Genomic DNA, 72,089 nt, shown 5'->3' on the forward strand with positions numbered 1-72,089 from the left:
CATACTTTTCCCTTAAACATAAGATCAAGGGTTCAAAATTCCTATTGAAATTTCATTAATTATTCGAAGGGGTCCAATGTAAATTATAAGTCTCATAAGTTATAATCAAAGAACTGAAATTCTCTTCCTTTATTATGTTTGATACACCTTGGTATAGAAATGTATGAAAGGATTCATTTCCCCTGCTTGGAAATGTAAAACAAATTGAAATTGTTTATTCTAAAATAAATGGAAATGGAATAGCATTTTTATTATACTATACCTTGCATCAATTCATACACTAACCTATTAGGAAAGTTATCCAGAAGGGTCTTTAATATACTATACCCTCCATCAATTCATACACTTGAAACATTTTTTTTCAATTTCTGTAGAGTATCCCAATGTATATACATATATTAAATCCAAATGGTTTAACCATCCCAATGGAAATAAGATAATAAACAAGTGATTGTTTCAAACAGGTATTGTTTAAATAAGCATAGTAGCTTCTTATGACAACATTTATTAAGCAATAACAGACGTTTCAAAGTATGCAGAGAGGGAGCTGTAATGGAGAAACCAATTGTCATAGGCAGCAAAAGTGTGTTGCAGATTCCTATTTCACTTTCAAGATATCATAAAATTGTGCAGGCTTCTTCTTAGGCTCACCACAGAGTTCCTGAAAAAAGCGAAACCCAGTGATTTATGCTGTTGATGCAGTAGACTATTGTGAACAAATAATGAGAAGTTGGTATGATCTATAAGCATGCTCTTCTCATTTGCTTTTGTTCCTTTTTGTTTTTTATTTATTTTATGAAGTGAAGAGGGAAGTGAGAATCGATACCTCCACTGCAGAAGCCAATCGCAAAATTGAAGCTTCGCCCCATGGCCGGCCTATGAGTTGTAAGCCTATTGGAAGTCCTTGTTTATCATAACCAACCTGAATATTGAGGAAACGATAAGCAAAGAAACAAAGAAAAGATGATCATGTAGTCATCAGAATGATTGAAGTGTGAGAATGGTCCTGGTTTGATCTTTAATCATAAATCAGAAATAAACCAAGAAGAATACTAGAGCTAATAAGAAATGAGATGAAAAACTATATAGAGTTGTGAAGACAACGGAATACACGAGGCAAGTGTCATTAGATTTGAAAAATTGCCATGCAGAGAGACATAAATTCCATGATACCAGCATCACTAGTGAGCTAGTAAAACTGGGTTTCAAACTGTACATGAAATGAATAATAGTAAACAGAAGGGAAAAGAGGGATATGCAGTTTGGTGGCATGACCAAAGCTCTTATTGGGGTTTTCTAGCAACAGAATTTATGTGGTCTGGTAAGCATAATTAGTGGGCACTTGCTAAAAGGACATTGTGGCCAATTAGGAAATAGGGCCTTTATAAATCCAGTTCAAAATTTCAGATATATTTTCAAAGGAAAGACTCCAGAATTTTTTTTTCAGCACATATTTTCCAATCAAGAAAAAGGATTCCAAAACTTTTAAGGGTAGTCCTCTTTACTGTGCAGGGAGACAAGATCTTCTTCTTGAGATCCTTCTGGACTTCAGTGACCAAGAATTGCATGCTTCCCTACCAGCCAAATTCCCTCAGATTGAAGAGTAGCCTGTTTGCTGAAGTTGCATGTGTTTGCTTTAGTTAAGAGTTATTTGGGGGGCTGGGTATTATTTTCTTTTTTGTTTCTATCCAAACAATATCTCATCCTTTCCATTACCCTTCTTCTTTACAACTAATAGCATTTCTCTTTCATACCTAGTAAATAAATAATCAAGAAGATTAGCAATTTTCATTTTTGAATTTCTTCTCTTCAATTCTATGGACCATTTTTGCCAAATGCAAAAGAGAAGATTGGGAGGAGTCAGCCTTGGCCACATTTCCATTTTACAACATGAAGATAGGATTTCTTTAGCTTAAATTCATATGGTATTGAGAGTATATGAAGAAACATATACAGGATATAACCATGTAACTGTAGCCTGGCAGGAAAAGATTTGTAGTGCTTACAGGGACAGAAATGGCAGGAAGTCCAAGAAGATTTGCGGCTACAACAAACCGCATGAGGTAACCTGAAACAGATGAACACATGCAGGTATAAACCAATAGGCAATAGAAGCTAGAAAAGATTATATTAATAACATTAGTGGAGGCAAAAGCTTGAAAAAGAAAAATAGCACACAATTAGAAATTTAGAAGTAATTGAAATGGCTCAATAATAATTTACACCATTGAAAGAGATCGGTTCCTAACTACACACAATTGAAAGGTTTCTTAACATTTAAGAAAAAATCGCATAGAATCCATGCCATTAATTTCTTTCTAAAAACATCCATCCATGATGCATCAAGCTAAATTTAAATCTTAATTCAAACTCTATTGCTTCAAAAGTAGAATCAAGAACCTTGCAGAAAAATATGCCTAGACTTCTAGTCATAACAACAGGCAAAATCCTGTCAGCAATTTCAAATATGGCAGAAACATGAAAAGTATTCAACGGGAAAAATATGTGAATCACAAGTAGTTTATTATTTGACTGCAGAATCTATTACCTCTAAAATAATAACAAAGCAATTTCCTCTCAATTACATAAAAATAATATATTATTTGAAAGAAACAGGGAGTATATATTTCAAGAACCTCATTTTGAAATTTAGATCTTCAAGAAGTATAAGAGCATTTTAGGCATTCTGATTTCGTTGAGGACAAAGAAGTCATAAATTTGAATCAAAGAACTTTGAGTTGCTCAGGTGAGCACCATTGATGGGGTTGTCTTCTTTTTTGCCATTTCTCTAAGAAATTCATGATCTTGATGGTGTTCAAATTAGTTTCCACCATTTTAGCTACATATTATAGATAGAACTGACCCACTCATCATCTTGTATAGAGATCTTTTACAAGGTTGAAAGTGGGTCTACAGCACATATTTCATGGATCTGTGATCATTTGATGCCTTCAGCAGAGAATCCTCCTGTGGAATCATCTTGCACCATATGTACTCTCAAGGTATTGGTGCTCCTTCAGTGCTTCAATTCAGGTATGCCATTAGAAGATTGCAAGAGAGGCATTGAGTTCTTTCTTTGTGAACTTTGGGAGACAGCTATTGGCATCTTAAAAATATTTTTTCTTCCTTACCCTCTAAGAAACCTATGCTTGAAGAGTGTCTAAATGGTGATTTATCACCATATCCATGCAACATATTTACCAAAACATCAATCCAAAAAGGCAATACAAGCGCCAGAACACTTGAAAAGAACAAAAAGTAGGGGGAAAAAAATCACAGAATAAGATACTGACTTTGAGCATAGTAACTTGAAACTAAACCAAATTTCTTCATAGTAATCTGATGATGTTAAAAATACATGTTATTCAATGATTATCATCATATCTGGTAATGGAATAGGTTTTAAAAGTTGACTAGCATTTTGCAATGCCTCAATATTATGAGTTTATCATGATATGTGAACTATGGGTTTCACATAAACATTTGGATGCATAACAAAATTCAGGCCACAAGCATATTATCCTGGGATAATGGCATGGGACATAAAAAGCCAAAGGAAATAAGTGAGAACTTCCCTATAGTATATGATAGCGGCAGAGTCAGAAAATAAGTTGAGTAGGGAAAGAATGATAATTTATTTCAGGTGGGCAAAATAGACCACAAATCAATTACATAACCTGGTGGTAACTTTGGCTTTCAAGCAAACCCAAGGGAAAAGGATCACCTCTATGTGCCAACATTTTTTCCCATATTTCAGGGGGGCACTTGCCTGTGCCAAAACCCACAACCCCCTCTCTCCCCCACACCCACACACAGAGAGAGGCCTTATGTGGCTCTGCCACTGGTATAAGATGTGTAGTTGATATCAAATTTGATTTTCTCTGTCTATTCATACTATACCTAATAGGGCTCACAGACCTGGCAGATCAAATTAACAAAATAACAATATTTTTAGTTTGTAACAGAAAAATTTTAAAACTTCTTTATATGTGTGTGCTTGTGGAGAAGCACATTCACTTTCAGTTTCCAAACTGAAACAAGGTGTCATACAGATGCCAAGCTCTTATTTTAAAGCCAGTAGTGATGATGACCAACTAATTTTAATGGCAAACACCAGAGTATTATTATTGATTGTGTTGAAGAAGTCTTGCCGGGGAAAGATTGTCAACTTTATTCTTCTGGCAAGTCACACGATTTAACATACTCCTGAACTGTGCGATGCATAGGTGGCTAATAAAATTGTTGCGCCAACCGTTTGAATGTCCTCAAAACACCTGAATGACCTCCTATCCGAGCATCATGGAATTCTTGGAGCAACTGGTTAATCAATGGAGTGTTGGGTGGCACGACTACTCGAGTTTTATAGAAAACCAGTCCGTCTTGCCCAGCATGACTTCCCCGGATTATTCTGGGCTTGTTTGCGTATATGCTCCATATATGGGTGGTCTTTTGTAGTCGTTTTTATGTCTTCCCATAATCCAACCTGCGACACAAATAAGGCATTAAGAAGAGGACTCCAGGTACACGAGACAACACTTCCGCAACTGAATTCTCACGTCCTGGACAATAAATAATTTCATAGCCGTAGCCTTGCAGTTTGGCCACCTTTTTTTGCTGTTCTGGGGTCACAATTCGCTGCTCCAATGGGTATTTGAGGTTTTGCTGGAAGAACTTTTCACCGAGCAGATATGGTCTCCACGTTTGTATCGCCTGGAGTATGGCCAAAATTTCTTTGGCATATGTAGAGCAAGAAAGTTTGGTAACCCCTAATGCTCGGCTCATGAAGACAATGGGTAGGCCTTGTTGGGTGAATACTGCTCCAATGCCGTCACTAGAAGCTTCTGTCTCGATGGTAAAAGGCTCACTGAAATTCGGCATTGCCAAAATTGGTGTCGTGGTCATAGCGTATTTGAGCCCAAGGAAGGCCTGCTCGACCTCATCATTCCACTCGAACTGGCCTTTCTTCAATAGGTTGGTGAGGGGCCTTGCCAGGAGCCCATAGTTTCGTATGAACTTCCTATAATAGCCTGTAAGACCCAAAAACCCACGTAATTCTGAAATATTATTAGGTCGTGGCCGATTAACCATTACCTCAATTTCGCTCTGGTCCACCTTGACCCCATGGTTTGTCACTATGTGACCCATATACTCCAATTCTTGTTGCCCAAAAGCACACTTGTTGGCTTTAATAAAAAATTGGTGTTGCCTCAAAATTTCAAAAGCTTTCATAACATGTTCAAGATGCATGGTCCAATTGGGGCTATAAACCAATATATCATAAAAAAAAGACTAATATGAATTTACGAAGATACGGTCAAAAAATAGAGTTCATAATAGCTTGGAAAGTCGAAGGGGCATTATAAAGTCCAAAGGGCATGACCATATATTCATAGTGACCATTATGTGTATGAAAGGCAGTTTTATGAGTGTCATAGGGACTAACTCGCACATGAAGGTATCTTGCCCTTAGATCTAATTTGGTAAAATAGGCAACTCCATGGGGCTCATCAAGCATATCATCAACTGTAGGAATGGGGAACTTATCTTTAATAGTCACAACATTAAGTGCTTTATAATCAGTACAAAAATGCCAAGTCCCATCTTTCTTTTTAACTAATAAGACAGGTGAAGAAAGAGGGCTAGTGCTAGGTTTTATAAGCCCCAATTTAAATAATGTCATGAACTTGTTTCTCTATTTCAGCCTTTTGAAAATGGGCATACCTATAAGGCCATACATTGATGGGCTCAATACCATCCTTGAGTGGAATGCAGTGGTCCACTGCATGGGTCGGAGGTAGCTTCGTGGGCTCATAAAAAATATCAGTATAAGCCTCGATTGCCTTTTGCATGTTTGGATGTATGTTGGCTTATCTACCTCGTACATGGTTTGAAGGTAAATAGCAAAAGTTGAACTCCCTTGGTTGACCTCTTTAGACACAACCTTCAATGAAGCCGATGTGGTGGGATTATTTGATCCTTGCAGCTTACGTGCTTGATCTTTCCAATGAAACTCCATGGTCATCCTTTGCCAATTACAAACCATTGGCCCTAATTGTTCAAGCCATTGTACTCCTAACACGAGGTCAAGTCCTGTGAGAGGTAGCGAATGAAGAGTCAATGCAAATGGTATACCTTGCAAGTTAACCCAAACTTGCTCGAATCTTCCTCTACATTGGAGTTGATTTCCGTCAGCCACACGCACAGTAAAGGGATCCGTAGGTATAATTAGGAGTTAAAGTTTGTCTGCCATTTTCGCATTGATGAAATTGTGTGTGGATCCATTATCAATGAGCACCATCAAATCTTGATTGCCAATATGAGCTTTGATCCCTCATAGTCTTGGGTGTGGACCACCCTGTTAGTGTGTGGAGAGAGATCTCAGGCTCGGGCAGCTCCTCTTTTTTGTCCTTTGTCGGATTCTCCTCTGTAACATCCTCACAAATAATTCCATGGTTGTCGGTATGGCTCTCTAACAACAACAGTTGAGGTCCCCGGCACGTGTGTCCCGCCATAAACCTATCATTGCAGTTAAAACAGAGCCCTTGTGCGTGTCTCCGTTGCATTTCGTCCCAAGTCAATCGCTTTACTGAAGAAGAAAGTGCAGTCCTTGTTGGGGGTGGAAGCGCGCGAGCTGGAAGGGATGGACGAGCGAATTTTCTTTGTCGAATGAGCTGCTCGTCTTTCATGCGTGTCAAGTTTATGGCTTCTTTTAGTGTCCTTAGCTTAAACATTCAGATAGCTTTTGAGATTTCTGACTTTAGCCCACCCATAAACGTTCCTATCAGGGCCTTTTGTGTCTAGCTATGAACTCAATTACCTAGCCTCTCGAACTCTTTTTGGTAATCGCAAAGGGATCCGACTTGTGTAACTCTGGAGAGAGCCTCGACAAAGTCTTCACACTTTATGGGGACCAAAACAAGCCCATAGCTCTTCTTAAAAAATTTCCCATGTCACCATTCACCCTTCCTTGTAAGCACGACGTAACCATTGCCACCATTGATTGGCTTCACCCTCGAGATGGAAGGATGCCAATGAAACTTTCTGCACGTTGGTGGTGCCTTGAAACCCAAAGAATTGGTCCATGTGGTTGAACCATTCTATTAGGTCATCCCCGGAAAACCATGGAAATTTGAGCTTAGCCATCTTGGATTAAAAGACTGACTGGCCACCATCCGTCTCATCGCGATTGTCCTCCTAGTTGTTGCGAGAATGACCGTCACGATCCTTGGGGTTGTTGTTATGGGAAGAACCCTCCTTGTTGGAAAACAAAGCTTCCAAGAGGCGGGTGGTCTCCTCAAGGTGGTGCAACTTGTCAACAACGCCAAGTTCCATCCGGTCCATCCCTACCTACAAACCGTCGAGTCCTGCCTCCGGATTCTCAATGCATTCTTTGTTAGTAGTCATTGCACTTGGCTTTGATGCCACTTGATGAGGTCCCAGTCAAAGCTAGTTAGCAATAGCAACAAAGTTTGTATTCTCTTCGGGTGAGAATTGTACCACCACAAATGTAATTGGATAAAAAAATGCTCCCCTCTCATTCATGTCCTAGGATTATAAATAAAACAACCTAACGAACCTTCAGCATGTGTAGTCGAAACTAAAGGTCCATGATTACAATGAAATCAAATAACGGAAATAGAATGCGAAATAAATGAAACAATCTGCAACAACTACTTTATTTCTTCTACTACCACTCGGACTTGTTCTAGCTTGCACATGGTTGCTCAATCATCCCAATTCTCGGAGCTGACTTTTTCTCCCCTTGGACCGATTCAATAAACCACTTGCATGGCTCCTATACATGTGTCATCACTCAAGATACTTGGGATTTCTTTTGATCACATGTTGAGGGCGTCGTGGCATCTGTAAAGATGCATCAGTATATGTGAGAAGGAAGGTGGCAATGGTTGAGATTGTTCCTCTAGCTAATCAACCCACCATTAACTATCAACTTCTAACAAAGTTTTAGTTCCTACTATTGACCCTTTGACTTCATATGATCTTCATCTCCCTAATGGTCTTTGGAAAGGGTAAGATAACCATTAGTCAATATCATCTTTCTAAATATCTTGATTGTACTCATTTTTCTTCTTCTTTTTAATCTCTCATTCTCTCTCTATTGGCTATTTCTATTACTAAGACTCACTAGGAGGCTTTCTCTCATCTTGGTTAGAAAGATTTTATGGAAGAAAAAATTAATACTTTGTATAACCATGACATAGGATTTAACTACTTTACCAAAGATAAGAAAATTGTTAGTTGTAGGTGGGTCTTTGTTGTAAAATACCACTCGGGTGATACTATTGAGAGGTTGAAAGTGTAATTGGTTCCTAAGTTATATATGCAAATATACAATATTGATTACTTTGAGACTTATTTACTTGTGGCTAAACTCAATTTAGTGGGCTCTCTAATTTTGATAGTTGTCCATTTGAATTGACCTTTATACCAAATTGATATAATAAATACATTTTTACATGATGATTTGTAGGAAGAAGTCTATATGGAGCAATGATTGTGAATCTCTGTGGTAAATAAAATACTAAAGCCTAATTATGTTGTGATCTTGGTCAAGAAAAACCACAGAAAAGACAACCATAACTTGTAGTATTTCAAGTTATCATCCTCAGGGAATCAGAAAATTTAACTAATTTTTCCCAAACCAAATCATGTAATGATTTTTATGAAAAATTGATTGGATATAAAATGTGATTTGATTGATAAACCGAGAAAACTAGGATAATTAAATCTGGAGATTTTCACAAATCCAGTTTCTGATTTGGGTTGAGGGATAACAAGTATTCGTTAAAGAATTTTTGGTATTCTAAGATTGAATCACCAATATAGGTCATCTAAGTCCGGAACCATATTTTAAAATTTGAAATCCATCCTCTAACAGTCTTCTAACAAATAATATGATAAAAAGTTTTAATCTTTAAGACATTTAAAACCCAATATTCATTTGATAAATTCTCCTCAATTATCAATCACATAGGATCACACCAAGTCGGCCATTGATCACAATCCCTTATTCATCAAAGGACTCCTATCATGCATCCTATGTATCTCTAATAGAGACGAACTAGCAAAGAATTAAATTTGCTTACAAAATTTAAAGATTAGAAACTTACTATCATGGAAAGATATCACCTTTTCTTATCATCTCTCTCTCCTAAATCATCCACCTTCATTGCTACATCTCTAGAGACAGAATTTATCCACTCATGCTCGGATTAACACCATGCATTGAATTAAACTGAATCATGAGAGATTTTATTGAAAACCAAATGATTATAAAAATTGTATCCAAACTCAAAACTTCTCTCTCTTCTCTTTGATCTCTGTTCCTAAAGAAATCTATGGTATTTATATAAAACTAACCCTAAAAACATGAATAAGGTCTTTAAATGTCCAAACACATGCAAAAGAGTCGAATAAGGAAAGTCTTGGAGAGAAATTCTGGAAATTGTAGCTCGTATTGGAAATTTCAATACCTTCACAATGGTGTCGAAATGAATTTCAACACATGCCCAACCTTCTGGACCTCTGACTTGCTTCTAATGTGGTATTGGATTAATTTTGACATGTATCACAATGTATCTTTATGTATTGTGTAGTATCAAAATTGTATCAAAATGTATCAAAATGTATCTTCGTGTATGAAAATGGTATCACAATTGTTGAATATAATGTATTTATAGTGTACAATCTTTCTTTCCTTTCTTAATATAGGTCACATATATGGTAGTTAGTTCAACCTAGCCTTGTATATATATTTCTCTATTGCAACAAGTTAATCATATGAATGAGAATTAAGGTTTTCTCTCTCTCTCTTTCAACATGGTATCAGAGCCAAGGGAGAAAACTTTATTCTTTCTAGTTTACCCATGTAATTAATTTCGGGAATCCGTCCAGTGCCCGTGTTTCATTCCGGTCAGCCATATTGTGGTCAGAAAACCCTCATCACCGTCAACATTTTTCCGACGACTTTTTTTTTCCGGCGATATTTTCCGACATCGACCACATCATCAGGAGCGCAAAGAGGAGATCTGCACCTTTCTCAAAGCACCAGAGCCAAAAACCGATCCACGCGCCTCCCACGCGCCATTTTTCTCCGGCGGCCTGAATCCCACGCGCCGGCACGTGAGGGCGCGTGGCCCACTTTTTGGTGCCGAGTTTCTACCAGCAGGCTCGTCCCACATCATTTTGCACTTCTAAGCCTCCGTCAGTCCTCTTCGAACCCTGCTTCTCCATTTTTTTTGGTATTTCAGCCTCCTCGGGTCTTCTTTCAGCCTCCGACAGCAGCTCCCTTCCTTGGCCGAGACCTGTGTGTGCCTTGGGAAGGCCTCTTCTTCATCTCCAGTCACTTTTCTCCTTTGTTTGGGTCCCGACATACCAGGTTCTTCTTCCAAAGCTGTGATCCGACCTCCCTTTAGGGCTCTTTTCGATCCAAACGTGATTCAATCTCAAGTGAAGTGGATATGGCGACTAAAAATCCTATTTTACATCCGTCATCTCTGGATCTCCTACTATCACATCGGAAAAATTGATTGGTAGTGAGAATTATCTCTCCTGGTCAGCGTCCGTGGAACTTTGGTTTATGGGACAAGGTTATGAGGATCATCTTGTTACACCTGAGGATGCTATACCTAATGTTGACAAAGTGCGATGGAAGAAAATCGATGCACAATTATGCAGCGTATTATGACAATCTGTTGATCCCAAAATTTTACATCATCTTCGTGCCTACAAAACCTACTTTAAATTTTGGACTCAGACTAAAGGATTATACACGAATGATATTCAACGATTTTATAAGGTGGTTTATGATATTGTTCATGTGAGACAGCAGGACATGGATCTGTCTACTTATATTGGCCGGATTGCGTCTCTTAAGGAGGAATTCTTTACTTTGATGCCCTTCACTAATGGTGCTGAAGCTCAACAAACACAGACTGACAAGTTCTTTATGGTATTAACCCTCATTGGTCTCTGTCCAGATCTTGAGTCTGTCCGAGATCAGATTCTTGCTAGTCCATCAATACCATCATTGGATGATGTGTTCGCTCGTCTCTTACGCCTCTCCTCTACTCAGACCTTGTCGACTAATGGTCCTTCAAATTCATTTGTGTTAGCCTCTCAAACTAACTCTCGAGGAGGACGTAGTGGCAATCGGGGTCGAGGACAACGTCCTCAGTGTACCTAATGTAATAAGCTTGGTTACACTCGAGATCGTTGCTATCAGTTACATGGACAGCCTCTTCGCACTGCCCACATTGCTCAGTCATCTGATCCTCTGCTATCTCGACTTGATTCCACTGCGAGCTCCACATCTCAGAGTATCACCCTTATTGGTAGTGATTATGATGCCAATCTCCGACATCAGGCAGCCACATAAGCTTCTGTTACTTCTGTTGCCCAGATCGGTAATGTCTCTATCTACTTTACTCAGTCTCCTTCTCTTGGCCCATGGATTCTAGATTTTGGAGCATCTGATCATATCTCTGGTAATAAACACCTTTTCTCCTCTATTACTACTACCTTTGCCTTACCTACTGTTACTTTAGCTAATGGTTCCCAAACTATGGCTAAAGGTATTGGTTTGGCTCATCCTCCCCCTTCCCTACCTCTCCATTCTGTCCTTTATGCCCTTAAGTGTCCATTTAATCTTATTTCCATCAGCAAAATAACTCGCACTCTTAACTGTTCTATCACTTTTTCTGATAAATCTGTGATCTTGCAGGACCGAAGTATGGGGAAGACGATTGGCATAAGGCGTGAGTCTCAAGGACTCTATCACCTCACATCACCTTCATCTCCTGCAGCTTGCATTTCCACCGATGCTTCTCTTCTCATTCATAGTCGTCTGGGTCATCCTATTCTCTCCAAGTTCTAGAAGATGGTCCCTCGTTTTTCCACTTTGTCGTCGCTTGCGTGTGAGTCGTATCAGCTTGGGAAACATACTCGTGTCTCGTTCCCAAAGCATTTGAATAATCGGGCAAAGTCTCCTTTTGAACTTGTCCACACTGATGTTTGGGGTCTGTGTCGGACCGCGTCTATTTTAGGATTTCAATATTTTGTCACTTTCATTGATGACTATTCAAGATGTACTTGGTTATTTTTGATGAAAAATCGAGTTGATTTATTCTCTATTTTCCAAAATTTTTATGCTGAAATCCAAACACAATTCAATGTTTCTATTTGAGTGTTACGCAATGACAATGCTCGGGAATATTTTTTTATACCCTTTACTTCTTTTATGTTCCAACATGGGATCCTCCATCCGTCATCTTGTGCTCATACTCCTCAACAAAATGGGGTTGCTGAACATAAAAATCGACATCTTGTTGAGACAGCTCATACCCTCCTTCTCTAGTCATGTTCCTTTTCGTTTTTAGGGGGATGCTATTCTTACAGACTGTTACTTGATTAATCGTATGCCCTCATCTATATTACATGACCAAATCCCTCATTCCCTCCTTTTTCCTACCCAACCTCTTTATTCCATTCCTCCTCGTGTCTTTGGCTATACTTGTTTTGTTCATACTCTCACACCTGGACAGGACAAGCTCTCCGCCAAGGTTACGAAATGCATCTTCTTGGGATACTCTCGACTTCAGAAGGGTTATCGTTGATATTCCCCTAATACTCATCGTTATTTTCTCTCTACTGATGTCACCTTCTTTGAGGACTCTCCATTCTTCTCATCCTCTGAATCTCTTCCCATTTCTGAAGTATTGCCACTTCCTTATATATCCCACCCTTCAGATGCGCTCTCTCGTCCTCTTCAGGTTTATCATCGTCGACATCGTGCTGTTGCTCCTTCTCTCTCTTCAGCTGAGGTACCTGATGACTCACCTCCTGTCCCATCGATTTCTCCTACCCCAACCCTGTCATCTACTGACCATTTGCCTATTGCTCTTCGGAAAGGTAATCGATCTACTCGTAATCCTCATCCTATTTATAATTTTTTGAGCTACCATCGATTATCTTTATCCTATTTTGCCTTTGTCTCTACTTTATCCTCTATTTCTCTTCCTAAGAGCACTAGTGAGGCACTTTCTCATCCTGGGTGGCGACAGACAATGGTTGATGAAATGACTACTCTACACTCCAATGACACATGGGATCTTGTTTCTTTACCTCCTGGTAAATCTACAATTGGATGTCGTTGGGTCTACACTGTTAAAGTTGGTCTTGATGGTCAGGTTGATCGCCTTGAGGCCCGCTTGGTTGCTAAAGGTTATACTCAGATTTATGGTTATGACTATGGAGACACATTCTCTCCTGTTGCCAAGATTGCTTCTGTTCGCTTATTTCTCTCCATGGTAGCTATGTGTCATTGGCCACTTTATCAATTGGATATTAAGAATGCTTTCCTTCATGGTGAACTTCTCGAGGAAGTGTATATGGAGCAACCATCTGGTTTTTTTGCTTAGAGGGAGTCTGGTTTAGTGTGCAAGTTACGCCGCTCTTTATATGGCTTGAAACAGTCTCCTTGGGCATGGTTTGGGCGTTTTAGTTCAGTTGTTCAAGAGTTTGGAATGCTTCGGAGTGAAGCAGATCATTCAGTTTTCTATCATCATAACTCTTCGAGCCAATGCATCTATTTGGTAGTTTATGTGGATGACATTGTCATTACAAGCAGTGATCAGGAGGGTATCCAAAGACTAAAGCAACACATTTTCAACCACTTTCAAACCAAAGACTTGGGCAAACTCAAGTACTTTCTGGGACTTGAAATAGCTCAATCCAGTTCAGGTGTGGTTATGTCACAAAGGAAGTATGCCTTAGACATCTTGGAAGAAACGGGTATGTTAGAATGTAAACCTGTTGACACTCCTATGGATCCAAATGTCAAACTTGTACCAGGATAGGGGGAGCCTCTAAGAGATCTTGGAAGATATCGACGACTTGTAGGCAAACTGAACTACCTCACCATCACTCGGCCAGACATCTCTTTTCCTGTGAGTGTGGTTAGTTAATTTCTACAGTCACCATGTGACAACCATTGGGATGTTGTGATCCTCATTCTTCGATATATTAAAGGAACACCAGGCCAAGTTATGTTGTATGAAGACAGGGGCCATACCCAAATTGTTGGTTACACAGATGTAGACTGGGCTGGTTCACCCTCAGATAGGCGTTCCACCTCAGGGTATTGTGTTTTTATTGGAGGTAACTTAATATCCTAGAAGAGTAAGAAACAAGATGTAGTGGCCAGATCAAGCGCAGAAGCTGAGTATCGAGCTATGACTTTAGTAACATGTGAACTCATATGGTTGAGGCAACTCCTTTAGGAATTGAGATTTGGAAAAGATGAACAGATAAAACTAGTCTGTGACAATCAGGCCGCATTACATATTGCATCCAATCCAGTCTTTCATGAAAAGACCAAGCATATTGAAGTTGACTGTCACTTCATTAGAGAGAAGATCGCACCAGGGTGTGTTGCTACAAGTTTTGTTAATTCAAATGATCAACTAGCAGACATCTTCACTAAATCTCTCAGAGGTCTTAGGATTAAATACATTTGTAACAAGCTTGGTGCATATGACATATATGCTCTAGCTTGAGGGAGAGTGTTGAATATAATGTATTTATAGTGTACAATCTTTCTTTCCTTTCTTAATATAGGTCACATATATGGTAGTTAGTTCAACCTAGCCTTGTTTATATATTTCTCTATTGTAAGAAGTTAATCATATGAATGAGAATTAAGGTTTTCTCTCTCTCTCTTTCAACAACAATGTATTGAAATTCATTTCGATAGACCTTCAAACTTTTTGTATCTTTGGAATGCTTTTACAGGAAAATTTAGATACCACCACTGTATCAAAATGGGTATCGAAATTCATCTCTTGTATCAAAATGGTGTTGAAATCCATTTCAATAAACTCCTAAACTCATTGGATCTCTGTAAGGTTTGAGGTTGGTGATTTCAATACCTCACTAGGGTATTGAAATGGGTATCGAAATGCATTTCTTGTATCAAAATTGGATCGAAATGATATGTATCCTGGTATCAAATTATGTGTCGTCTAGTATCGAAATTCATTTTGATAACACCCTAAACTCACTATATCCAGATTGACTCTGCTCCCATGTATCAAAGTGGTGTCGAAATACACTTTTATATATCAAAATTCTTTTTTTTCATTGCATTCTTCACTAGATGTAAACATTAGTCCTCAATTTAGGGCTTAGCACATATTTAAGCTAAAAGATAATGATTTGCACTCAAACATTATTCAAAAACTTATTTTTATATATGGAAAAACACTAGTTTTGAGTGCTAATCAAGCAACCACCCAAGTTTTTTGCATTGGGGAAGCTAAGGAAGGTGTGTAGGTTGAAGAAAGCCATATATAGATTGAAGCAATCCCCTCAAGCATGGTTTGATAAACATAGTGGAGTGTTGATCTCTCTTGTTTTTTCTAGATGTAACTCAAATGACTCAATCTTTGTAAAGAATGCATGGGTTAGGAATGAAGGCTTTAATTATTTACGTTGATGATATACTTGTATCTAGTAATGATTCGTATGAGATTGAAGAGGAGAAAACAGAGTTGAAAAATACTTTTCAAATTAAAGATCTAAGTTGGTTAGATGTTGCCCCATTGGTTTTGTCTCAGAGAAATGTGTAAGATTTATGAGACTAGTATATTAGGATTTAAACATATAATGCACCCATGGATCCTAATGCGTAGTTAGAGTAGATAGTGTAGAATTTGCTGATACAAGAAGGCATAGAAGTCTTGTTGGAAAATTCACATATTTGATCGTGACACATCCTGATATTATCTTTGATGTGAGTATTGTTAGTCAATATACGGAGTGTCCTAAGCAAGTGTACTAGGATCCAATTTGTTGTACTCTTGAATGTTTTAAAGAAATAGGTAGAATGAGTATTTTCTATAAGAAAATTGAAGTTGACATTGTCACTTGTTCAGATGCTCATTAAGCTGATTTTTTATCTAATAAACGATCTACTAATGAGTATTGCACTTTTGTGGGAGGTAATTTGGTAACATGGAAAAGTAAAATGCAAGATGTTATGGTTAGATTTAGTTCTAAAGTAGAGAATCATGCTGCTTGTGAGTTCACGTGGATACAAAACCTTATGAAAGAACTCAGTGTTGAAACTAAGAAGCTTATGGTTATGTCTTGTGATAATCAAGTTGCTACATATATTCCAAGTAATCCAATGTTTCATGAGTGCATTAAACATATTGAGGTGATGTGATTATTTCTTATGTTAGTGATCTTTTTATTCCAAGTTAGGCATTGAAAATTTCTATGCTCCAACTTGAGGGGGATTGTTAAAAATAATTTGTAGGGGTATTATTGTACTTTTAAGTGTTAGGGTTATTATAGGGTTCAGTATGTAATATTTTTACTTCAGATTATTATTTTCTATTTAATTAAGAACAAAATGAAAGAAGAGAAAAACACATCCTTTTTTCTTATTCCTTGTTCTTTAACAAGAAGCACTTTCCCCTGGATAAAACAACTAAAACCCTTACTTTCCAATGATAAGGCAATATATCTCCAGGAAACAGGTAGTGTCATGCAAATTAGATGTATATCATTTTCACTTCATGTATCTTCATTATTAAAAGGTAAAGTAAAAGGCGATTTCTTGTGGCAAGATAAAAGGAGAAGATAACTCTCTAAGTGCAAGCTGCAAAAGGAAACAACTGACCTCCAACCTGAAGATTTGATTCCCCAAATTTAAGAGCACTAGGGGATATTATAGGTGCCGTCATACTGTTGTGCAAAAAAAAGACATTATCTCATGTTAGTAGGTGCCCAAGTGAGAGATTCTAATATACTTCTATCCATGCAAATGCACAATTAATAAAGTAATAATACCTAGTAAATAAGGAGTTAAGTAAGACATGATAGCTTGCTTCTAAATAAGGAGTAGTAGTAGCAGTAGTAGTTGTAGTCTAATAATAATAATAATAATAATAACAATAAAGATAATGGAATCAATGACTGCCAAATACAATTAAAAAGAATAAAAATAACTAAAGAGGAACCAATCATAGAATGCAGTGAACAGAAACTAATATGTAGGTCAACACCTACAATTCCACTATTACTAAGCTAATCGTACCCAGTTGTTGGGGTCACTATGATATCAACATTCTTGAAAATCTCCATGTGGTAGTACATTAGCCTTCTCCTGCATAAATTGAAGAAAATTAAAAAAGTGCTTAGCATTAAAAATCCATATCTTACACTAAATAAATTCCAGTCATATAGCCTCTTCCAGAGACATTGTCAATACTGAGGGGGTCATGCATGCAAGTTTTATTTGGGAGTGTATAAACCATAGAATGCATCAAATCTCTATTGGGATATTGATTACTACTCAAAAAGAGCATATTTTAGACAATAATTGTCATGAGTTTCACATATTTTGAGTAGTAATTATGCCTTAAACACTAAATTAGCATACTTGCACTCTTGCAATGCTACTAACGGTTTTTTTGAGTTGTGGATGGAATTTTAAGGTACAATTGATGATAATTTGTACAATAAGGGAGATAAGCTCATGAAAAGAATGGGAGTCAAGTTGGCAATCAATAAAGATAAGGAAAGAAGACAATGAATGGGCTGTAAATGACAATGTTTTATTCACCAATTCAAGGTGGCTTATGTTTGCCATGATGTGAGAATATGGTTAAGTTGTGAAATTTACAAGGATGAGATGAATGCTCCATTTGAATGAGGATGAGTTTAGCTATGAAGATTTAAGCTTTTAAGGAATAGTTACTTGGCCATGGAAGAGAAGTATGCAGATTTTGTATGCTAAGGAGTGATTTTGGAACTTTTGGCACAAAGTTTTTGCATGGAAGAGTCAAGTTTGCATACCCATGCCAATTGGACCAGCAAGGGTGCATTTCTAAAGAGTTGTTGTGGCTAAATTTCACATGTTATATGAAGTTTCACATAGCCCTGCCAACCAGTTTAGATCTCGCATGGCCTTTTGCTTTCTATGCAATTTTCACATGGAGAAATTCAAGTTCGCATGCCCATGCGAACATGACCAGAAAAGTGTTAATCTACAGGCTTTTGGAATTCATTTCATGTGTCACTTATCAATTTCACATACCCATGCAAAACTCGAAGTTCTTATGCAAGATTTGATTATAACTCAAATTGTAGCCTTTGATTTTAAAGGAGGATTCTAGATGATCTTTAGGATGATGACATGGGGTGTAAATAGGAGTTTGAGACTCTCATTTGGAACTTTTGGATCTTTTGATCAAATACAATTTTTTTTTTTTCATTTTCGTTCATTCGCTCACTAGCTAAACATGTCTTGTGAGGTTAAATATCCAATCATGACTGACTAGATATCATTCTTCTTGAAGGAAGGAGAATCTAGAGGTGAGATCTATGGTGATTTAGATTTTAGGGAAATAAAGTTTGATTTGACAAGATATGTTGATCCAATTGATTGATTGATTGATTGAATTTTGAGAATTTTTCTCTTCAAATTTTCTTAAATGACTACTATAATGCAAACTAAGTAGATTCATTAAATTCCTAAACCTAGATTCAATGAAATTGAATAGTTGCATTGTATGAATCATTGAAAGATGCTCCAAGATGGATTGAATGTATGGTTTGAATTGATCCTTTGGATTAAATCCCCTAATTTGAAGAAAAAATTGATCTAGACTTAAAGACATCTAAAATCGGTTTAGATGAGAATTTATTTTTTCAATCTAACTAGATGAATAGTAAATCTCAACACCTTATAACCATAGAGACTTTCTTTAGAGAATCCTAACTCTAAGAGCTTTTTCATATTAATCTTCTTTCAGCATTTGATTGTTTTATACTGAATTTTTCTTCCCAATTTGAACTCATCACCATTTTCATTTTATCATGAATTTTCAATCTATTTTCAATTGATCATATTCATTTCTTTTCATCCCATTCAAGCCTTAATTGATGAAAATATGCCATTCTAGTGGATGACACCTAAAGCCGCTATACTACTATAACTTTTGTTAAAAAACATTTTTGATATGGCAAAAATTATTTTAGTATAGTTGAATTAGGTTATAAATTTGGTTTCAATATGAAAAAGAATTATTGATAAGATATCAGAAGCTTTAGCTATAAACATGACAAACTTCAATAAATATGAACATGTAGACATATCCCAAAATCAAATTCAGACTTGATTTAATGATATTTTGCCTCACCTCAGACATTGGGCAGCAACATAATCTGATGCAGCGAATGTCCTAAATAGTGCCAGATTAGTGCGTGTATCCAATGTCATTTTCGATATTTTCCTACACCCAAAAAGAAATGAAAGAAATGAAAGAAGCTATCAATCCTAGCTATATACAAATACTAAAAAGTTAAAAGAAGGGTAACAATGTTATTTGCATAGTATAACAAGATTTTTTAAGTTAAGAATGGTAACAGTGTTAATTATGTAGCACTCATGGTCATTTGAAGGATATTCAGGTGCAACAAATTCTATACCTATCTCACAAAGCACCTCGTGCGAAGGCAGAGAAACATACCCATCATAACAATGAGGATTTAATGAAGATACTGATTCAGAGCCAATTGAAACAATATGAGCATTGCGCATCTCGTTCAGTTCTGGTATTATAATCTCTGTTACCTTGAACCATTATATGGAAAAATTAATCCTGAAATCAAAATTTCTAAAAACAGAAGCATGAGAAGTGAGAAAAGTAAGAAATACCATGATAACAATGATGGACTTACTTTGCACCCATGGTTTTTGGATAGCATATTGAGCACATCCTCACACTTATCAGAGATATCAGTTGAGTATACATCATTAAACCACTGCAGGAGAAAAGTAATAGATTGATTGAATAAACTTTGAGATCTGAGAATATTGACTTTGATCCCAAGAAAGGATGGGGTGATCACCTGTGTGTACTTCCCCAGGCGCAGTGTTCCCATCACATTCAAGCTTTCAGATGATGATAAATTTGGCAAACAAGGAGGTGCCTAATCAAAAAGAGAATACTGATTGATAGTCTATTTATATGGGATGTGGGTACTTTGTTATACTGAAGAAGAAATAGCCTTCAAAATGTACCTGAACATAAGAGTGCATGGGTTCTAACTAGCATAACTCCAACCAGATGTGAAGAAATAATTAGACATTTAGAGGAATTCCACACATGATAACAATTTTATATGGGTTTTAGTAATAGTAAGTGTAAAACAAATCCCACCAGTGGAATATCCATCAATCATGTGTTGCAGATTAGGATGAAAAAGAACTGTTGGATTCAAATTAAAATGAAATCAAGAAAAAAGAAGATAATATTGTTATAAGTGAGGATTTTATCACTATGATCACAGAATGGGCAGAGTGGTGCTGTTGAAGTCTCTGAAAAATCTGAGATGCATGGCAAAAACTACAATAAATTGTGCCACACTTCATTTTAAAGAATTACATAGTCAATAAACTTAAATCTTCTTGTACTGCAATTTAATGTTATAGTTCATTTTAGGAGATTACTTCCTGATTCTGCATTTCCAAAAATATAAAGACAACTTACTGTTTATTGGCACCTTCATCAGCACAATACGTCACTATCCATACAAAAGGTCATTAGCTAGTTTATGAAATATGATTCAATAAAAACTATTGGTTGTTATCCTTTTCTCTTGATATCACAGCAACGGCTTTGGGAAAAATCTTCTTACAGCCAAGTCACTTGGCAAACTAACTTATAATTATGAATATATATTTTGTCTCCGCTTTTGTCCTTATCGCTGAAACACAAAGAAAAGATAAGCAATCTTCTCACTCTTTCACCATCAAAGCAATGTAATGTTGAAGACAAAAGGCATAAAAAATCTCTTGTTTTCTACTAGAAAAGAAAACTTTTTTCTTCTCACCAATACAAAGCATAACATCAGAAGGAAAGTGATCAGCCACAGTCTTTGTGCAATCTAGGTTATTCTTTCTCTATTATAAGATAGTAATAAGTTATTTGTCTGTCCGTTCTTTTCCCTGTATAATTCTTAAAAAGTAAAAAATAAAAAGACGGCCACAAAATGGTTTTAATACCTTTATGGGGAAAATCAAGAGCCTTATATTATTAATAATTACTTGAACCAAACATACAAAGCACTTCACCAGGATTACAAATGTTCAGAATGGTAAAAGACTTCTGTTTGGTATGGTACACTAGAGGAGATTTTCTGTCCCTAACTATCATTTAGGTTGTCAGATTTTTGGATGGAAACAGTTAATCTTTTAATTGACAACAGATTGAGCTCCCAAGTTTATTTCAAGGTTTTATATCAATAAAACAAACCCTTAAGAGCAAGAGAAAGTAAATAAATAGTTATTGATCTAAATGTTACAGGTATATGTGAGTAATTTCTGGACACAATAAGATTAAAAATTACCGGTTTTGAACAGATTCTATCAGCAGGAGAGGAGCCCAAGATGGCTGCATACCTGAAGAAAGCAACAATATCAGATCAAGTCAAGGAAATATAAGGTCAATGTCTCCTAATGGGTAATGATCACCAAGTTCCTTTAGTTTCTCCCTTTTCATTTTTCTTTTGCCTTAGATATAATCACTATAGGTTAAACATAAAGTTCATCATCACCAATACAATTTTATTCATGCACCAAAAGTCCAAAAACTATTAAACACAACTCTAGAAGCAGAGCTTAAACCCTTTTTTTCTTTCTTCTGTAAGAGACTAGCAGTGTTGTATAAAGGGAACCTAGAAAACCTTCAAACTAGAAGAATTGTACGAAACAAGGAAACAGAGGAAAAAGAATCAATGGAATCCCAAGGGAGGGAGCATAAGTCCTCAACAAAGTCAATGAAGGCGGTAGCTTCTTTTTGGCCTGCCTATTGGCTTCCTAAATTTCTGAACTGAACTTTAAATGGGCAAGCAAATCCATATAAAGAGGATAAGCCCCTTATGTTTTATTCATAACAAGGAAGAGAAAATTACAGAGTCACAGTTAGTAGTGGGCTAGTTAGGTCTTACTTAGAAAATAGGAAGTTTTCCTTTTAGAATATAGAAAGTTTCCCTTGTTGGAAGTTTCTTGTTGTATAAAGTTTATATTCTTCTGTACATTCTGTTTTCTAAAAGTCTCTATTTCAAAAAGTTTCTGTGGTACTACTCATCCAATGCTTCAATGATACTCAATTTGAGGAACTCACCAAAGAGTTACCAAATAGGGATTCATGCTGCCCGAAAATTGAACTAGTATATTATTCAGCAGTCAGCACTAGTCTTTCAATTGCTTGAGGTGAAAACATGTGACGGTGATATTAAATTCAGCAAGCAATAAAAGCCATTTTGTAGACTTAGTAAGGAGGAAAGTCATATTCTGATACCAGTTGGAGCTTGTAGCTGAGCAAGCCATCTCTCAATTTTCTATCAGAATACCAGGGCCAAGCAATGACACATTAAACCTGAGTAGCACAAATTAGCACCTCAAAGTATTCTACTTATATGGTAGATTAATCATTCTTTCCTTTGATATCCCAAGCCAAGAGAGCTCTAACTGATCCTTGGGCTAAGATAGGGTAAAAGATAAGGATATCCATTGCCCTTGGGGCCTAGCTCAAGTGGTAAAGGGTTGGGGAGGTTTGAGGTTCAAGTCCCAAAACTAGAAGAACCAGAACTTTAATAAGGGATTTCAGCATCTATCATGCTTCCTTTGAAGGTATTATTGTCTTCATCCTAGGTGTGATTGTTTGGGAAATGCAAGGTTTGATTTCCTAGAAGCCTTTGTGTGATTGCTAAGGATTATTTTTTTCTTCTTTCCTTTTCTTTTGTCTCCTTTGATCTCTCATCTTATTATCCAACAAAGAGAAACTTCTACAGTACTGGAAGTTTTACAGTCCTGAATCATATTTTTATATAATGACTTTAAGTAACTCAAAAGAATAGGAATAATAGCTAAAAAGATACGCCATGTATATGTGCCTTAATAAGATCGACAAAATTCACTCTGATTAATGTGCTAAAAACTTTACCTATAGCTAAGCCAATTCATGATGTATAAAAAAACATAACTGGATATACGTTAGAAAGATAATGAAAATAATTATCATTCTAAGGTATGCAACTGAAGGTGAGAATTTAGCCACATGATGATTGAGGAAGATAGAATAAAATGTAATCCAAGTAATGATGTATCACTTACACTAGCATGACATCCTCAACCATTGATGCAATGGGGCCTATAATTTCCACAGTCCCAGAATCACATATTGACCTGGAAAAATAGGAATCTCCAAGATCATAAAAAGATATATATATATATATATAAATCCACCGTAATTTTAGACCTAAGTTTAGTAAATTAAATTCTTTGATAATAAAGGGAACTGCATATAATAACCATGGCAAAATCATAATCCTCTCTGTATTTTGTTATAAAAGGGTTATTCAGATGGGAACTAAAGAAACCAAAAGGGGAAAGGTTGATTGTGGAGCTTGAAGAGACTTTGCAAGAGACAAGGAATTTTTAAAGTTAACATCTTTGAAGATCAAAAAAGCAAGGTAGGCATTCTCAAAATCTCCCATTACACTTCCTCCAGATACACCACAATGTACATTGATGCTAGGACCTGTGGTTCAATATTTTACCCTATCATAGAAGTCCGTCCATATGTTGTTTTCAAGCCCACTACACCACAAAGTGAAGAAGGAATACGAACTGAACCTGTCTTTTGGCATGAGTAATAAATAAGAGATTAGATGGCATCTTGGAACAAAAGAAAGACAATTATAGGTCTAACATGTTTTATATATACAACCTCCACCATCAGTTCCCAGTGCAGCTGAACATAGTCCGGAAGCTACAAGTGCTGCTGGGCCTGAGGAAGATCCACCAGTATACCTTTCTGGTGCATGGGGGTTTCTTGTTGTTCTGCAACAAGGAGCAATTTATGAACATTGATCAACATTTTGAATCAATCAAGGAAGACAATTTAAAAAAAAAAAAAAAAAAACTGGGTGGAGGTATATGGAATGATGATAACCACACAGAACGGTTCGAAAAAAACTGATCTATCAAAATCTTGACAAAGAAACCCATGCTGCAAAATCTGATCCCATAACAAACATATTGGTGTCTAGATCCAACACGTAATATAGTTATTACCTACGTATTTATTTGATCACAATAAAAAAGCAAACCAAAAATAAAAATAATAAAAAGTTCAGGTTGCGAGCCCAATCAATGTGTAGATGCTAAGACCAGAAGGAAATATTTTGCCTCTTTTACTCCATAATTCATCTTTTATATTTCAAAAATATAATTTAATAATTATGTGGCTCATACCAGTAATAAAGAAATGAATAGGATGACATAGTGCCCAACGGATCACCTCTCAATGCATTTGAAAGCCTTAAAACCAGAACTGTGAACCTAATAAAATATTTTGAACACAAAGACAACAGACTATTGCTCAGCAATTAATAGCAGCACCAGTTTTTTCTCCTCTTAGTGTCTGTCAGACACTTGACTACTGATAACTGCAAGTACTATTTCCTAATTTAGCTGATGGTTTTGGTGTCAAACCTGGTATCCATATTAAAAACTGATATACATGCTTGTTTTAATGTCAGTTAGCTCCTAAAGAAACATTTACCCATAATTTGGATTATTTCCACTGGTTCCCAGGCCCAACTCATGCATATTTGCCTTCCCCACAAAAATAACACCACAGCTACGCAGTCTTGAAACGCTAACTGCATCCTTTTCAACAGGACGAACCTCGTGCATCCATATTGTTGCACCTGTTGTCATAGATTGCTGAGCTAAATTGGCCAAGTCCTAAAGAGAGTTTAATTAGAAAATTAGGAAAACATTCACAATAATTTTACCCTTAGAAGGATGAGGTAAGCAATCTATATCATCCTTGATTGCCACAAAAATACCGTCCAAGATAGATAAGGGATTTCCTGCAAAACCAATGCCCATATGTGCTTTAGGTGAGTTTCAGAGTCTTAACCCATCTGCAGTTAATATAATCATACATGATAGCTCTGTTCAGATGTAAAGTAATTCCTTACACTTAGTGAGCTTGAAGTAACAGCATTAATGTAAATATCTACATACAATTCAGCAATACCTTCCTGAAACCTTTGTGTAGAAGCTGCAGCTTGCTTTCTTAGGTCCTCAGCATCAAAAGAAACCAATAATGGTGCTGGGGGCTTCTTATTTCTGAACTCTTCCATAACTGAGATGAAGTGCTCTGCAACCTATAAACTGAAATTGGTATTCTTCCTTTCTAATTTGATTAAGATGAAGCAGAAAGCCTAGCAACCATTAGCAACACTTACCATAGAAGGGGTTGCAAGCCTAGACCGATAAGCATGTGCATAATCACGTATCTTCCAGTATCGGAATGGAGATGAATCAGCATTCCAGAGACTAGCAGGATCATAATGTGGAAGACACTTCAAGGCTGATTCAACTCGGTCTTCTGGCTTTCCATCTTCTTCCATGATGATTACACCAGGTTCAGGTTCTAAATTTGAAAATCCAAATAAATGGGTCAATTTCATATATAAAGGGAACATTTTTTATAAACACAAGTTCAAGCAATACGTTTGACACGTAGTTCCACAATCCTGTCCCTGATTTCAAATTTCTCTAAGATTACTTCATCCCCTTCTTTCCTCACACTTATATTGCTGCACGTAACAGTCCTATTGGGCATATCTTCTTAGAAGATTTTCTAACCTAGATGAGTATAATAGTGGCTCACTTAACTGATTAGAGATTCAAAAGAAATAATATATGCAAACATAAGGACTAGGCATTCATTTCTGCAGATGAAAGAAGCTAAAAAAGCTTGTCTTCTCAGTCCTTCACCCACCAAAGAAGGGAGGTCAACTTATTCAAGTAACAAATGAATAAACTGAAGGACCTAATACATATGGGCAAGATCATCCATTCATACACTTGTTATAATACCAGTTTGAAAGTCAAAGTTCATTATTTGATTGCAGCATAACTCCCCAGAAATTCAGGGGATAAAGCCCCTTCAACTGCATGCCACTGAAAGCATCATAAAGCCAATAAAACAGCCATCCATTCTATTTATGTATGAGTTATAAACAAAATTCACATAGCATTTCAAAAAAGCAACTTCCAGTCTAGCAAGGAATTCCCCTTTCTTATTAAGCTTTATAAATGGTTTGTCTTTTTGGATCAAAATGCTAGTCTAGTCTTTCAATATATCACCTTGAAAAGGTCAGATAATATTAGAAGCCAAAAATGATAAGGGAAGGGAAAAAGGAGGAAAAAAAAAAAAAAAGAAGACCCATAACTTTCTTCCAAATTAATAAATTGGGTTCCATTTGAATCTCAAAAGAACAAGGAGAGGGAGGGTAAAATCCTGAAAAACATTAAGAAATGACTTTGTACTTGAGAAATTTCAGCATTTTCCATTCCTTTCCCTCAGAAAAATCGAGACTAAAGAAACTAAAATGCTTAAAACACGTTACACAGAGTCCTTTTCCCAATCATATAGAAGAATTTACCGTTTGATTTTCTCTCCAAGCCCAACAAGGATAACAAGAGAAAACTGAGTAACCCAATCAGGAATTCAAATTGAAACTCCAAGTATAAAATTAAAATTAAAAAAAGAAAAATGAAAAAGGGACCTTGTGGAGGAAACTCAGGTTTAAACATGGGTGCCTCAGGAATCACAGTGTTCCGCAACAACTGTAGAAAACACAAACATTATCAGTCCCCTCACAATCAGCACCAAAAAATGCAAAAAAAAAAAAAAAAAACCCACAGAACATCCACACAACACACCTCAACCATCCTATTCTCCTTCTTCATCAAATATACGATCAAAGAACCAAGCAATGGAGCTTCAATTATCTTAACAAACAACTTCAACAAGAACCCAGTCAAATGTGGAGCTGTCAAACCAAAACCCAGAATCAACTTCAATGAATTCACTAGTGAAAAGTAAATAGCACTGAGAAAATCCCCAGAATCTGCCCAAAAACAAATCATAACCTTTGATGACTTCATTCTCATATTTCACCGCAGATATGTCCACTTCCTCCACTGGTAGCATTATCCTCTTCTTCCCCATCTTCACCACAATTTTTTTTTCCCACTGCAAATGCACCATATGACAAAAACCGATTATCAGAACCACTGAAATTGCGAAATGAACAAAATGAGAGTCAGAGAGTGAAAATTTAGTCAACAAACCTCTCTGGTGACAAGCGTTTTGAGGAAGAGGAAACTGGGAAATGGTTTTCAATGATCTCTGTACAGGATCGGAAATGGGTATCTGCTGACAGACAATCGTTGAAATTAAGGAAGAAATTTTGATAGCTATTGCCTGTTGGCTGATTCTGCTCTGCCGTCCTAGAAATGCTAAAGTGCGCAGAGGGTGCGCAGTGTATGGATACGGCCCCCTCTACATTGAATTGCCGTCGAAATCAACGCCTGCAAACCAGTAGGAATCGAACACATTCTCTTTCTAAACCTTCCAAAATTATCAACTATTTTCAACCTTCCTTTTTTAGAAATAATATTTATGATATTAAAACAAAACAGTGAGAATAATATTTTTCAATTTATTTCTTTCCCCACAATTTAAAAGATTTATATTTTTTTTCTTTTTTTTTTTCTATTTTATCCTTTTATTTTCTTTTGTTCAAGGATTAGGTGTGATTATGATATTATTTGATAATTGTTTTCAAAACCCAGTGTGAAAAACAATAAGAATTGTTATTTAATGTTTTATAAAACAAATTGTAGACCCCATTTAGGTCATTCTTTGCTGTAGCTGATTTTGCCACGTGGAAGAGCCTTGGCTAGCCACGTGTCACTCTAGGGTTGGCTACTAGTGGAATCACTATGGTGGAATTGATGGACCAATCAGAGGGAGACACCTGGAAAGTGAAGAACATTCTGGAATCAGGGGAGCGTATCTTCTGTTATGGGAAGGTTGCCAGCTGCATGAAGGGGTGGTGGAGGCAGGCAGCTGCAAGGGGGTGTCGTCTGGCCGTCTGGCCGTTGAGGATATCTTTAGCTGCCAGCTGCAAGAGAGAGAGGGGGGAGAAGGATTCCAGGGAGAGTTTTCTGAGATACAGAGAGATATTTTTTTCTCTTGAGAAGATTGAGCTTGGGGAGCAGCTGCAGTTTAGGGCTGTGAGGAGAGTGGTTTCCTTCCCGGAGTTTTAGCTGGAGAGGGGAGAGATTCACATTCAGAGACGATTTTCTTGCTTGAGAGTCAAGTTTTTGCTACTGGAGGAATATTCAGAGAGTGGAGCTAGCTTGGGGGATAAAGCTTGCTGGTGAAGAAGTCCTTTGCTAGTTTCAGGTAAATCTACCTTGAGTTTGGTATGTTCCCGTCTCTTGATGTCTTGCATCATTCTCTGTTTGATTCTCTGCTGATCCGTGAGCAGGGTTTTATTGTTTGCTGTGGACGTCAAGGGCCACAGGATTGTTTTGATTGAACATGCTTATTTGTATATGATGCTCTGTTATGCTTCTCTCTGTTACTCTTGATATTCTTCTCTGTAAATGGCTGGATCTTCCTTGAGCCTAGTTTGGTTTTAAGCTTGTAATATTGAGGATCTCCAGATCATCCCCACCTGTTTGGAGCCCTTAGATCCATCTTGTGATACATTTTCATTGGGCTTTTATCTTTCATGATAGTAATTTTCCTTCATCCTCTGTTTTCTTCTTTCACTGTTTGTTTTTTTTTGGCTCAAGAAAATACTCCAGTCTCATGTTGACTGTTTCTTTAGTATTTTACATGGTTTGAGATTTTTGAGAAGGTAAAAGTCGATTCCATGAAAGAGCAGGGAATGGGGTTATGGTGGTTTGGTCTCGGACTTGCTTCCAGAGGAGAAAGATCAAACAAAGCTTGAAAACGAATAGAGAACGAGAATATGAATTGGTGGAGATTGAGATGAAATAACCAATGATGCAAGGAATAAAAAAATGTTGAGCAGTCTTTCGCAAAATGAAGTTGTGAAATCCTAAGCTGGAGAAGGAATTTTAGAAAATGGATTCAAAGAGGGGACTGATCGAATGAGAAAGCCTTGTTTGAAGTTGCTGGACATGACATTGACTCTGTTAAAATCACAAATTCCACAGGTTCCTTCACCTGCTATCCGTGTCGTCCCCATCAATCACTCGCACCACTTTTGTCTCGCTTCCATCATCTTTCCCGTGAGTGTAACCTCATTGAACCCCACACCATCATACTCATAACCCTATGTATTCTATACCCATCTCATACCCACTGCCATGCTATCCCATTCTCCATACCACCCTCCTCATGCATTCCCATTATTCCTCATTACTTTTCCTCACCCATCCATGGCATACACCAGATTTCCTATCTTGGCACGAAAAGGTAAGGCACCGTGAGATTCTCAGTGGAGGGATATTCCGGAAAGCAAGTTTTATGCTAGAGAGGGAGAAGAGGGTATTATGTTTGGAGAAATTTCTGGGCTAGTGATTATTTGAGAGTTGCAGACGGCTGGAGGAAATGATGAACTGAGAGTGAAGGAAAACGAACTTGAGAAAGAAATAGAGTGAGCAAAGCTGTCCAAAGCCGCCGGCGGCGAAATGCCTCCGCCATCACCAGAACGTCAAGCAACCATTGAAGCTCTTTCACTTTCCCTCTCCTCTTAGGCCTGCAGGTGGAGGACAACGAGTATGTGTTTGAAGCGAAAACAATTCAGAGAATGGATTTTCTGGTGCTCTCAACGCTTCAATGGAAGATGAACCCAGTCACCCCACTCTCCTTCATTGATCTCATCATAAGAAGGCTTGGATTGAAGACCCATCGCCACTGGGAGTTGCTCCACCTATGCAAGCGTTTTCTCTTCTCTGTCATCGACCTGACGAAACCCGACCTCATGAATCTCCGCGACGTCCAGATCGTGAAAAAGCTGGGAGATACTGTGGATAGAGACTTGAATGCCCAGGGCCAGGAACCCCACTACTTGAGGACTCGTCCTAAACCAAATTTGACCCTGGAGCCGTGTCAGATTTTCCATGTTGATCACTAAGCTGCCATTCTTGAAGCACTGTTGGCTGCAGGACGCATCGTTTGTGACATGCCAGCCTTGGCAGACAGACCTGATCTTGGCAAGGCCGTGTTACCAGGACCCAACAGATTGTGGGAGCTTTCAGATGAACATTTGGACCCAACTATGATGGGTGGAAGTCAGTACCACTCTACCAACCACAGCCAAGTTTCCTTCCGTCAGGATGTCGCAAGTGATCCTCTACATGGACAGCGTGGATACTCTGAAGCTAGCTCCAAGAGCCAGTCAATCTCCTATTTTTCTGGAAAGTCATGAAACAGGTTGGGATAGAGACATATTTTTTCTGGTACCCGAGACTCAAATCATTCCCATCCTGTACAAAGAATCCAGAGGAGGCGTAGAGGTTCCCATGCATGGCCACCTTTGACCCAGGTGCCACTTCCCATCGTACCATCTTTAATTTTTTTTTAAAAATATTTTTCTAAACCTCATTTCTTCAAATAATTCCTAGGATTCTAGTTTGTTTAAAATAATTTTAACTCTTTCCTTGTACATCCTTAGCATTTTTTTTTAGGTTCCCGAAAATCCGTTTTCCAATAAAATTCATTGCCATTTTCTTCAGCATACACTTTTCACAACTTCCATGATCTTGAAACGTTTTAAAATAAGCAAGACTTCAATTCCGTAATTCCGAATAATGGGATTCATGGAATTAATTCATGCAAAATAAACGGGCTTTGGTGGGGACCCCACATATGTGATTATGATCGATTAATTGATTGATTGATTTAATTGCCATGCATGATTAATTTTATTCCACTCTATGATATGCTCAAAATTATTCTTTAATTGTGCACTAACCCCCTCTCTTGATAGCGCATATTGGTTTGCCACCCAGGTACGTATTTTTCTCACATCATGGTCACTCCTTATGCTTGTTTTAATTCTCATACGTGCATGATCGATTTGAGTATTCATTGACTTTCTCATTGGATGCCATGTCAGCTTCATTTTATTAGTAGAGACCCGACTTTAGGGACTTAGAGGGGTGCTACGGTCTTTACCGTACCTTCCCGATAAGTAACCTGACCCCCGAACCCGATCCGGTTTTTCACAGACCACATTTTCCAAAATAAGGAGTCACACTTAGGGTTTTTCTTTCTTATTTTGTTTACCCTTTAAAAATAAAACAAAAATAAGTGGCGACTCCAAGTCATTTTCTTAATCAATAAAAATCAAATTTTTAAATAAAATAAAAATCGAGCTCGCCATCGAGTGGGAAACGCATTGAGCCGAAATGCGGGGTCCACACAAATGTTAAATTGTTATTTAATATTTTTATAAAATAATGTTTGAGAACGTAAAATATTTTTAACATATTTTTTTATGTTTTTTAAATATGTTTTAAAATTAAAATTTATATATAATGTTTTATTTTTAATTATTTTTTATATTTATATAATTATTTTTTTAAATAGTCTTTAAAACAACTTAAATAATTAAATGATGTTTTGTGAAAACTTAAGGTTTATTTGACAACTGTTTTTGACATCATTTTTTATTTTTCAAAATAAAAAAACAAGAAAATAAGTTTAATAACCAAAAATTATTTTCTATAGTCTTAAAACGTTTTTTAGTTGTTTTATGTTGTAAAATTTACTTGTTTTTGAATGATTGTTTTAAAAAATAAAACACTAGATATAAAAATATTTTTAAACATATTTAAAAATATTAAAAACAAGTTAAAAATATTTTATGTTTCAAAACAGATTTTTGTTTTACAAAACACTAAAAAAACAGTTTTTTAAAATTATTCTTAAAAACCGTTTTTCAAAACCGTTTTCGAAAACAATTACTAAATAAAATGTTTTTTTTTTTTTTTTATGGTTGTCTAATATATTTTCTTGATTTTTTTGTTATGGAAAATTATTTTAAAAAATAGTTAACAATCGGGTCATATATTTTCAATTTTTTTCCTTATTTTTTCATACATAATTTTAAATTTTTATATTTTTTTCTTTTATTTTCTTTTGCTTAAGCTTTTCAAGAACTAAATGAGAATCAATTTTATTACCTTTTAAATTTTTTTTTTTAGAAAAAAGAGCAAATAATCTTTAAATTTAAAGACAAAAAAACATTTACGTTCACTTTATTTCTTTAATTTTAAATTTAGTGCTGGCATACCTGATACCACAACAAAGTTTCTATATAATCCGTAAAATTTCCAAGATCATTCCGCGTGGGTGTACGCGCCCGGCGCAAGTTAGCATATAATCAATGCCCCAACTACCTTGTACCGTTTTATTAATTTTTAAATTTTAAATGCGTTGTTGGCTCTCTGGCAATTTGCATTGTACCACCCACCGCCTTCGAAGTTCGACTATCTATCCCACGCTAGCTTAAAGCGCGTGGCAGACATCTGGATCCGATCAATGCTGATATATGACTTCACCTCTTTCTTATCCGGTTATTTGGCGCCAAGGTTGGGGTATACGTAAAGATAAATTCAACAAAAAAGACTATTATTTTAAAAATGATTTATGCTTTGAACTTTAATAATTTATATATATATTTAAAAAAAAACAGTTTTTTTTTATTTATCAAACTCATTTTATTTATTTTTTAAATAATTTAAAAATAGATAAGTTTTTAATTAATTTTAATTATATTTGATTTTCTTTGATATCTTTCATAATAAAAATCAAATACGAAAAAATCATTTTTTTTTACACATTTTTTTCTTTTTTTAATATTTTTCGAGGAATCAAACATTAAATTTTATAATATTAATAATAGTAATAATAGTTTAAAGGAATTTTTTTTAAAAATAAATTAGAAATTCAATAATTTTATTAGTTCTTGTAGTAAAAGAAAAAAGATTGTTATAAGGAATTTAATAATTTTCCTGATAAATTTAATTCTTTTATAAATAAGTAAAGCTTTTTTTTAGAATTTTTTTTTAAAAACAATTTTTGAAAAGTGTTTTGTTAAATTTTGTAGAACAAATTAATTTTTTTAACTTGTTTTTTATGTTTTTAGATATGTTTTAAAAATAGTTTTTATATATAATAATTTATTTTTAATCATTATGCATATTTATATAATTATTTTTTTAAATAATACTAAAAAAACAAATGAAAATAAGGTAAAATAACTAAAAGATATGATTTGAAGCACCTTATTTTTTTAATTGTCAAATATGTTGATATGATTTGAAACACCTTACTTTTTTATTATCAAATATGTTTTTCTATTTTTATGTTTTAAAGAACGAAAAAAATATTTTAAAAAAAAATTACCAAATGGGGATTAAGTATTTAATAAAATGTCATGCAAAATTACCCAAAAAATTAATATTATTAGAAAATTTTTTATATATGATGAAAGAATGAAAAATAAATAAGATGTTGTATGAATGATAAAAATTAAATTAAATTTCAAATTTTCAAAAAAAAAAAATCTTTTTTGGATTACAAAGTCTCCATTTTATTTTTTATTATTTGAAAACCTTTAATTATATATAGGATTTTTTTTTTTTGGGAAATATATATAATTTCTTTGGGAGGGAAAATTTGACCGGGGGGGGGGGGGGGTTTGCATGTGCTGGCCCTTAATTGCTCCGCCCGTGGATACGAAGATGGTTATTCAATCTGTAAACTATAAGTGACGATTTTGAATACTTAAAATGTATTCAAATGACAATTTTAATACTTAAAAATAAAGTTTTTTTTTTTTCAAAAGATAACATTGAATTGGTATTGTAAAAAGTATTAGATTTGAAAATAGTTTTAGAGTCATCATATTTTAATAAATATTTAATAAAAATAATATTTTTGTCAAAATCCCACGGAAGTGTAACTTTATGTTTGTGGATGTAACTTTGAAGCAAAAAAAAAAAAAAAAGATAATTTTCTTGATATATATAAATAAAGAGAAAAAGAAAAAGCAAAGAGGATTGATCGCCCTCAATTAATCTTCTACAAGTCTTAGAAAAATTATTTAGGCTATGATTTAATTGGTTAGATAAGATAGAATATATATATATATATACACACACACATAGTAAGATATCATATCCCAATTGATAGGATATCTATACCTTAAAATACTATTTCTAGTAGGATATGATAGCATGAGTCATGATATATGTTTTGGCACATGTCATGGTATCGGGCATGACACACATCATGTGTCATGAGAATGGATCGTGTCATGTTTCATGTCATGGGTCGTGGTATATGTTATGACATCAAGCATGACATAAGTCAAGTATGAATCATGTGTCTTGACATCAACTTTGGCACAAGTCATGGCATCTGTCATGGCACACATCATGCATCATGGTACAGGTCATGGCATCAACTATATATGACATGTATCATGCATCATGGTATAGATCATGGCATGAGTTGTATATCTATCTATTTATTTTATAATATATTTACACATATTTTTTCTTTTTTCTTTTTTAACTACAAATCCAATTTTAGGTTTTTGCAAAATTAATAATATAAAAAAATAAAATAAAATAATATTTTTTTTCTATCTCTTACTATATCCCGTTACTCAAACATGAACTTAGATCAATTATAATTGCATTATGAACAATGATTTCATTTAATCATGCAATAGAATGTGGATTTAAGTAGAGAGTGATGCTTGAAAGTCTTGTTAAGAACCATACACACCATTTGGTTTACCTTATTATCGCCAATGTAAATAGCGCTAAAGATGAAATATCAGTTTTGATGGATATGTCGATAACTTGATTTTATGGATATATGAGGATATATCAACGGATATTTTGATATAAAATATCGATGACGTAAAAATTAATGAAAATTCTGAAAATATTAGGAAAAACTCTAAAAATTATATAAGAAATAAAAATAGATATTTTAAATTTTTTTTTAATTAAAAAATGATATATATAATTTGCCATATTTAATAATAATATCCTCTATATCAATAATTTTTTTTTAATTTTATAAGTATACATTTATTATTAAGTTGCATTATATATTATTTCATAATAATATTATGATAACAAGTCTAATTTTAAAATATATTTAATATTAAAATTATGATCCATTTTAATTTAAATGTATTCAATGATATCAAATAAATAATAATATATTTATAATTTTTTTTAATATTTATATTTTATATTTAATAAATATATAGATTATATATAAAAAAACCTATTAAGAAAATTATGTTTTTATATTTTTGATAATAAATTAAATCAAATGTAAAAATAAAATAATTAGAATTGATTTATTTAATAAAATAATCTTTAATTTCTTTTATATATGTTTTAGTGCATGCTTCTCATTAAGGAGCAACTTGCTCCAGTAGTTACTATAGATTCCACTTGAGTGTTTTGTCTCAGGTTCAAATCCTTGCAATAGTAGTGATTGTTCATTAAGGCAACTCACTTTGACCAGATTGAATTAAGTCGAAAAATCAACAATATATTGGTGAAAAAAATTAAAAACTCAAGCCATCGATATATCCACCAAAATTTTTTATCGAGACCCCTTGATACTATTGACAATATTTTTGTTCACGATCTTAACAAGAAAACTCCTCGCCATGAGGAGAATGACTATTTACCAACCCTTGCACTAGGGAAACAACAAGATAGTCCATTTACATGTATGACAAAGATGGAAATCTTGTTGATCATCTAATGCACTTTAGGAAATGATACACTTTTATGCATAACTTTTTTTTTTTTTTTTTTCCAATATGCAAGGCTTGACTTTGGTTTGAATTCATAACCTACCTTTAGGCACAATCTCAACCATTTCTAAGTTATGCATATTTACATGTGCTTAGCATGATAAAGGAGAAATATAAATTCAATGTTCAATAATAGAATAACAAAGAATAAAGGGTTGTGTGAGTATATCTAGTGATGTAGTGTAGTGTTCATATAGCTAGAATTGATGATTCTATCACTAGAATAGCTTTCCCCTCAACAACATATGTTGTTTTTTAAGGTTTGACCATCTTTGACCAACAACGGTGATTGTTGACCAAGGCAAACTGCTTTGACTAGATCGAAATAAGCCGAAAAATTGGCAAAAATGGTGGGTATTTAAAGAAGGATTGGAGCAAATACTATGAATACCATTATGTGCTCAAACACTGTTAAAACATGTTGCATCTAAGAGCATGTTGCTGAGATATACATAAAAAGGAGGAATTATGTTGATTCATAGCCAATGAAGAAATTCAAATACTAAGTGGCATGAAATTTGTTCATTTTAGCAATGCATAATCATTCTAAACTCCATTCATTCAAGCATAAAAAATTCATTTTGATTAATTTTATTTTTATAAGGTGCCTTAACAAGTTTTGTAAGTTTTACAACGAAATTGAGTCGAAAAGCAACATGAACCAAACATTCCACCCCTTATCTTGCTATCATATTTGCTACTTATAGGAGCCAAATTATAATTTCATTACCTATAGGTAGCAAAGCTAAGTAGTGGAAATTACTAAGGAGAATCTTATTTTAGCTAAATCCACTCCTATTGCCTATTTTGTTACTTATATGTAGTGAGCTTATGTAGAAAAATTCGTTGGTTTTATTTTTTTTCTTTCATTTTTAATGCCATTCTTAAACATGCATTCCTATGTTTTCATAGCCTTTTTCTCTCACACTTGCGAGGCATCCTTTTGCTTAACAAGAGAAACACTCTACCTCAAAGGCTATGCAACCTCAAACCTTGGAAAAGAAGAGCTAGGATAGCCAGATGTAATAACATGCATGTCATCTAAGGAGTTGTTGGAATGGAATTATAATGTTCAATCATGAAAGGTTGACCAAGGATTGCAAAGATGATGTGGTCATGTCACCTTTCTTCAATAAATATGAGGCATGAGAGCTGAAAAAGCATGGATTGACTGAGAAATTAGTTGCATGACACCATTTTGGTAGCTTAAAAAGAATAAGACATTATATTTTTATTACCTTAGCTTAGCCACCAACCATTGTCTCTATCTAATTTCAAACTGATTTCAACCTATATTGAGTTTTTAGATTTTGCGTTGCAAATGTTTTCAATTATCCTTATTTTGCCGTTTTATGAATTTTTACTACTTGTTTTCAATTTAAATTGCACTTGGGATAAAATAAGTGGGATGATAGTGTTGTTGAATTATTGTCTAATAATATCTTAATCCTTTTTGTTACTCTAAGACCAATTTTAGGTTTCTTAGGGCAAAAAAAAAAACCCTTCTCATTATTGTCTTATGCTTTGTTGCTTGGAAATGTCTTTAACAAGCAAGTGAAGACAACATAAGTTAAGGTGATGAGCATATCTTGTAACCTAACTTGGGTTGGTTGAAGTAAAAAAAAGGAAAGTTTAGGGCTAGTGCCATTATAACTATGACATTGGTCTAAGACATGGGTCAGATTACATACATGATATTAACAAGTGATGTAGGACATTAAATTCATTTTGATTTTCTTCAATTTTTTCCACTTTATATTCTAGCATTCTGGATTTTCATTCTTGAGAAAGCACTAATTCAAGATTTTCTACATATACTTCACACACCAATTTCTTTCTTCATCCAAAAATTGAGGTTGACAAGAAAAAACCTAAGAATGAAAATATTGGTTTTTACAGATATATTTGTAATTGAATTTTATGAATATATTAGGAAGTATCGAATTTTTTTTTGACAAAAACTATTAATGGGACAGAAATTGATCAAAATTTGTAGAAATATTAGGGAAAACTTCAAAATAAATAAATAAACATTAATATACATATTGAATTTGTTTTGTTGAATAAATTGATACATGTTTGATGTAATTTATGATATTTATCAATAATACCATGTGCATTGAGAATAAATATCAATTTTCTAAGTGTATACCTAATATTAATTTACATTAAATATTTGATTTCATTAAATGTCATGCCAATAATTATACATGTTACATTGTAATGGATTTTTTGATTGAAAAGGGTTGAAAATCCTTTCACTTACTGACATATGCTTTGATCAAACCTAAATATCTGAAAATTTCAAGCAAAAGATATATCCCATAAGAATTTTATTGAGCTCCATTGAAACCTGAAATGTCGACAATCTTTCACTAAGTTTCAATGACATTTTTGTCACTAGCAAAAACCTTGAGGAAAATGACCACTAGGATCTCTTACCAAGTACTACAATAGGGATCCTTGAGCTTAGGCACCTAACCAACTAAACTAAACTCTCATTTTTCACGATGACAATAACATAAGAGCACCTTGTCATTATTTAAACATACCTACCATGAACATACATTTTGCTCCAAGAGTTTGTAGTGAAATCCTTTATGAATATAGGTCATATATGTTATTCATAGAGATGATTGAAAAGTTCACAAGATTAAAATGTGTTCATTAGTGCCTAATTATGCACTCCATTGGCAAATAAATAATGTGATTTATGCAATATAAAAGGCTTAACTCACCCAACTTAATTTGAATAGATGCTAAGGCCCTAGTTATAAATCTAATGTATATTTTGAGCTTAATTTCAAGTTTAAGAGAGGAAAATGATGAAAGTTGCAAAAGTCATATTCAACCAAGGAAGAAAAAGTATCAAATATGCTTAAAAAGACACTTGGGACTTGAGAAGCATAAGAAGATCCAAGCATTGGTCAAATGAGCAAGTCATGGGCATAAAAGATGGGGAATAAATGTTATGAAATGAGTAGAAAGAAAGTAGCCTTGAAGGAACAAGTTTGAAGCAAATGCAAACAAGTTCAAAATGAAATTTGGAACTTAAATTTTGGCAACTACATATGGTTTCAAAGCTCAAGAAGTAAGGAATCTAACACGTTAAACAAATCAAGAATCAAAGTTGAAATGAGGAAGAGTTGTCCAATTGAAGTAGGTCTAGGCTAGAAGAGCTATTCATTGTGAAATGGACAATACCATTTAAAAAATAAGCATAATTTCAAATTGAGCAACAACCACCTCAAGTTGAAGCCTCCTTTACTTCAAATTTTGTACTTTTAACACTCCTTCAATCCAAAATGGACCTCTAACATTTAAAACTCGTGATTTTTTTCTTTGGGATTTTTGAGACTTTTATAATGTTAGAATGAATGATCATCATATATATGCTTTGTTTAAAGTTTAAGAAACACTATATAATATTTTATTCATTATTTTTCACTTACAAGAATTATTAAACATTGTAAAATTTAGGACATAAAAAGGAAAAAAAAAATTGTGTAGCTATAGGAACTTTGATTTGCAACTTATATCACTTTAATTATCACATCTAGTATTACTTAAAATATTTTATTTTATAATTTTTTAATAATAATGAAAAATTACCTAATAGTTTGAATAATGTTGAAATACATGAATCGAAGGCCATTAGTGCAATGAATGATAACAATAGTTTAGTCATTGGAGAAGATGGAGATAATAAGAAGAAAATCCATGTAAATAAATAAATTCAATGTACAACAGGAGTAGCTTAGATTATCAAGTAGGAATGTTAATAATATGAATGTTTGTGTAACCCAGCTCTAATCACCTCTAATTGATCATGTTAGGCAAAATATAATTGAGTAGGGACAAGTATCATAAATCTTTGTGTATAGATATACAACCTAGGGACACTATATCTATGCAATGGAAGTGATAATGACATAAAAACTATATATCTAAGGCTTAAAATGTAGGGATAGATCCCTTGAAACTATGACATGATGTAACAATAAAATAAATTTAATAATATGTATAATATGATTTTGGTTCTCTTTTCACTATCCTATATTTATGCATTATCTATATTGAGCATTTAGGTCTACATCACTTGCATTGTATATGACTTAGGTGCATTAGGATAAATCACCTTGAGAGGATTGGATAAGACTTATGATAAATCATGACATTTGTTATATGGTAGTCATGATTCACAAAACTATTATGTTGCATGAAATTTCAACCTTGAGAGGATATTAATCTAGTGCTAAGGTCCTTAATGGTTTTTCCCTATGGTTAAGACCTTAAGGTAGTTATATATTTAGTATGTATTGGGTCACAAGTCTTTAGGATCATATAATAAAAGGATTGTAATTCAATGATTGGAGAGATAATCTTAAAAGGTTGATAACACATGTCTCGTTAGATTATAGATACTAGTACATAAGAACCTTGCATGCAGTTGTTAGTAGGTCATGAATAAGTAGTCTCCATTTAATATTATAAGATGATAAAGTGTAGTTGATTATTTATAGTGAGATATTGAGTCAACTTAGAAATTAGATTTTAAGGGAGCCAATATTTTCTATGGGTCTTAATGGTCCTTATTCGAACTCCTAACCCTTAATGACACATTTATTAAGGAGTATTTGGGTTTTTTTATATTCAAATGTGTACATAAAGACGTTTAAATACATAAGATTGCACAAGAGCTTGTGAATGATCTTTCTAAACTGGGCTAATTGATTTATTAGAGGCTAATTGATTTATTAGAACCTAATAAGTCTAATAAATCAATAAAAACCCAAGTAGGTTGGATTAATGAGCTTAATTACTTAAGCCCAAGATGGACTTGAGTTACTTAAACCCGCTAAAAGCCTATATAAACCACTCGTAAGGGTTAGGACTTCAATTTAGTCTTCTTATTCACTCCAAATGGAAGAAAGTTTTAGTTGCTTTCCTTTTGTGAGGCTTCCACTACTTTCAGTGCCAAGAGCAAAGAAAGAGATCCATCAAGCAAAAGATCTCTTAGTGTTCGAGATCCATATCACCTTTTCACTAATTAGATTGGATTTGGGAACATCCAAATCATAGGTATGTTATTCTAAGCACTTAGGTTTAAAGTTTTACATTTTAAAGTTTTTGTTGTGCTTAGATCTAGCAACCCTAGAACAATTTAGCATGCAACCCTAAGATTTAGGGCTTGGAATTGATTAGCCCAAAGATTCCAACATAAAAAATAGTCTTTGATCTAAATGTTCATAAATCAAACTCTAATGGAAGAAGAAAGTGCAAATCTTGAAAATCTCATGATTTTTTGCTTGATATCTCTCTCCTAGACCTTGGCATGTGAGAATGGTATAATATTTTCCTTAGTAATAGAGGTAATGTGTTATCTATTCTTTTTGGATAATAGAATAAGTGATATACCACACTTAGCATTTATATGGGGTTAATTTTACCTAATTTAATGAAAATGAAACCTTAAAACTACCTTTCAATTAGAGTTTTTGGTTGGGACTCTTATTTTTGTACTAATGCATCTTTTGGATCTAATTTCAAGTTTTTATAAGTATTTATTGTAGGGACCCCTCCCCCTGATAACACGTGGCACACATCTCCTGATGACACGTGGCACACATTCTCATCCGGGGTCAACCCCATCCGGATTTCCCCAAGAGTACACGTGGCGCGCTTCTCCTATCCGGACTACCTCAAGGAGAAGCACACGACACTCATAAGCATGAAATCCGGACGACTTCCACAAATGCATCCGGACGACCAACATAGGCCATCCTGATACGTTTGCCCAGATCATTGACTGAAGTAAGCAAGTCTTGCACGTTATCACAACAGCCTGCCATGGCCCACGTTCCGCCACCTGCAGAGTGAAAAGACAAGATGAAGTGACAACAAGTCACTTCCCACGATCACTTCACACGATCACCTACCACGATCTCTGTCAGCCACCCGTAGGGTGATGATGACCCTGCCACCACCTAGTGTCATCATGACAACACAAAATATCTCCCCACCATTAAAGAGGGGAACAAAGCTTCTGATACTATATATACAAACCTTCACACAAAGAGGAAGGTAAGCTTGCTATGCCTAGTAAAAGGCCAACTAATTTATCTCTCTCTCTCTAACCATGGCTGACAAAACCATCGGAGGGTGCGTTCGAACACCCCGTCCGGACTCCTTTTGCAGGTGGAACGACTGAATCAAGAATCTATAGTGGTTGAGATCGTGCGTCCATCCATTTGGCAACTACGTGGATCACCAAGGACGCGTGGCCTCAACATTGGCGCTGTCTGTGGGAAAATATCACTGATTCAATCACTAGCAAAGATGGCCACACCTTCCCAAAGCCGTTCATCTGGTAGGGAGGAGGAGGATAATTCTGAATGGCGTCGAGCCATCGAAAGAAGACAGTTGGCAAGCGAGCGACAACTGAAAGCTCTCCTCCAGGAGACAGAAAGATTAAGAGAAGAAAACGCCATACTACGCATCCAGGCTTCAACATCGGGGCCTCCTCGTCGTCAGCGTTCAAGAGGCCAAGTAGCAAACTCAAGGCCAGAACCAGAATCAATATATCTTAGGACAACAGGAGTTATCCTAGAAGCATGCAACGTGAGGCCACACGAGCCACACACTCCCATGTCTCGAGCTCTCCATGAGGAAAGCTCGGACTCTACTCATTTTTCAGCAAAAAGACAACGCGATAGAAGATCTCAGTTGTCAAATTCAATGCGTGCAAGACTAGGCCCACAAGAGCCTGGGAGACCAAGGCCTCCAGTAGCCACAACCGGGGCAACGCGCCCAGACCCTATGGTCATCCCCGTGGTGCAGAACGTGCTCCCACACCGTGACCCCATGGTCACCCCCGTGGTGCGGAACGTTCACTCGCACCTAGCGGTACGACAAGATGGGAGAAACCTCCCAAGCGAGCCACCAACTGGTTCCATCAGCAAAAGGCTGGACGACATGCTCTCCACGCCTTTCTGCTCTCAAATCATTCATTATGAGCCCCCACGGGGATTCCTCGTACCAAAATTTTCCACATACGATGGGTCCAGCGACCCCTTCGACCATATCATGCATTATCGACAGCTTATGACGCTCGATATTGGCAACGACGCACTGCTGTGCAAAGTATTTCCCGCCAGCCTACAAGGGCAGACCCTCTCATGGTTTCATTGCCTACCTCCCAACTCTGTTGGCAATTTCAGGGACCTGTCCGAAGCTTTTGTGGGACAATACTTGTGTTCCACCCGACATAAGCAGAACATTAGCACTCTGCAAAACATAAAAATACAAGATAACGAATCCTTAAGGGAGTTCGTGAAGCGATTTGGTCAAGTCGTACTTCAGGTAGAGGCTTGCAGTATGGATGTTGTCTTGCAGATCTTCAAGCGAAACATCTGTCCAGACACCCCATTTTTCGAATCGCTAGCCAAAAAACCTCCTACAACGATGGACGACTTGTTCAGACGTGCCAACAAATATTCGATGCTCGAAGATGACGTACGGGCAGCCACCCAGCAAGTCTTGGTTGCCGGACAGGCATCTAGAGGTGGCACGGAAAGAAATGCTAAACCTCTGGACCGGCCAAGGCTGTCCGATCGAAGGCAGGAAGGGCCGAGTCGCCCGGATAGGCCGCCCCTCACGCCTCTTTCCATATCATATGAAAAACTTCTCCCTATGATCCAAGGCTTGTCTGACTTCAGGTGGCCCAGACCCCAAGGAACGGACCCATCCAAAAGAGATCATAGCAAGAGGTGTGTCTTCCACAAGGAACACGGTCACACAACAGAGACATGCAGGTGCCTCCATTATTTGGTCGAAAAGCTCATTAAGGCGGGACATTTAAGGCAATACCTCCGCTCAGATGCTGGAAGAAGAGACGCTTCCCAAAATCACAACTCTGGAGCCCCCAAAGCCATAGCCGCCACCAAGGCTGTTATAAACTACATTAACGGAGGCCCATCTGACGAAGAATATGACTCCAAACGAAAGAGGCAGAAATTGTTGCGGGCCACATCAATACGCGAACGTATCAACTCCATCCGGCCTGGATTAACTGGAGGGGGCCCTCGCCCCATAGATGGGACAATCATTTTCCCACCAGTAGACCCCACCCGGACACTGCAGCCACATCGCGACGCCCTCATCTTGTCCCTAGAGATAGGAGACTTCGATGTGAGACGCATTTTGGTAGACCCAGGCAGCTCGGCCGGTCTTGTGCAAGCATCGGTCGTTAGCCACATGGGACACAGTCTCACAGGCTTCGAAAACCCTGGACGAATCCTGTCCGGATTCAACGGGTCGTCAACTACGTCCTTGGGAGACATTGTACTGCCGGTCCAAGCTGACCCAGTCACTCTCAACGTACAATTCTCGGTGGTATAAGAGTTATCACCCTTCAATATCATCTTGGGGCGCACATGGCTACACTACATGAAAGCCATCCCCTCTACATATCATCAAATGGTGAGTTTCCTCACCAATGATGGACAAATTGACTTATATGGCAGACAGTTAGCCGCTCGCCAATGCTACCAGATAGCACGAGAAGCAGGGACCAGTCAGGAGGATGCACCCCTCCTTGAGCCCAACAATGCACATAACCAATAGCAATTATTAGTTCCGGCGGACAAGGATCCCCCGACAGCAGATCCCTTACAAACAATCCAAGTTTCGGAGAAAAGTACTCACCTCACGAACATCAGTTCCCTCATGACGCCAGAAGAGACCCAGAGCATGCAGAACGTCCTCAGTCAAAACTATGACATCTTCGCATGGACACATTCTAATATGAAGGGAATTGATCCCTCAATTACCTCCCATAAACTTAACGTCTTGCCAATAGCCAAACCCATCCGGCAGAAGGTTAGACGTTTCCACCCGGACAGACAAAAAATCATCCGGATTGAGATTGACAAATTGCTAGAAGCCGGATTCATCAGAGAAGTAGATTATTCGGACTGGTTGGCAAACGTAGTGGTGGTACCCAAAAAAGAAGGAAAATGGCGGATGTGCGTCGATTACACCAATCTCAATAATGCGTGTCCAAAAGACAGTTTTCCTTTGCCACGAATAGATCAAATCGTGGATTCTACTACTGGGCAAAGAATGCTCTCTTTCTTGGATGCCTTCTCCGGATATCATCAGATCCCCATGTCCCCGGCTGACGAGGAAAAAACAGCATTCATAACGCCACACGACCTTTATTGCTACAAAGTCATGCCATTCGGCCTCAAAAACGCTGGCGCCACTTATTAAAGACTGATGACAAAAATCCTCAAACCTCTGATAGGCCACACGGTAGAGGTACATATTGATGATATCGTGGTCAAAAGCAAAACCCGAGACGAGCATGTTCTTCACTTGCAAGAAGTTTTTCACCTCTTGAGGAAGTATGGCATGAAACTGAATCCTTCTAAGTGCGCCTTCGGCATAAGCGCTGACAAATTCTTGGGGTTCATGGTCAGCCAAAGGGGCATAGAGGTCAGTCCGGATCAAGTCAAGGCAGTCATAGAAACACCACCATCCAGGAACAAGAAGGAGTTACAACGCCTCACAGGCAAGCTCGTCGCGCTAGGGCGTTTTATAGCCCGCTTCACTGATGAATTACAACCTTTCTTCTTGGCAATACGAAAAGTTGAAACAAACGGATGGACGGACAACTGTCAAAATGCTTTTGAAAAAATTAAACATTGTCTTATGCAGCCGCCCATCCTGAGCAGCCCCATTCCAAAAAAAAAATTATACATGTATCTCGCTGTGTCAGAGTGGGCAATCAGCGCTGTTCTATTCCGCTGTCCCTCACCCAAGGAATAGAAACCTATCTACTACGTCAGTAGAGCATTGGCGGACGTAGAAACCAGGTATTAAAAAATGGAGCTAACAGCCTTAGCCCTTCGAAGCGCTGCCCAGAAGCTCCGCCCCTATTTCCAAGCCCACCCGATGGTCGTGCTGACTGACCAACCCCTTCGTAACATTCTGCACAAACCAGACTTAACCGGAAGAATGCTGCAATGGGCTATTGAATTAAGCGAGTTTGGAATCGAATTCCAACCTAGATTGTACATGAAAAGCCAAGTAATGGCTGACTTCGTACTGAAATATTCTCGAAAGCCTAGCCAACACCAGGAATCAAGTGAAAAAGAGTGGTGGACTTTGCGAGTTGATGGAACCTCACGATCATCCGGGTCCGGAGTCGGGCTTCTGCTACAGTCTCCAACAGGGGAACACTTGGAGCAAGCCATCCGGCTGGGATTCCCTGCCTCCAACAATGAAGCAGAGTATGAGGCTATCTTATCCGGATTGGATCTCGCTCTAGCTCTATCCGTCTCCAAGCTCTGGGTCTATAGCGATTCACAACTCGTAGTAAGACACGTCCAGAAGGAATACAAGGCTAAGGATGCGCGCATGGCGCGATATCTAACTAAAGTAAAGGACACCTTACATCGATTCACCGAATGGACAATCGAAAAAATCAGACGAACTGAAAATGGACGTGCCGACGCCCTGGCAGGCATCGCTGCCTCCCTCCTCATCAAAGAAGACATATTGTTGCCTATACATGTGCAAACCAACCCTTCTGTCGCAAAAACCTCCACTTGCAACACCATTGAGGCAAGCCAAGCAGACGATAAGGAATGGACGAACAACATCACATAATACCTCCGGATAGGCACTTTGCCCGAAGATCCCAAGCAAGCACACAAGATCCGGGTGCAAGCCGCCCGTTTCACTCTGATTGGGGGGCGCTTGTACAAGCGCTCCTTCACAGGTCCCTATCTTCGGTGCCTAAGTCATTCAGAGGCCCTGTATGTGTTAGCTGAAATGCACGGTGGGGGTATGTGGCAATCATTCTGGAGGACGGTCTTTAGCGCATAGGGCCCATTCACAAGGATATTATTGGCCCACCATGAAGAAAGATGTCGCAGCCTATGTAAAAAAATGTGATAAATGTCAAAAGCATGTTCCCATTCCACATATGCCGTCAGAGACATTGAAGCCGGTCTCAGGTCCATGGCCCTTCGCACAATGGGGCATGGACATAGTGGGACCCCTCCCAATCGCACCTGCCCAGAAGAAATTTCTGCTCGTCGCCACGGATTACTTCAGTAAATGGGTGAAAGCTGAAGCATATGCAAGCATCAAAGACAAAGATGTCACCAAATTCGTATGGAAAAACATCATCTGCCGCTTTGGAATCCCTCAAACCATTATAGCTGACAACGGTCCACAATTTGATAGCATCACATTCAGGAATTTCTGTTCGGAACTAAACATCCGGAATTCATACTCCACACCGCGCTATCCTCAAAGTAACGGGCAAACAGAAGCCACAAGCAAAACGCTAATCATTGCCTTAAAAAAAAGGCTTGAGCAAGCCAAAGGAAAATGGGTGGAAGAGTTACCCGGCGTCCTGTGGGCCTATCGAACCACACCCGGGCGACCAACAGGAAACACTCCATTCGCCCTCACATACGGAATGGATGCAGTCATTCCTACCGAAATAGGGTTACCCACTATCCGGACTGAGGCAGCAAAACAGGATGATGCAAACGTGGAATTAGGAAGAAACTTCGACTAGGCAGATGAAGTAAGGGAAAGCGCAGCCATCCGGATGGCAGACTATCAGCAAAGGGCATCCGCTCATTACAATCGCAGAGTGAGGCCCAGAAGCTTTAAAAATGGTACGCTGGTACTTATAAAAGTTTTTGAGAATACTACTAAAACAGGAGTAGGAAAATTTCAAGCCAACTGGGAAGGACCCTATATAGTATCTAAGTCAAGTGAAAGTGGCGCTTATCATTTGCAAAAGCTAGATGGAATACCTTTACTCAGACCATGGAATGTGTCGAATTTAAAACAGTATTATCAATAAAAAGACAAGTACAAAATGTCAAAATGTATGTTTTATTGATATTTATGAAGTTGTGTACAAAGGGTCCTCCGGACTACAACAATACAGAAAGAAGATGGCAGCAAAAGATTACAAAAAGAAAAGCTATCAGGGAGCAGGCTTGTCAAGGAGCTTCTTCTCTTCACCCGGAGGAATTGAAGGGACATCCCGCTTAATGTCATGTTTCTTCATACAGTAGCGATAGTCGAAGAAGAACATATCATCAACTTGCTTCTGATAGTCCGCTTCAAGCTCCTCCCTCTCTGCAGCAAACTCACCCTCTAGCTCTTCTTTTTACGCTGATAAACGCAGCTGCAAATCTTTCTTCTATTTCTTCTCAATGGATACCTCCGTCCGGAGTTGCCTCACCTCCCCCTTCAGGAGAGCCACTTCATCCTCCGCCTTATGCAAGCGGGCATCCATTGACTCCTCCCGGCTCCTTGCCTCAACTAAATCCGCCCGGAGAGCCTCGTTGTCCCCCCGAGCAGTGGATAAACTGGCTTCAGCTTCTTCCAGTCTCAAGCGCAGCTGATTTTCACTGTTTTTGAACTGAGAGGCAAAAGCCTTCATGTAATCAACGGTCCGCAGCAGGTCAGTGAATAGATCGTGTTGTTGGGCCATGCCGCGAAGACCACTCACCAGCTGTAGACAAACACACAAGCAAGCAAAGTGAAATTACAAACCATACCACAAACACATCAGCATGGCAAAGAAAATCAGGAAGTACACTATACCGTTTCCACCACTTCGAACATCCTTGTTGAAGGCATGGCAACGGTCGAGCCGGATGGAATCTGTTTCAGCTTCTCTTTCAACTCTGCGTAGCTAAAAGAGCCAGCAGAGATGCAAGCCGCATCATCAACAGGACTCCCCCCTGATGAGGCGTTGGCAGGTGACTCCTCCTCCAAGTCCGGGGCCCCCTCATTTTCAGCCGGCTGGGTCTCTCCGGGAGTATCCTCATCCGGGACCACCACCGGGACAGTTGGGGTCTCAGTTGCCATCTCTATCTCGCTCCCCTCCGGATGGTCATCCTGGACGGATGAGCAACTAACTTCGATGGTTTCCTAGAATCGATCTTGCAGCCGCCCGATGAGGCCGGACTTTAGGTTGCGCGCCGAACTCGACCTCCTTGAAGTTGGCCCCTTCACCGGTAGAAGGGCATGAAGGCTTGGCCCGACTGAAGGCAAACTCTGGCTTTCTACCCCCATTTCCTCCATTGGGGTTGCCATGAGAGGCGATACATCCACGCAAACGGCCTCGACTGCATTCGCATGTGGATGGGGAGAACCGGGTGTATTTATTGACGCAGCTTCTTCGGCCAAAAGAGCCAAGTGGGCAGCCGCTGACAAGGAAGGCCCCGAGTGGTTCAAACCAGCGACATGTCCGGGGCCACTTGAAATAGAAGGCGGAAGGGGATTTTCCGGCTCCTTTATTGTTACCTCATTCTCATAAGTAATAGGAGGACGTACAAACTCCTTTGGAGGAGTGGGGAGTCTCACTTCCTTCCCCTTATTGGAAGTCTTCTTTTTCTTTTTTGCTGGAGGGCCAGCAGGAGGAGAGGACGCGGACTGTTTTTTCCCAGGAGCCTTCTGCAAGGTTCCCTCCTTTTTCCTCCTCTCCCGATCATCAAGGAGTGCTCGGCGTTTCTCAGCGTCCGCCCGTTGCACCTCCTTGTAGAAATGGAGGTATTTTAGAATGTAATGCTCCCCAGGCACTACCTTCTTTGGTAGCTTCCTAGGGAGAATATTGATGATATACTCACGGGACTCCTGGGCAACAGCCATCAGGTTCCGTGCAATGAGCAGCGTCACATACTGCCTCTCGGCGGCAGTAATCTCGAACAACTTGTTCAACCGAACAAACGACTCTTTTTCTACCCACTCAACTACGTGGCCCCTCCTGTCCGAACTTGTATTATCAACAAACCAAAGATAATTATGCCATCTGATAAAACCAGCAAGAAGGACAACAAGATAAATGCCGGACAACACCCGTAAGCTGACTTACCCAGAAGCACCAATGAGTAGTTTGGAGAAAAAGGCCTCTTCGGATGCTCCAATAGCCCCGCCCAGGCACCCCGGACCACCACATACCCCTTCGTCCCTCCTTTCATCGAATCCGGCAGCTCGATCACCAATTGAAGAGAGGGCAGATGGGCAGCCATACTGAAGATATCATTTTTTCCCTTCTTCAAGGAGTAAACAAAAAGAACCTCCAGCAGTGAGAGGTCAAGGTTGAACAGCATGTTTAAAATGCTGCATCCCATCAGCACCCGGACTGTATTGGGGTGGATGAAGGCAGGTGGGATCTGGGTAAAGTGAAGGAATTCCTTGAACAGCGCCGGGAGAGGGAACCGGAGCCCGGCATTAAATTGCTCATTTGAGAAGGTGATGGCACGACCTTCAGCTTTCTCAGTAGACACGACCTCCTCCTCGTCCATAAATTCCACAAGCACGCCATTTGGGATACAGAAACGTTCCCAGAACTCCTTTCCACTCAGTTTATCTACAGATTTCTCAAGAGCATCACCGGCTGGGCCAGACGAAGCAGCTTCCCTGTTTGCAGAAATTTTCTAGCCTGAGACTGAAATGGAATCTGCATAGAAGAAAACCAACAGTCAAAACACAGCATACCCATCCCAAACCCTTGACTCTACCCCAGAAAAATCTCCAAACCCACAAAAACGCAGGAGGGCAACCAAAACCCTAAAAACACTGTCAAAACACCCAAAACACCCAGTCACAAAAGCAACTTGCCTAGGGCAAGTCGGAACCAATCCACCAAGAACAATGCACGTACCAAGCAAAAACTGGAAGAAAAGGTTGACAACCGCAGTACAGTCACCGGCAAGACGCAAAAATCACCGTCAGAAAATTCTAGGGCTTCACTCAGAAACGAAGGTACGCAGAAGGTAGAAGAAGAAACACTCTCAGAAAAAACGCAGTAGGAAAGATGCAACAGAAGCCACAGTATGCTATTTATAGGGCGACAGCCCCTCGGAAAACCAAACGCACAGCTACGTCATCATTGAAACGACATGCCGCCTGGGAATACACAGAGATGGTGGTTCATCATAAATGTTATCCTCCCTCTCTTCGCCCCCGCTCGCCACGTGACCCGATGAGCGCAAAAAGTAAACTCAGTTTCAAAAAACCAATTATTTTTAACCCGCCCATTTTTTGCTCGGGCAAAATGGGCAAGTTAAAAAGGGAGGCATTGTAGGAACCCCTCCCCCTGATAACACGTGGCACACATCTCCTGATGACACGTGACACACATTCTCATCCAGGGTCAACCCCATCCGGATTTTCCCAAGAGTACACGTGGCGCGCTTCTCCTATCCGGACTACCTCAAGGAGAAGCACACGACACTCATAAGCATGACATCCGAACGACTTCCACAAATGCATCCGGACGACCAACATAGGTCATCTGGATACGTTTGCCCAGATCATTGACTGAAGTAAGCAAGTCTTGCACGTTATCACAACAGCCTGCCATGGCCCACGTTCCGCCACCTGCAGAGTGAAAGGACAAGATGAAGTGACAACAAGTCACTTCCCACGATCATTTCACACGATTGCCTACCACGATCTCTGTCAGTCACCCGTAGGGTGATGATGGCCCTGCCACCATCTAGTGTCATCATGACAACACAAAATATCTCCCCACCATTAAAGAGGGGAACAAAACTTCTGATACTATATATACAAACCTTCACACAAAGAGGAAGGTAAGCTTGCTATGCCTAGTAAAAGGCCAACTGATTTATTTCTCTCTCTCTAACCATGGCTGACAAAACCATCAGAGGGTGCGTCCGGACACCCCGTCCGGACGCCTTTTGCAGGTGGAACGACTGAATCAAGAATCTATATTGGTTGAGATCGTGCGTCCATCCATTTGGCAACTACGTGGATCACCAAGGACGCGTGACCTCAACATTTATGACCATTGAAAAAAACAAGGAAGATGTAGTACAACTATAACCTATGAGGTGCATGACGTTCAGATAACGCACCATTAATGGTGCATAATTTTGGTCAACGCACCACCAAAGGTGCACAATTTAGTCCTTGGTTTGTTAGTGTAAATGTTGAAGGGGAAATGAAGCTCGTGGTTATAGAAAATGCAAGCTACAATGGTTGTTAAGGTCGTAAGTCAAGTAACCATTGGGAGCTTGTTTGAAAGTCATAGTTTTAACTATCGTTTCCCTTGAAGCAAAATACTAGCAAGGGTAAGGAAAGGCCTCATTGGTAGAAAAGTGTTTGTTGCAATGGTAGTGAAGGTCGTAAGTCAAGCAACCATTAGGAATACACCTGAGTCATTAAGGTGTTGGTTTAAACTAGCCCAAAGTTGGTGCATGAGTTTCCCCACAAACTAAAGGACTTAAGAAGGATGGTTTGTATGTCAGGAAAGGACTGGATTTAGGGAGAAGGGAATATCATCCTCTTACCTATACACATAACACTTATTTTATTAACTTAAAGAACCTTTATAACTTTTTTTTTTCAAGCACTTCAAAACACTTGTAAAACTTATTCCTCACTTAGAATACATATAGGGTGGTTTTGACGATTCTCCTCAGAGAAAGATTTTTATTCCAGTGGGATCGAACCTAGTATCCACTAGGTCACAATTGAAATCCTTGTATTGGGATTTGATGTAACTTTGGTATCATAACTAAGACCCAACCAATAGGCTTGTCTATGTACTTAAGTGAATTGAGTTCATTTTGGGCTTAGCTCAATTAATTTAGCCCATTGGATCCTAATTAATTAATTAGTCATGTTAGACTCTAATTAAATAATTAACCTAATCTAGAAAGACCATTCAAAAGCTCTTGTACAATTTTTCATTTTTTCCAAAATGTCTTTATGTACATTTATGAATAAGACACTCATCTATCCCTTAAATGATATGTTATAAAGGAATGTGAGCTCAAGCAAGAACAACTAGGATGCATAGGAAAATTTTGACTCCATCAAAATCTAAATTTGAAGTTGACTTAACATCCTACGATAAAAAGTCAATCGTACTCCAGTATCTTGTGATATTAAAATTAGATACAAAGTTCGGATCTATGATCTTTTAATTAACTACATTCAAACTCTTAATGAGTTGGTGTGCATAATCTAATGAGGTAAATGCTATCAATATTTCAAGATTACCTCTACCATTTTTAAGTCTTAGATCCTCCTATTATATGATCAACCAACATATTCTACATTATAGAAAGCATATATCAAATTCTACTAAAGGAACTACTATAACCATAAATTTCATCATCAAATGTCCTTAAGATCACCCAAGGAGACCTATTGTTTCAATCCCATGAGATATCATGATGCTTATCTTAAGCATATCTATTGCCCCCTGTCTTAATCAATAGTGATCTAATCCATAGCGAATATATGACCACCTTTGGATCTCACTCATAAGTTAAAGCCACTAAAGATTTCATTCCTAACTCAATATTCTCTCAAAGTTGATAGCCCTTGCAACATAGTAGTTTGATAAAGCATGATACTTGATAGTTATTGACATGATTTATTCTAAGACTTATTCGATGTGTAACCATATACACTAGTGCACTCACTATGGGAAAACCACTATGATGACCAAGACAAGTCATCCCTTAAATTAAGAAGTCATGCATTATAATTTCCAATAGATTGCTCAATTTCATGAACTAACTATGAACTACTTATCTTCTTACCAAAAACCCGTGACTTGTATCTTGTGCAACTTCTAATGCACTCAGTTCATATATAATGCAAATGATACATGCATGAATGCTTAGATAATTAACTAATGCAATCAAGGATAAAAGGAAGACCAAAAATCATAAAAGATAAATATATTAACGAAATCTTATTATATTACATTATGTCATGCTTTTATAATATATATATATATATATATATATATATATGTTTTATACTTGCCTTTGTCTTTTTCTTCTATTACATTATGTCTTCTATTAATATATATATATATATATATATATATATATATATATATATATTATTGTTAGGAATTAATAGAAGAAAAAGACAAAGGCAAGTATAAAACATAGATTAATAATAATAATAATAATAACAAGACAACAAAATATTCATAAGATATCATAAAAGAATAAAAGAAAATCTTTAAAATGATTTTCTAAGCAACCAATATAAAACAAGAAATAAGATACAACTTATCTTGGGTTTGGTTTGAAGAACTTGGTATCAATAATGGAGAGTGAAAGTCATAACAAACAAATGTTGTGTTTGATGTTGATAGAGACTAAAGGAAAAGAGGATAGTTAGCGAAGTAGGGTTAGGCGTTAAAACACTAAGGGACATTTTGGGTAGATATTAATTTATTTGAAAATTTGAAAAATAATTTTTGAGAAATCACCTATTAATGCTACTTCAAAAATCACTCAATTCTTTATATTTTTTAAAATAATATTTTATAATTTGTTAAATGCCAAATTTTAGACTAAAGCACCTCTAAGCCCTAAAAAACACTTCTCAACCTCCCAAAGTCACTCTCAAATGAATTCCAATATATATGTATATGTATATATTCTAAAAGACTATTCAAATATAGAAGTTTGGAAACATAATCAAGGCATCAATATGATTCAAAATAAAAGTTATGAAGTTTGATGGTTTGAAAGGATTTTCCTAATAAACTTTTCTTATTAATAAGCACCTCGATTATCCTATAAGTATTCATAAGAGACGTAAAATAATATTTCTAGCAAGAAGTAAATTTTACACTAGCAAAAAAAAAATCTCTTTATTTTTACCATTGCACAAGTCCTTACCATTTGAAAAAACAAACTTGTTCTCTACATTCCAAATTTTAAAATTGTACATAGCTTTTGATTCCCCCTAAATTTATTGGGATCATCATCTTTTCTCAACAACTTAGAAGAAGGATATTAAATATTCCACAACCTAATCACTAATACCATATTAATATAATGGATAGGTGGAGAAGATAAGAAATTGAAATATTAATATTCTAAATTCGTGGTGACCCTTAAAGATGTTGACATGGTGATGAAATCATTGAACTTAATATCAAGATCCTTCAATACAAATTATAAATTTAAGTCTATAGGGTGGTGGTTAAGGCTAATATCTTGCTCTTGAAAGTAGGTATGACTTTAAGAGTTAGATCCATGGTGGGGTAGCACATTATCTCAATAAATGTTGACCTATACCAATTTTAAGTCTACTACAATTTAATAAATGTCAATTTTTTTCTGTACTTTAGTGAATATTATATTAAGAATCAATCTAGTTACATTAGGGAAGAAATCTAGCCATTTAGGAAATAACTTGCCCTATTACTTTCCAATATTACCAAGATGAATTTCATGATTAGGATTTGGAGCTAAAGCATGACCAAATTTTGATAAATCAATGTTGAGAAAATATATATATATAGATAGATAGATAGATAAATAGATAGATAGATAGATAGATAGATAAAGTGAATGATAGAGTGTATTATGCCCATATTTGTATATCTTATTTTTGTAAATAAATTAAATTGTAAGAGATTATAGTACACATCACATTTTAAAAAATCTTGCATAAGAAAATAAAGAGAATATTTCTTCCTATGGAAACCGTTTTTTTTTCCTATCATTTATATAGTAGATTTATTTCATATTTAATGAAACTTTTATAATAATAAAATTATCCATTTAAAATAATTATTTTAACTCATAATTAAAATGAAAGACCACTTCTTAGAGTTTGTATTAACTTAAATGGAAAAAAATTTAGTGATCTCAAATTATTTATAATACTTTAACCTCTAATGTGCCAAATGTGCTATTAATCCTAACCTTTGTTATAAGGTCATATCATTCCTTATCTATTACTAAACTGGGATCACTAATATCGTGATTAAAACTAAAAAATAAATTTAAGATAGCAATAATATAATAATTAAGAACAAATTTTAAATTTTCAAATATCTTGATTTTTTAATTATATTAATTATTTTTTATATATTTTTATTGCTCTCTCATTTTGTCACTATCTTTGCTTGATCTTTTTGAATATCTAATGTAGTTATATTCCATTAACTATCTTTTATGGTTCAAAAAAACGTAAAATTAAAAATATGTAGCGGAAAAAAAACAAAGTTTTGAGAAACTAGGTTTATTAATTATTTAATAGAAGACTAAAATTTGAATTACCATTAAAACATAACTAGTTATTAATAAAAAAATTAATTTTACTCAAACCCTTGTTTAGTGTAAATACATCTATTTATCATTGATTTCAAATTTCATCAAATAACATCTCTATAAATTTATTCCATTTACTAAATTTATTTTTTTAAAGAGATTTCAAGTAAAAAATAAAATTAAGTAGTTATATTTTATAATGCTCTAAAAAAATTATCCTTTAAAAAAATAAATTTAATAAAATGAAGAAATTTATAAAAGTGCTAATTAACAAAATTTCAAACTAATAGTGGTTTAATGTATTTACATTAAATTTGATGGGATGTAAATGGAATTAATCTTTAATAAAAACAACTATTACATTCCAATATTAAATTTTAAAAATGGTTTGTTTTCTATATTTAGTGAAAGTTTTGCAAGCTAAGAGAACTTCATTTAAAATTTTGTTAACTTTCTTAAAGTAAATTGTTGATTATAAAAAAATTATAAATTAATAATTATTTTCCTAAATTGGAACCTTACACTTATAAAGAAAATACAAATAAAGATTTTGAAAATAAGATCACTTTTCTAAATTGAAAATATTTGATATCAAAAGTTTGAGAAGATTTTGGAAAAGAATCTTTAAGCATATTTTATAATAAAAAAAAGAAAAGAAAAGAAAAGTAGATGCTCTTGACTTCTTTTTTTTAACAATCTTTTGATAAAAATGTTTTCTTATTTTCAACATATTCCAATTTAAATGAATATTCTTATCTAGAAAATATACTTTCATAAAGAAAATACCAGTTTATAAAGATTTTGAAAATAAGAGCACTTTTCTAAATGGTAAACATGGGATCCTTAGAAGATATCAAAAGTTCGATAAGATTTTGGAAAAGAATCTTTAAGCATAATTTATAAAAGAAAAGTAGATGCTCTTGACCTTTTTTTGTTTTTTGTTTTCAACAATCTTTCCATAAAAAGGCTTTCTTATTTTCAACACATTCTAATTTAAATGAATATTTTTATTTGGAAAATATACTTTCATGAGCAAAATACTTTCCATGAGAAATACTAAAATCAAACATTAACTTATTTTTACCATATAAAATATTTTCATGCATCAAAAAATGAAATAAATAATGTATATGAAAAATAAAAAATAAAAAAAATTCTCATGGTCTTAGGGAGCTTGTTATGCAATTTGGTAAGTTCAAATCCGAGAACTTCAAAATTTCAAATTTCACCAAATGGTCTTACACAAATTACAGTTAAAACTAGAAAAATCCTAAAATACCGTTAAAATTGCTAGAGGAGCGAGGAGCTACTCTGCCAATTCAAGCATTGATTTTGATGCTTGAGCACAGTTATTGCATCCTATACACCAAAGAAGTTTCCTTCTTATTTTTCAGTAACCTTTTCCACAAAAAAACTCACCTTTGTGATATGATTTCTCCACCATGGATGTCCATGAATGCCTAAACTAATTGTTTTTCTTCTCTTAGGTTATAAAAATGGGTAAAAACAGGATTTTTTACAATCAAGAAAAACCTAAGCTCCTTTAGAATAGAGCTTGCAACTTATCTAAGAATAAAACAAAATTTTTTACATTAAAACATAGAAATCCTACACTGCTTATGGCGTTTACAACTCATGCTAGAGAATCAAAAGATTAAACATCCATAATCATATTCAAGGTTTAAATGAGCAAACATATTCATCCCCTGGACCATGAGATGATAAAGAAAATCTCTACAAAACAAAGGTAAACACATCATAGAAAGGTTTTAGCATGTTTTTTTCCCAAATCTAGGGCTTTGATTCCAATTGTAGGAGTATCTGGTTGCACAAACCATCCTAGGCCTTGAATCTCAAGGGTACATGCAAAATCTATCTTATGCTTCTCTAGATCTAAACAATAAAAGCAAATAAGCATTTTAAATCTTTAGATCTAAAGATTAGTAACACGGATCTAAATGTTCCTAAATTGATTCTTGTCAATGGAGAGATATCGTGTATCTCAAAGAACAATAGATCTTCCACTTGATGACCCTTTTTCTAGAATGTGAGGAAGGTGGATTCATCTCTAAAGGGGATGGACTAGGGTTCCTCTCTCTAAAAGTCTAAATGATAGGATTTATATAGGTTTCCTTGTAGACTTAAGTGACTTGAGTCCATCTTGGGCTTGGGTCATCTAATCTAGCCCATTGGGTCCTAATTAACACCTAATCTAGCCCATTAGGTCCTAATTAATTAATCAGTCTTATTTGGCTCTAATCAATTAATTGGCTTAATCTATAAAGACCATTCATAAACTCTTGTGCAACTTTACATATTTATCAAAATGCCCTTATGTACTCATATGAATAAATAACACAAATATTCCTCAAATAATGTGTTACTAAGGAATATGAAGTTGATTTTCTCCCTAAAACCTATAGAAAAATATTTTCTCTCTCATAATAAAATTTTGAAGTTGATTCAGTATTCCACTTTAGAGAGTAACTACACTCTAGCATCTTATGATATTAAATTGAGATACTAAACCCAAGTTAGTAACCTTATATCTACTATATGCAAACTCCTTATGAATCAGTGTCTATAATCTAATGAGGTGCTATTAGTTTATTAAGATTACTTCTATATCCTTAAGTCTCAAATCTTCCTATTATTTGATTAATTGACATACTCTAACTTTCTAAGTGCATATATCAAATTCCACTCAAGGAATTACTATGGTCAGATTTCCTTATCATAAGTCCTTAAGAGCACTCAATGGGACACGCCATCTCAAACCTATAAGATATCATGGTTCATATTTTGAGAATACATGTTACCCCCTATTTCAATTAATAATGTCCCAATTCACAGGGAATATATGATCACCTTAAAGTCTCACCTGTAAGTCAAAGTTACCAAAGACTTTAACACTAACTCAGTATTCTCTCAAGGTTAAGAACTCATACAATATAATAACTTTGTGAAGTCATGACTACCTGATAACTAATGTCATTACTCACCATAGGTCTTTCCAATGTGTAACCATACACACTAATGCATTCACCATGAAAGCCACATCCCAATAACCAAGGCAAGTCATTCTTCCAATTAGAAGGTTGTGCACTACAGTCTCAAATGAATTGTCTAAGTCCATAAACTTGAACAACTCATTGATCTTGCAAAGAACCCATGACTTAATCTTTCATGCAACTCCAATGTACCCAAGTCATATATAATGCAAGATATGGCAATCTTGAATGTTCAAAAGGTATAAAGCATGAATAGGATAGATAAAAGAAAAATTGAATCATATGATAAATAATGAAATTCATTTATTGATACATCATGTCATGCATTTAAGGGTTCTATCCTAATAAAGCTTTATCTAGAGATAACCACATAAGGTTAAGACCTAAAAGAATTCTTATTATGTTTCCCATCAACTAACAAACATATGGTATCTTTAAGTTATAATTTCTTCATTTTTTTTCTATAAGGAGGTAACACTCATTTTTCCAAGTAATAAGAAATTACAACCCTCTAATCTTTTTAACCAACACCTATGACCAATAACTCCTTGTGGACTCGTATTTTTCACATGCATCCCCACTCGCCAATGAGACTCACTTTTTATTGGTGAAAAATTAGTTTTTGAAATAGTAAGAGTCGTCATTTTTTTTTTTAAAAAAAAAAAAGAAAAACAAAATAATAAATAAAATCCTAAGTGACTCATTTTGAAATGAAAAGTATGTCTGTGAAAAATTAAGTCTAGATCTGGGGGTTAGGTTACTTATTGGGAATGTACCATGAGGTAGCATCCCCTTAAACCCTAAAAAGGTCTTCACTAAACTAATGGAAAGAACTAAGGCAATTAACTAATAGACTAATAGATACCAAGAGACAAAATTAGATATATACAATAAGAAAATGGTGATGAAGAGCACTCAAAGCATGGCATGTAAATAAATGAAAACAAATAAATAAGGAAAGAATGGAGTGTACCTCAAAAGTACCCAAAATAGGGCAACATACTTACATAAGGAAAAGATGGTTAATTTACAAGTAAAATAAGAGATATAATGTCAAAACAAAAGTCACCCAACATATACAAGATATACATAATCAAACATGAGTCAAGGATGACTAAATTTCAAAGCATACTAATATACACTAATCATGTACATGGATCAAAACTAGACAAAAAGATGCAATCACAAAATAAATCCAAATAAAGTAGCTAAACACAAAAGAAGGCTTGTCCATTATGCATATGATGTCTATAATATAAAGAAAGAATCAAAGAAGACTAAAAACATGCCAAAATAGACTATATTATCAAGTTTATACAAGATATACAAAAGTTGGATGTCAAACAGATACTTATAAAATAAATCTAAATAAAATAATTTGAGATGAGATAAAATCCAAAATAAAAATAAAAAATTCTACAATATATTCAATATGTCTAGAAAACAAACTAAAATCCTAAAGTGTTCAAACATGCACTGATTAATCTAGATTACAAAGAACACTTTATTGCTTAGAAATATGGTAGAATAGCAAAGCATGCAAAAAGTTGAATTATTTAACCATAATAGAGGTAAGATAAAATTAAAAAATAAAATAAAATTGTACAACATATTTAAAGAGTCTAAAACACATAAAAAAATTTATAAGGATCAAACTTGCACAAATTATCCCATATTTCAAAGAATAATTCATAACACCAGATTCAAGTCATCACAACAAGCATGAAAAAAATGAAATTAATTCACAAACTTGAAAAATGATTTTTGAGCAAAACCAAAGCTTAAATGGTTATTCAAGAAATATATAATACAATAAAAATAATAAAAACAATTAAAAACACATGAGTTAGGATTGATTAATAAAAAAATTTTGAGGGTTAAAAATAGGGTAGAATTTGGACACTAGGAAATACTGATTTATTTAACAAGCTTGGAAAAGACTTTTTTTTACAAAACAAAAATTCTTTGATATATTTGAGAAGTCTAAAACATCATCCAATCCTAAAAAATATTTTAAGATAAACAAAAAAAATAAATTTAGAAGAAAAAAAATAGGGATAAAAAATAGGTCAGCCAACAAGTGGGGTTTAGAAAATCGAAAATGGGGCTTTACCAATACCCAAATTAATTTCCATGGGCTAATCAAAATACTCAACCCTCAAATGATTATGGAGAAAAGTTCATGAGGGCTAGAACCAATCAAATTTAGATTTGTAAGTTAATCCATGTTTCCAAATTCAAAAAAAATCTGAAAATTACTAGTTGTAAAAATGAGTGATATAGGCCAAAAAAAAAAATGAGTCATGACCAATCCATAGGGCATTCAATTCTCAACCCTCAAATAAGTATAAATTTGAATTCATAAGAGGCATGAAGGGTCAAATTAACACTCAAGCATACAAAAATAGGGCTGAAATACATTAAAAAAAAAAAAAACACTCATAGATAAGGATATTCTCATATGAAATCATGTATTATGTATCAAAGAACATGACATAAAGATAAAATCCAAGCTTATGAAATGAGACTTAACCTTGGGCCACAAAATTAACCATTAATAAATTTTTAAAAATCAACCAAAGGGGATTTGGAAAAAGGTTTTAGATTTTTAATTTGCAAAGAAAATCCAAAAAGGAAAAAATAAAAAAAAAACAAAAAAAAAACCTCAAAAGGCATTTTCCATGAAAAAATAATTCTTTGGAAAATAAACAAACACTTTTTTGGCTCTCAAATTTTAGCTTTCAAAAACCATTAAAATAAGGGGAAAACTAAAATCCCCAAAAAATAAATAAAAACAAAAATAAAGCTTTCAAATCCTAACAAAACCTTACTTCATAAATTGATCAATGAGTTTGAAAAAAAGGAAAAATACCCAAAATGAGATTAAAATAAAGTCAATTAAAGCCTTAAAAACTATTCTGCAACTGATTAAGCAATTTATTAGGTAATCAAGATGATCAAAGTGAATAAAAGAAGAAGAAATTCATAGATGAAGAACAATATTATTAACAATCAAGTGTGTGACCTTTAATATCCACAACCAATTTACAAATCAACACTTGAATCAAAAGACAATACAAATGAACTAAGAACAAGATGAAGAAGTCAAAATCAAAATAAGATTACCAAAGATTCTTCATACAAGTGAACTGCTTACCTTTTTGCAATTGAAATTCTCTTCCAAGAAAAGCCTTCTTCTAAGCTCTTTCTCCATCTTTCTTTCTGAAAATTGATAGTCTCCCCTCTAAAAACAATAAAAGAATCCTTCCTAAACCGAGCCTCTAAGGCCTTTTTTTATAAAGTAAGGGATGGTAGAGATTTGGACACTTGTCATCATCTCTTCCATAGCTCAAATCTCTAAAAACTCAAGACTAAACCTAAAAGGTCTTGAATAGGCTCCAATCGTGTTGAAACTTTGGGGAAACTGATTCATGCCCAATTGGTGTCTCAGCTGATTCATGTCCAACTGGTGCTCCTTGTTTGAGGGAGTAATCAACAATATTTATAACCTATTACACCATATACTAGGGTAGCAAAGAAAAAGCTACTATAGTATAGTGGCTCTAGGATCGTTCACTGGGAAGGGTTTCCAAATTACAAATGATACTAATTCAAAGTGAATTGGTACTTTTTCATTTCAAAGTTAGCTCAAAAAAATAAAACAAAAACTTTGACTGGTAAAGATTTAGATTTAAAATGACTACAAAGCAAGTGATGGAAATTACTTAGAAGGAAAAACATTCCTTGGAGGGTCAGGTTCACTAGGGAGGTTCCTCATGCAAAAGACATAGCTCAGGTTAGTTGGTTCATTTCCTCGCGTGAGAGAATCAACATATAGTCAATTCTCTAACCGGTGTTGTACAGATACATCCTTTAATTAGATTTCAGCTTTAATTATCTCACTGATGCAACTTGCAATGGTTCGAGCCTCTCACTAAGCCTCAACCATTCAAGATGATCTTTAACCTTGGACTTCCCTTCTCAAGCTCGCAAGAGATAACTAATGGATGTCTCCTTGGAATCCAAAAGCTTACCAAGTGTTGGCAATTCCAGAAAATCCTACCTTCAAGTCACCTCCCAGAGGCTCGCAAGGGGTAAACTAGTGCATCTCCATGGTTGGAGATCACTTGCCTTACCAAGTGTTGGCCTAGGTGACTCCAAGGCGTTTTAAGTTAACTAAAATCATAGAAATCACAAAAGGATTTCACTTCATCTTCATTCATGGCTGAAACCACTAAGCTTTGCATTCTTGCACTTGGAACCTTTCTCGGCAACCTTAGCTCCAAGGAACTAAAGGTTTAATTACTCATTCTCTGGGGAAACTTCCTCAGAGAGTGCATAACTTAGAAAAAAATGAAAAATACAAAGTGAGAAGGTAAGGCAAAACAAAGGTCCTGAATTTTACTTGCTTTCAAACTTTTACCAAAGGGTTCCTCCCTGAGAACAGGCTCTCGAGAGCTATTTATATCAACAAAAACAAAAACTAATTATTACATGGATATTTACTCTTTTTACTAACTTAAAAGCTAAGGAATCTTATAATTGGTGGCTTTCAAGGAGAATTTTGGGATTTAGACAACAAAAATCTGATGAAAAATATCTCCCAATGTCGGTAGCAAATATCGGGAAGCACTAGGGACCATTTCGCAAGTGAAAATGATGTCTGCGAGATTTCGCAGAGGCACAAAAAGGGCTGCGAAATCACTTCGCAGCAAACGGCTGATTTCGCAACTCGGCGAAGTGGTCTTTCAACTTGTGGTATTCGGCTTCCATCATGACGGGAAACTTCAAGGGGGAATCACAGCACTGTACAAAAAGGCTGCGAAATCATCTCGCAATAAAAGGGTGATTTTGCAGCGCTGTGCAAAATTCTTCATTCATCTTGGAGTGATCGGCTTGCAATGGCTATAACTCCTTCATTTCAACTCAAATTGCGCACCGTTTGAAGCATTGGATTGTTGACTTCCTGAGCTTCAAAATGACATATAACATGCATAAATTGGACTTCAGAAAGTGCTCCAAAAGTGGCTGACATGACTGTCATCAAGAATGCTTCATGGCATATTTCTCTTTGCTTCTCCTCCTTGCATTCCGGATTTGCTTATGGCAGCAAAGGACTTCAAAGCTTTAGTTCTTCATGTTTCTGAGCTTCAATTTGCTTTGCCAAAGATTCCAAACAACTCTCCTCAATCTCGGATTGCTTTGGTGATCAAAAAGGCTATCAAAACACCAAAACTTAACACATATTGATTAGAAGTGCTTGCAAAGGTCCTTAATATGTTAATTGGGTTAAAAGGCAATAACTACTACTCAAAAGTGTTTAAAAGAGTTAATTATAAACTATGAAATAGCACTTTTTGAGTAGCAATTAGAAACCTAAGGTATATCCAAAGTCACGCGACATATCCAAAAACTCCCTTTAAAAGGTCTCCAAAAGTGGCCCAAGAGTCAATGTTAATGCTGGGTAACATACAAACCATCAAGAAATACGATGAATAGCTAAGCAAAAGGGGATCCTATGTGCATACTACACAAAAACACAAGGTGAGGGTAACAAGTACGATGAATAGCATGTGCTATGATGAAAAAATAGAATTTCTACACTCCCTAACTGGAATTTCTTAATAGCTTGAACATAATGAAATAAAGGTAGATATAAGCTAAAGCTTAATTGCGTTGATGATACAAACTAAGCCAAATAATTGGCATTCAAATTCTTAGTGGAAGGGCATTATACAATCTCAACTTTGCTAAACTTTGATATTAACTCCTTGACTTTGTATTGTTATTGAACAATCTTTTCATCTATAACCTCATACTATCCCTTTAACTATTAAATAACCATATGAGAATTATTTTGGACCTATAAATTTGAAACTCTTATTTCTATACCCAACTTTATTCTTACTATTAATGCCATATATTTTAATTCATTGGGGTAGAAAAAAAACCGAATGTGATGTCATGTTCTAGGATACTTCCATTTAGACTCATTAACAATACTTTTACTTCAAGGCAAACTCATTGATGGACATTCACCAATGTTGCTTTTCATCCAAATAGTTGGTATGGTTGAGTGAGGACTTCAAAACTCTACCATAAAATCACGTCTATCTAAATAGGTCATCAAATAATTGGCTTTGAATCAAGCTATGACATTGATATCTAACGTTAAACTCTCTAAGCTCAATGGACCACTTTACCATCTTTATTGACAAATCTAGACTTTGAACAAGGTTTGAATAAATTACTAAGTTAGAAAAATGATTACATGAGCTTAGAAATATGACTAGAATTTCTAAGCAACCATGATAAGGTGTTACATGTTTTTCAAATCCTTAGGAGATGACATCTCCACTATTACCTTAATTTGGATTACATTAACTTCTATTCCTTTTTAACTAACGATATGCCTAAAAAAATTCTCTTGACATGAAAAACACCTTTATCTAGGTTTATTCCATACTTAATCAAGATATTAGAGCTCAGATGTAAATCACATAATGTGAATTATCCTTACTCTTTGCTAGCATATCATCTATATAAGCTTTCATCATCCTGCCCAATAATTCATCAAACATCTTAGACACAACTCACTAGTAGGTAGCTCTTGCATTTTTTAATTCAAAAAGCATAACCAATATTAGAAACTTTCTTTTTTTAGTGATAAATGTCATATTTTCCATATCAAAAGGATTTATTCTTATATGATTGTAATAAGAATAAGAATCCATGAAATATAATTTTTAAATTTTGAATGGTACATCCATTAACTGATTGATACAAGGGAAAAAAATAGTTCTTTAGACAAAGCTTGTTTAGATCTAAGTTGTTAACAAAAATTTTCCATTTATTATTCTTTTAAGGACAATAATTGTATTTTCCAACCATGTGGATTATTAAACTAGCTTAATGAATCTTGCTTCCAGAAGCCTCTCTACTCTTTGTTTCACAATTCTTTTCTTATCTACAACTAATTTACTTATCTTCTGCTAAATTAGGGATATTTCTAGATCCATATCCAACCTACAGGCTACCATTATTGAGTCAATTACATTCATATCATGTGCCTACTAAGCGCAAAAAAAAATTAGAATTCTTTTTAAAAAGTTATTAACTCGGTTTACTTATGTTTAGTTAGGTTCCTCTCAATTTATACTTCTTTACTATCAATCTTATTTGTCAAGTTGACAATTTCACTCTCCTTAAGAACTAAGAAATAAACTTCCCTCTTTCTCATTACCTGTTCTAATTACTATAACTTAGTGTTTCCTATTTACATGTTCAATTCTCTTTTCAAGGCTATAAACTAGCACTTGCTCATACTAAGTTGATCTCCTTATAATTCATTACCCAAGATATGTAAGGAAAATCAATTTCTTATGATAAGTTCAAGAAAAAAAATTTAATTGGTTTATTACATTTTTGTTGGCAACATTACAACTCAGGCATCATTGTGTAACTAACCAATTCCATTATCTTAAATTGAATAGTAGACCTATTGTCTTGCCAAAGTTGACAGACCACCATTGGTTGTATTTTCATTTCAACCTAGTTGATTTATTACAAGTGAGTCATTCTCTAACAACTTTGATGAGTTTTCTTGTGCAAAAAACTTTGCATTTAGTTTCTTATATGTATAACCAAAATAGTACTTCTATAATCTTCACATTTTCTTTAATATGCCCTACCTTATAAGCCTTGTCTCCTCTTTTTGCAATAAATTTACAACCTTCTTTTTTGTAAGTACATCCATACTACATGCTTCAAACTTCGACATTTTTCAATAATATGCCATTGGGCCCAATAATATATATATATATATATAATATTTATTTAGATATATTTTAAAATGATCTACTTTTCATTGAAAAGGTTATTAAAAGTCTAATAGCTAGGAAATTTCTTTAAAAACTTCTACATAGGTCACTATCAACATGGTAAAAGAGTCAAGTTCTCAACTTTTTGTTTTGGGCCTTCTTACATAATAATGAACCATTTTATTCAAGGACATTTACCTCTTTAAAACCTTTTTAGGATGTTATCTATCTTCTCACCTTCATAGCTAGTTATGATAATCACTTTTGGCATAGATAATGTTGCATCTTGCTTAAGACTTAAGTTCTTGTAGGCTATAATAAATATATTCCCATATTTTTCAACTCCTTTTTGTGCAACAAACATAGATTTAAATTTATTAGAAATTCTTCCTTAAGAGTCCTCAACACTTTCAACTTGAACCAATATTGCACTAAATAATTTAACATACTCCTAAATATTTTCACCATCTATCATTGAAATATTAAAAAGGGAATTTATATACTTTTTGTATAATGAAGAGCACATATGACGAAGATGGTACATATTTCTAAGAATAATGAAATAGAGTCGCTTGCAAGACTATGTAACCATACTAGTGCCCTTGTAAACTAGATGAAAATACCTTACATAAAATAGCATTGTTATCTTGCATCAAGGTCATTAATTAGTATAAAAACATTGGATAATCAATAAGATCCCATAGATTGTCATATGTATGGAATTTTAGAGACATGAATTTCATAGGTAAACCTCTAGTATATCATTAGTGAATAGGTTACTCATCAAGCCTTAACCAATTTGATGCATAAATGATGAATGGTCTCAACCTTGAGGGAGTTAACCTTGGCTTTTAACTCAAGAAATTGTTCCTCTAATATTTCTTTCTACTTAAAGAAATGAACTAATTCGTTTTACACTAACTTTTCTTCCTTTATAAAAAGGTGAATCTTCTTTATTTGATGTATTAATTGCTTATGCTATAGATAAAATTGAAGGCAAAATTGAATATCATGAATGTAGCAATATTCTTAACTATTATTTATCTTTTGTTGGGGATTTATTTTGTTAGAGAAGAGATTACATCCTCTAATCAAATTACATTTTTTGTTCCTCTGACTATCTCTAAAATTGGCATATTGGTTATTCTTTCATAACAGTTCTTTCTTCTAACACTAAAAGGATTGTAACTATTGGGACATTCCTCATAATTACTCTTCTATTCCTCATAATCTATTTTTACAAATGACATTAAAATGTAAATGCTCTAACAAAGTTCCTTTACTTTCCTTTTCTCTTCTTTTTATAATCAATTGTATAGTTACATAACATGAGATGTAGAACATAATTGCTCAACATGTTACCTTATTAGATAGTATCACTAGGCACAGGACACCACACGAACTTAATGTAATTCTTAAAAAAAAAAGGTTAAAAACCAAAAAAAAAAAATCTTTAGAAAAAAGTTAAAATTCAAGGAATCTATCATTATTGTTACTTCAATTATGTTTATCCAAGTTGAAAGACTTGTATTTAATTTTTGGTATTTCTCATATCACTCACAACATTAACGATGAATTTAAATAATATAATATAATCATAACTTATTTTAAAATTTTATTTTACATTTTGTGTGCGATTAACTAATGAACTTTATTTTGAATTATAATTGCAACAGATACAAAAATAAAGTGGTTAAATATTATGAAATGCTTAGATCAAGGAAACTTTTTTTACTTATGGTGATCTATTCCCTCTTCTTTAAATCCAACAAAAAATTTCAAATATGTTTAGGTAATTTTGTTGAAATAGTTGCCAACTTTATATATATAAAAAAAAATGATGGATATGAAATAAAGGTAATATTCCTTCTCATGAAAAATCCATTTTAACCTATTTGAAAGTTGTTTTTATATATTAAATGAAACTTTCATAATATCAATATTCTGCAGGGCTTTAGTTTGAGGTTCTACTTCTAAATAAAGCCAATCAAAAATCAATTTTTGTAAGCTAATAGTCCTAATGATAATTTATTAATCATCATTTTTCTTTAATTTTGATTAGTATATAAAGATGATCTATTTTGTCTTGATAAAATCATATTAACTCACATTGATCCACACATAAGGGCATTTGATTATTAAATCTTATCATTGTAAAATGTCTTAGCTAGTTTGTATGATTTTGTGAGAAAACGATGCAAAAAATGGCATGATTAGAGCATTTCACAACCCTTGGTTGCACCTTATTCACTACCCCTTTTGCTCTTCGCAACCCTTATTTATTACCCACAAGCTAGTAAAATAGAGTAGCAAAATTTGTAAAAACAACCTAGCAAAATTATGCATCCTCATTTCACAATGTAAATTTGTTGCCCTCTAGATAGTAAACTTGAACTACTTTGAATTTCATATGATTTTCATCTTTGACTTTTATTTTCTTCTCTCACAAAACACACTCTACAACCATTAGTCTTTCATTCTTTCTCTCCTTTACTTTCTCTCTCTCATTTTATTTCTCTTGAAGAACTTTGCAACCTAAGCAATTTCAACACCTCAAATAGCATAATCAAGTGGACAATCATCCAACCATATATTATGGCATGCATTAGCACATGAACCTAAGGAAGCATAACAATCAATTATCTCACCCTAATTCTTGTTTGCAATTAGTAAGAAGTGGGATAATCAAATCTTTCTACACTAACATTTTCCTTAGAAATAGACTCATAAAAAGAAAAAAAATTACGAGAATGGAAAGATAATGTTTTTTTTTAATTTTGTTTTTAGTTTCTATTTAGAAATAAGGAGATCATTTTCAATTATAGTTTCTTGAGATTTACCATTTATATTTTTAGACATAAATTTGAATTACATGACTTTGAAATTCTCATTTCCATTTTCATGTATCTTCATTTCAAATTTCATTTTAAATGTATTTCAATTCAATCATTGTTAGCATTTTAATTAAACCATGGGAATTGAGAGTTATTTAGCTCATTGTTATTAAGTTAAGAGATATAGAGCAATAGTTTTTAGAGTAAATTAGAACTAGCTAGGATAAGAATTGTCACCATGCACCTTTACTACTTGAAGATATCCTAAGTTGAAGGTAGTTAGTTGAGTGGTGGTTATGGTGAAGAGCCTCTAAGTAGCTATATTAGAATCAACTTTAGTATCATTGGATTAACTAAGGGAGTGAGAACTCATTTAGTAGCTTTTGTTCACGAAACATCAATATGATCCACATGGAAAATAACGTCAATATCTTGTCGAGTACTATAATTATGGTTCTTACGCTTCAGGAATTGACTTTTTAACTTTGGCATACATCGAAATTTATAACCATATCAAAGAGAAATCCTAGAACACAAGGAAATTTAAATATCCATTATCAAAGCTTCAAGTATAATCACTCCTCCACATTTGGAAGTGGATGATGTTAGATTCTTGGAAAAATCCATCCAAACCCTAGATCTCTCCAAGGGGTGAAAAAATCTATAGATTCTAGGTGCAATGGAAACTAATACGCCTTTTAAAACTTATTGTAAGGTAAGAAACAAGTAGAGATCATGCCGCATACTTGGAGGTTTCACAATTTTTTTTTTCTAATTAATAAAGAACAATCTTGAGGACCAAAGTTTTTTTAAACTGGTAGCTCTTCCTTGGATCTTAACAATGGAAAATGGTGGACTTCTATCCAAAGTGATGGATATAAGGGTTATATCTCTCCTTCTCTCTCTTTCTCTGGAAGACAAAAGGGAATCAAAGTATCTAATCTTAAACCCTAAGAAGATTTATATAGACCTTCTTCGCTTAAGTGACTTGAGTTTATCTTAGACTTAGATCACTTAATCTAGTTCATCTCTAATTTATTAATTAGACTAACTTAGAAAGATAATTAGTATCTTATGCAATCCCGTATTTTTTCCAAAACGTAAATAATAATCTAAATATCCCTCAAAATAACATGCCACCAAGGAGTGTGAGTTTAAGTAAGAACCACTAAAACCAATTAGAAAATGTTGGTTTTCTCATAATCCAATTATGAAGTTGACTCAACATCCCACTACAGACAGTCAATTGGACTCCAACGTCCTATAAAATTAAATTCATAAATGAATTGAGTATATCCAATTTAATCAATTTATTGGGTACGTGACTTACTAACTACTACATGCAAGCTCACCATGAATACATGTCCATAATTTAACAAGGTATAAGCTACTAACCTCTCAAGATCATCTCTACCATTCTTAAGTCTCAAAGTGATCAATTAACATACTCTACCTCATTAAGATTATATGTCAAAATTCACTAAAGGAATTACTATAGTGTCATAGATTTCATAAGCACAAGTCCTTAGGATCAATCAAGGGGGATACTATCACAATCTCATGAAATATCATAATGTCTATCTCGAAAATACCTGTTGTTATCTGTCTTAATTAATAATGACCTAATTTACGGGGAACATTTGATCACCTTAAGTTCTCACTCATAGGTTAAAGCCTCTAAGGTCCTCAACACTAGCTCAATATTCTCTTAAGGATGAGATTCCATTTAACATAGTAGCTTTGTGAAATCATGTTTATTCAATAAACAATAACATGATACATCATAGGTCATATCCAATGTGTAACATACACACTGGTGTACTCAACAAGAAAAACTCATCTCAATGACTAAGATAAGTCATCACCTCAATTAGGAGGTTGTGTATTACAACCTCATATGGATTGCCAAAGTCTATAAACTTGTTGTGAATGACTCATCAAATAGTAAGGAACTCATGACTTGGATCTTCTATATAACTTCTAATACACTCAAGTCATATACAATGTAAGTGATGTAATCCTAATGCTCAAATCAACCATAATACAAAAAAATGATAGTAAAATGAAAGTTATATATATATATATATATATAAACAAGTTGAAATCTCATTCTTTTGAGGTAAGATATGCAAAAATAAACATGTGAATAATAGTATTATGTACATAATATTATATCCTTTAATTATTATTTTTTTTACTTTTTTTTTACCTTAATACTTTTTTCATGTTTTTTTACTATCATCACATTGTTTCTACCTATGTCACGATTTTTGTAAATTACTATTTTTATCGCATTCTTTGTACTTTAATCATATTTTACATATTTTAATCATATTTTTCATATCTTGATTATATTTTACACACCTAAATCATATATTTTTTGTACGTTGGTCACATTCTTGGCACTTTAGTCATAATGTTCATACTTTATTACCCCGGTTGCATTTTTCATAACCTCATCACATTTTTGGCACCTTGATGCTTTAACCATATTTTTTGTACCTAAGTGACAAT

General features: G+C 35.3%; 1 protein-coding gene across 1 annotated transcript; it reads right to left on the minus strand.

Moving 5' to 3' along the window:
- Positions 1 to 288: 288 nt before the first annotated feature.
- LOC100262954 (fatty acid amide hydrolase) lies at positions 289 to 27,566 on the minus strand. The gene is made up of 21 exons (XM_002264155.4): positions 27,254 to 27,566; positions 27,053 to 27,155; positions 26,843 to 26,952; positions 26,686 to 26,746; positions 25,357 to 25,544; positions 25,146 to 25,275; positions 24,898 to 24,975; positions 24,663 to 24,810; positions 23,826 to 23,938; positions 23,656 to 23,731; positions 23,210 to 23,281; positions 21,442 to 21,493; positions 19,942 to 20,022; positions 19,771 to 19,854; positions 19,560 to 19,663; positions 19,230 to 19,322; positions 17,123 to 17,191; positions 16,706 to 16,770; positions 2,007 to 2,068; positions 827 to 922; positions 289 to 661 (listed from the first exon to the last, which is right to left on the minus strand). Exons 2-21 carry the CDS (start codon positions 27,129 to 27,131, stop codon positions 599 to 601), a joined length of 1,824 nt encoding a protein of 607 aa, XP_002264191.1. The 5' UTR covers positions 27,132 to 27,155; positions 27,254 to 27,566; the 3' UTR covers positions 289 to 598.
- Between the last annotated feature and the right edge of the window lie 44,523 nt (positions 27,567 to 72,089).

Source organism: Vitis vinifera, chromosome 3, assembly GCF_030704535.1.
Source record: "Vitis vinifera cultivar Pinot Noir 40024 chromosome 3, ASM3070453v1".
Classification (NCBI taxonomy): Eukaryota; Viridiplantae; Streptophyta; class Magnoliopsida; order Vitales; family Vitaceae; genus Vitis; species Vitis vinifera.

Excerpts from the sequence above, each read along its gene's own strand:
- LOC100262954 (XM_002264155.4), bottom strand. The coding sequence starts at position 27,131 with ATGGGGAAGAAGAGGATAATGCTACCAGTGGAGGAAGTGGACATATCT. Across the intron at positions 24,811-24,897 it reads CTTACCTCATCCTTCTAAGG|GTGCAACAATATGGATGCAC; the intron begins GTAAAATTATTG and ends CTATGACAACAG. Across the intron at positions 2,069-16,705 it reads ATCAAATCTTCAGGTTGGAG|GTTACCTCATGCGGTTTGTT; the intron begins GTCAGTTGTTTC and ends CATCTGTTTCAG.